This window comes from Primulina huaijiensis, chromosome 11 (genome assembly GCF_012295235.1).
Source record: "Primulina huaijiensis isolate GDHJ02 chromosome 11, ASM1229523v2, whole genome shotgun sequence".
NCBI lineage: Eukaryota > Viridiplantae > Streptophyta > Magnoliopsida > Lamiales > Gesneriaceae > Primulina > Primulina huaijiensis.
The window spans coordinates 4254449-4324995 of NC_133316.1; the positions used below are offsets into that span (position 1 = coordinate 4254449).

The 70547-nt window shown below is 37.2% G+C and overlaps 4 protein-coding genes and 1 non-coding gene across 13 annotated transcripts; 2 read left to right on the top strand and 3 right to left on the bottom strand.

Moving 5' to 3' along the window:
* Positions 1-2033: 2033 nt before the first annotated feature.
* On the top strand, positions 2034-7505 carry LOC140988098 (protein OBERON 4-like). The gene is made up of 3 exons (XM_073457017.1): positions 2034-2245; positions 2333-5580; positions 6617-7505. Exons 2-3 carry the CDS (start codon positions 2706-2708, stop codon positions 7186-7188), a joined length of 3447 nt encoding a protein of 1148 aa, XP_073313118.1. The 5' UTR covers positions 2034-2245; positions 2333-2705; the 3' UTR covers positions 7189-7505.
* Positions 7506-21422: 13917 nt separating this feature from the next.
* Positions 21423-28537, top strand: LOC140987618 (putative zinc transporter At3g08650). 6 transcript variants are annotated; one of them, XM_073456191.1, is made up of 6 exons: positions 21423-21710; positions 22610-23323; positions 23931-24215; positions 25287-25415; positions 27251-27348; positions 27609-28537. In XM_073456191.1, the coding sequence occupies exons 2-6, from the start codon at positions 22859-22861 to the stop codon at positions 28420-28422; spliced, it is 1791 nt and encodes a 596-aa protein (XP_073312292.1). In that variant the 5' UTR covers positions 21423-21710; positions 22610-22858; the 3' UTR covers positions 28423-28537. The 6 variants fall into 6 exon arrangements, with proteins under 6 accessions (XP_073312292.1, XP_073312291.1, XP_073312296.1 ...); XM_073456190.1 differs by having other exon boundaries at positions 21423-21650; XM_073456195.1 differs by having other exon boundaries at positions 21423-21650; positions 22615-23323.
* Positions 28538-30312: 1775 nt separating this feature from the next.
* Positions 30313-52393, bottom strand: LOC140987248 (cytochrome b5 domain-containing protein RLF-like). 4 transcript variants are annotated; one of them, XM_073455684.1, is made up of 6 exons: positions 52252-52390; positions 51820-51913; positions 51109-51469; positions 42693-42827; positions 30641-30691; positions 30313-30539 (listed from the first exon to the last, which is right to left on the bottom strand). In XM_073455684.1, the coding sequence occupies exons 2-6, from the start codon at positions 51850-51852 to the stop codon at positions 30463-30465; spliced, it is 657 nt and encodes a 218-aa protein (XP_073311785.1). In that variant the 5' UTR covers positions 51853-51913; positions 52252-52390; the 3' UTR covers positions 30313-30462. The 4 variants fall into 4 exon arrangements, with proteins under 4 accessions (XP_073311785.1, XP_073311786.1, XP_073311783.1 ...); XM_073455682.1 differs by having other exon boundaries at positions 30431-30539; positions 30620-30691; positions 52252-52393; XM_073455683.1 differs by lacking the exon at positions 52252-52390 and adding an exon at positions 52070-52242 and having other exon boundaries at positions 30431-30539; positions 30620-30691.
* LOC140989092 (small nucleolar RNA R71) lies at positions 34005-34110 on the bottom strand. The gene has a single exon (XR_012177437.1). It is a non-coding gene; the product is annotated as a small nucleolar RNA R71 (small nucleolar RNA).
* A 1670-nt stretch (positions 52394-54063) lies between the features above and the next one.
* Positions 54064-55909, bottom strand: LOC140988233 (peroxidase 72-like). Its single transcript, XM_073457230.1, is given in 3 exon segments — positions 54064-54661; positions 54726-55137; positions 55338-55909. Coding segments are annotated over 3 exon segments (1059 nt in total). The 5' UTR covers positions 55572-55909; the 3' UTR covers positions 54064-54248.
* Between the last annotated feature and the right edge of the window lie 14638 nt (positions 55910-70547).

Sequence of the window (70547 nt, forward strand, 5' to 3'; positions counted from 1 at the left end):
TAGGTTTTTTTTTTTGTTTGATTTTTTTTGTTTCAAAGGTCGTTCTTAATTGCTAAATTCTTGTGATTTTAATGATCTCTTTTTTAATTAAATGTAAATAAGACAACAATTTTGACAATTTTTCAGTTAAAATATAACATAATCATAAATAAAATGGTAACATAGGGCAGCCATGCTTGACTACTTTAACACCAGCTTTGGAAAAGTTTTTTTTTTTTTTTTTGGCTTAAAGATAAAGAAAATCTATTATATAAATTTGAATCAAATCAAATATTTTAACATGAAATCATAACAAAAACATGTTATTTCATCTACTTACTGGACTATAAACTTGTTGGTAAACAATAAGTATATAAGTCGAGTGGTTAACTCGAGCTTCACGTTTGAACTATTGTAATATTTAAAAATCAGGTTGGTTGAAATTCAAATAATATATTTGAGTTGGTATATATAATATTTTTATTATTTGCAAATTGAAAAAATAAATTTTTCCCACACAAAACCCGACTTGGCCTCATGTTATAAGTAATTTAAAGGTACACTGTTATTATCAATTATATATTTTGGTGAAATAACGTAGTTCCATCCTATTATATTTAAGAATGAGTCTCATATGAGNTATATGTTATTAATTAAAATTTAAATTTATATATGAATGATTTTTTGTACATTGATGAAATCTTTTTATAATTACAAAAATATTCTTCAGCCTATTGTTCGCTTCGCTTCAACGTTTCCCCATAGTACGGTTGACTTTTGTGTTCTATTTTAACCTGTGCATGAGGCGCATTACGCACCCCGCACCCCCCTCCCCACACAGACCCACCAGCATCTTTCAGTTGTCCAAGGGCCTTGATCGGTGCGCTCTACGCATATTGCGTATTCGAGTCTCCTTTCTCAACTCCAACCCCACTAATTAAAGCCTTCGTTGACTGCACAGAGGAAGAAGATACCTCCCCATTCTCCCAACGCACATAGTATCCACATGGCGATTTCGTCTCCGGCGAGTGTTTTCTGTGTAAGCATCTGGTGATTCTCTCAAAAGGGTATTTGAATCTGGGTTTGTTTGCATCTCAACCTCGAGTTCTTGTTATCAATCGGAGATTTTGGTGGGATATGGTTAAAGCTAGGGTTAGCAACGCTTGAGTTTTTTTAGTTGAGCTGTTACCTTCGGTTTTGTGTTTGATAATGGTTCTTGAATCTTGGAATATCTGGTGATGAACTTCCGTTTAGAACCAGCTGGATTTTTATTTGTCTTTATTTGGAGACGGTATAGGACTTGAAGATTTTCTGGTGGGTTTAACTAGTTCACTTTGGATTTTTGATTTAACATTTCTTTGGTTTGATTTGTTAAATGTGGATGAATTATAGTGTAATTATGCGACTCTGGAATAGTTTGTGTGTAGTATAGGAAAGGATATGGTTTTTTAGTTGCTTTTGTTTAGTGGTGTTTGCTGGTTGTATAGAGTATGCAGTATGAAGAAGTTGAGGTCAAGTGAAGATGTAAATTCATTTGGAGAGAAGAGTGCCATGAAAGACTGGGGAAAGAGGGACGAGGATTCAGCTTTATACCGCACGTCTTCCTCGCATAGGAATACTTACTACAAATCTTCTGACAGTGGGAGGAAAGTTGTATCTAGGTATGAGCGTCCAGATGATGATAGAGAGAGCTCTAGACTGGTCAGAAAACGATCAGATTACGATTCGGAAAGTTATGATCGAAGGAAGAGTTATGAGCGGCATAGAGATGGGAATGAGAGAGGTATCACGAGCTCTTCACCACGGGCTGGTTATGGAATGGATCGGATGTATCGGTCAGAGAGCTTTTGTGGACCCAGGAGAGAGNATACTCTTAGCATAAAAAATAATACTTTTTCATGGATAACCCAAATTAGAAATCCGTATCACAAATACGACCCGTGATACCGTCTCACACAAGTTTTTGNTCGCTTCGCTTCAACGTTTCCCCATAGTACGGTTGACTTTTGTGTTCTATTTTAACCTGTGCATGAGGCGCATTACGCACCCCGCACCCCCCTCCCCACACAGACCCACCAGCATCTTTCAGTTGTCCAAGGGCCTTGATCGGTGCGCTCTACGCATATTGCGTATTCGAGTCTCCTTTCTCAACTCCAACCCCACTAATTAAAGCCTTCGTTGACTGCACAGAGGAAGAAGATACCTCCCCATTCTCCCAACGCACATAGTATCCACATGGCGATTTCGTCTCCGGCGAGTGTTTTCTGTGTAAGCATCTGGTGATTCTCTCAAAAGGGTATTTGAATCTGGGTTTGTTTGCATCTCAACCTCGAGTTCTTGTTATCAATCGGAGATTTTGGTGGGATATGGTTAAAGCTAGGGTTAGCAACGCTTGAGTTTTTTTAGTTGAGCTGTTACCTTCGGTTTTGTGTTTGATAATGGTTCTTGAATCTTGGAATATCTGGTGATGAACTTCCGTTTAGAACCAGCTGGATTTTTATTTGTCTTTATTTGGAGACGGTATAGGACTTGAAGATTTTCTGGTGGGTTTAACTAGTTCACTTTGGATTTTTGATTTAACATTTCTTTGGTTTGATTTGTTAAATGTGGATGAATTATAGTGTAATTATGCGACTCTGGAATAGTTTGTGTGTAGTATAGGAAAGGATATGGTTTTTTAGTTGCTTTTGTTTAGTGGTGTTTGCTGGTTGTATAGAGTATGCAGTATGAAGAAGTTGAGGTCAAGTGAAGATGTAAATTCATTTGGAGAGAAGAGTGCCATGAAAGACTGGGGAAAGAGGGACGAGGATTCAGCTTTATACCGCACGTCTTCCTCGCATAGGAATACTTACTACAAATCTTCTGACAGTGGGAGGAAAGTTGTATCTAGGTATGAGCGTCCAGATGATGATAGAGAGAGCTCTAGACTGGTCAGAAAACGATCAGATTACGATTCGGAAAGTTATGATCGAAGGAAGAGTTATGAGCGGCATAGAGATGGGAATGAGAGAGGTATCACGAGCTCTTCACCACGGGCTGGTTATGGAATGGATCGGATGTATCGGTCAGAGAGCTTTTGTGGACCCAGGAGAGAGTTTCCAAAGGGATTTAGGTCCGAGAGGGATCGGTCGAGGAGGGAGGGCAGTGTTTCATCATGGAGGAGGTTTGAAGGTGGGAAAGATGGTGATGATGAGATTAGGAATGATGGTGCTGAGATGGGTCGAGGAAGTAGAGTGGAATCTGAGGAGATTGGTAAGGCGAGGTCCCCTCAGGGACCCAGGAATACAAAATCCCCAGTTTGGTCCAAGGACTCCGGCAGTGAGCAGTCGAAGGGTGTAGAAGTTAAGAAATCTGAAGACATGCCAGTGGAAAGTAGTGGTCGGAGCAGTGAAAGAGAAGAAGGGGAACTGGATCCTGATCCACAACCCCTCGTCTCTTTGACCAATAGAGAGATTAAAGATAGAGATGCTGCGACATTGAACTCCTCACTAAAGGATTTAAGTGATTGCGTTGACACTGAAACCTGGCAGGGCAAAGCAAGTGCTTTGTATGAAGAAAAAATAGATGCGAGTTTAGTGGGTGGCTGTGAGAAGCTAGCCGAAAGTGGATTATCTAACACTGTTGAGAATGTTGTGAACAAGACTAAAGAAGTACCAGATTCTCAGGATACCTATAGAGCACCCCGAAAGACTACCAGAAGCGTAGATGAGAATGAAACAATTGGAGAAAATGAGCATGATAGCAACAAAATGGAGAACAGAAGACAGGACCATTTTGAGGAGGATGTGAAGTCATCACCTTTTCTAGAACAAAAGGAAGGGAAGGGTGGTGATCTTGAATTGCAGGCAGTTGATCCTGGTACGAATGGCAAGGTGGGATTTGTCGAAAGAACTGAAAAACCTTTGACTGAGGATACAACCAAAAGTTTGAAGGATAAGGGCAAATGTCTTGCCATATTACCCTCTAACTCTGTTGGCGTTACAGAAACTGATTTGGAGATTGAAAATGAACCGATGGACCTTGCAAAATGTGGAGATACTGGAACTGAAGGGACAAGTACCAGAGGATTTCAATTTTTCTCCACTGTTCCAATTAAGAAGCAAGAGAGAGTTGAGCAATCAAGTCACAATAAGCCGCAAGATGATAAGTTGGCTCTTGAGCTTTCCCTTGGCTTGCCAAATGTTTTATTTCCCATTGGTTCTCATAGTAGAGTTCCGGCTCCTGGTTCTCCTAGTCATGCAAGAAGCTTTCAATCCTTTCATAGCTCCTTTCGGACAAATTCTGATGGATTTACTGCTTCAATGTCCTTCTCCGGCTCTCAGCAGTTCACTCATAATCCGAGCTGTTCCCTGACTCACAATGCATTTGATTTTGAGCAATCTGTTGGCAGTAAGCCTTTGTTTCAAGGGGTGGATTGGAATGCTTTGTCAGTGGATGAGAATAAGAATAAAGATGTTCCAGCATATCGAGGCACGTCATCCAGAGGAAATAGCTTGCACGGCCAGTCTCAAATATCTCAAGGTAATTCAAGTGGACAAGCTGAGCTACAACAGCTGAAAATAGGGAAATGCTCGAAATTACCACTAGGACTTGATAGACAGTTAAGTTCTAACAAGCACTTATCTGGAGCACAAGCTGGTGGATCATTTGAAAATGGACCAGAATATCATAGAGAAAGGAGACAATTATTGCCAGAGAAAGATGGCGGTGGATCACTAAAAATCAATAATTATAACCCTGATGAAAAAGACCATGGATCAATCGTTGGATCTGACTTTACCGAGTCTGTAATCACTATGATAGTTTCTGAACCTATACATACAATGGCCCAGAAGTTCAATGATATGACGGGACAGCACATGGCGCTCTTGATGGAGTTTGTCTCTGACATCTTCTTGAATCAAGCTAAGCAGTGGCAGCTGAGTGCTTTGCAGAAGGCATTGAGGAAAAGGGCAGATTTTACCTTGGATTCGTTAACTAATGCGCATCGTGTTCAGTTGGAGATCTTGGTGGCTTTGAAGACAGGGCTTCGAGAATATCTTCTACCGCAATACGAAATCCCATCTGCCGATTTGGCCGAGATATTTCTACACCGGAGATGTAGAAATATCACTTGCCGAAGCCTTCTGCCCGCCGATGAGTGTGACTGCAAAATATGTGTGAATCAGAATGGTTTCTGCCGGGAGTGCATGTGTCTTGTGTGTTCTAAGTTTGACATGGCATCCAACACGTGCAGTTGGGTTGGTTGTGATGTATGTCTACATTGGTGCCATGCAGATTGTGGATTACGAGAATCGCATATCAGGAACGGACGTAGTGCAACAGGTGCTCATGGCACCATGGAAATGCAATTCCATTGTCTTGCCTGTGAGCATCCTTCCGAAATGTTTGGTTTTGTGAAGGAAGTTTTCATTAACTTTGTGAAAGAATGGACAGCTGAGAACCTCTTGAGGGAACTTGAATATGTGAGAAGAATATTCTGTGCCAGTGAGGATGCAAGAGGGAAAAAGCTGCATGAAATTGCCAACCAGATGTCATCTAAATTACTTGATGGAGCTGCACTTCAGGATGTGCAAAACCAAATTTTGACCTTTTTCTCTGGTAAGATTAGTTTTTGCGTTATTTTGTCTTGCTGTCATCTTGTTTGAGTACATCTGGTGCATGATCAACTTCTTTTACACATATTATGTATGTGTTTGAGCAGCAAATTTTAACTTATACTATAAAAACAGTGTCACGAGCAATCAAGACTAAATCTATATTTTCTTCCTCTTTTCGTTTTTAGTTTGGTTTTTGTGTTGAAATCGTTGTTAATTCAAGTTCTGAGACCCAAATTTTTATGAACACGAGCAATATAATCATTGGTAAATTTGTGGTGCGGTTTCAAGCGGACCAGGATACATGAAGGGCCGAAAATAGCATGCTCTTTCTCTTTAAAATCTTGGCTGTCTTCATTATCCTTTATTTTCAACCCTCTCTTATGTTTTTCTGTGCGAAAACTGCTATGCACAGGGAAAGAAAAATCAAGATTTCATATTTGTAATTGATGCCACTCTTACCCTACTTTTATCTTCTTGTTTATCCTTTTGCTTATAAATTATTTCATTGAATTACTTACTTGAAACTCGAAAGTTTTTTCTTATCAATGGTTGAAATATGAGGAACGTGAAGTCATGGAAACCAAGTTTTTGAATCATAATATTCATATAGTTTGAATTTCTTTTCTTTGATTAGTTATGGAGTTAGTTTTTGAGATTTTACATTATCAGCCTGGAAGATATACTTGATGGTGAGAGCTTCTCATGTTCTATCATATGTATGGCCTCGAAATATCTTTGGCTTTGTTTGGTTATGATACCGACATTTCTGAAGTTTTTTTTCGAAAAATGAGTTTTTAAAAAATATATAATAATTAAACATGTGTTTGTTTATATTTTTAAAAACACGATAAATTTTTAATATTATATTGGCTAATATTAATAGAAAGTGAAAATGGTTTTTAGATAACGAAATGAAATGAATAATAGTGTTTTTTAAAAATTTTAAAGATGAAAGTATTTTCAGAAAACATTGACAACCGAAGCCTTAGTTCTCCTTGGGTTCACATATTTGCTAAAATCACTTCCTTTGATTGCAGAAAACGAAACACTCAACACCACAAGCGTTTCTATCGAAGCCGGAAAGAACTTCTCGACGCGAAACCAAAATATCAGCAATGGCAGTGCTGGGCTGAGCCAAGGAACTGGGTGGACAAAAACCATCCGTCCGACTAAGACTGCACCTCTCGAAAACTCTATCCATTTACTTCCTGATTTTGACAGAAAAAGGAATGACAAATACTCGATAAGCATGGATTTGCTGAAAAACACTCAAAAAGAACCTGTTTTCGACGAATTGGAGAGTATTGTAAAAGTCAAACAAGCGGAGGCAAATATGTTTCAAACACGTGCTGACGATGCTCGAAGGGAAGCTGAAGCACTGAAGCGAATTTCAACCAAAAAAGATGAAATGATCGAAGAAGAGTACAAGAGCAGGATCGCGAAATTGCGTCTGTCAGAAGCTGAGGAAATGCAAAAACAAAAGATGGAGGAGCTCCAAGCTCTGGACCGAGTGTATCAAGAATATTTCAACATGAGAATCAGAATGGAATCAGACATCAAAGACCTTCTGTTGAAAATGGAAGCAACAAGAAGGAACCTTCCAACGTGATCAACATGCTGCTTTTCATCTTCTTTGAATCCCTCGGTATTCTGAAGATTCGCCTGCTATTTATCATTGCATTTTGTATCTCTGTTAGGTGCTCTACTAAGTATATCTTCAATTGCTGTGCTAAGTTGCTAACTAAAATCCGTGCACAGGGTAGCGATTTCGATTTTCTTCGATGAATTTTATCAGTGTGGAAAGAATGCGGATGGAGAAATGATAGGTCAAAGTTTATAACTGTTGTTTGTAATCACCATCTGAAACTAAATTTTATCTCCTTTCTTTCAACAAAAAGGAAAGATAACCATTCTTGTTTTTACTTAGATTTCTGCCTTCCATTTCTTCTCAGTACTTTCAAACAGGAGAATTGGGTTACTGATTCTACGCAATTATGTTGTCTAACGTGTTATGTATGTTACGTAATAAATGAAAATTATATATATGATTTGATTATGTGATTATAAAATTTTAAATTAAATAAATAAAAAGTATTGATATGATTATTTTATGACAAAATAATTACTAGAAAATAAATCGAGTTTACAAAATTAATATTAGTAAATAAACGAAAAAATATGTTCCTTAACAAGTAAATAACCAAAATAAAAGGATACAAATTTGTGTAGCCGAAGTTCGGATTAACAAAACAATTATTCAATCTACATTTTGTATGAGTATTGTTTTCAAATGTCTTGAATACGTCACGACAACATAGTGATATCAATGATTCATCTTTGCGAGTTATTCAGGAAATTCTCCCTAGCTTTATCTCCGTTCTCTGGTCTCGCTTTTTTTTTTTTTTTTAACGGTCCAACAATTATTCTTCTATATATATAGACTTATGGGAAAAGTTAAGGTTTATGTTCGCATGTCATGAAAATGTTTATGTTTAAAGTTGATGCATCATTATGAAAATGTTTATGTTTAAAGTTCATGCATCATAAAAAGGTTTACGAAAATGTTCATGTTTGAAGTTTATGCATCTTCATGAAAACGATATTTTAAGTACAAGTATTTTTCACTGTTGCTTGTGGTTTTATAAGTATTACTTGTTAACAAGAATATGACGTGTTGAGTCTTTAGACTCACTAGGTATGATTGATGCATGTGTTTATTTTATTAATGTTATGGGAGGTCTTGATGGTTGACCTAACTGGACTGAAAGTGGACACGACCCGAGGTCCGGCGCTTCTAGCTTTCCGCATTTATGATTATGATTTATGTTAAAGATTTTTACGACTCTTTATTTATACTTTTGAGTGATTTTTGAAAGATTATAGTATGAGCTGTATTTCTCAAATATATAGTTGATTGTTTTAATTTTAACATGGTTCTAAAATTTTTTTATGCAAATTTGTATGATTCGGCCGATGCTATGTAAGGTTTTTAAAAAAATAAAAAATTTAGTACTATTTAAGCAAAAGAAAAGCAAACGTTTCAGTTTTTATCATTTTCACCCCTCAAACCATCATATCGTTTCCGCACTATTTTGTGATTTGTTGGTTATATATTTGAACAAGATCAGCTACAATCTCTAACAGGATTTTAGCACCATTTGAAAAAGATATCAACAAAGGATAGAGTTTATTCACCCCCTCTAAACTCTATATCGATTCCCAACATATTTCATTATCACATTCCAAGAACCAAATAATATTCATTTTATCCACTGTTTTCATTTATATTATAACATATTCTTTATATTATACATATTTCATAATGGCATCTTATGAATCAAATAATATTCATTTATCCACTGTATTCACTTATAAAATACTAATAACATTGACTTAAGCTCCATTGAAAAACATATTGACTATGATGACAATAAATTTGGTGAAATGAATTCGAACTCACGTAAAAATTAAAAAAAATCATAATCATTCTAGAACAAATACTTTGGACAAAATTATACGGCTAGCTAATCTATGGAATACTTTGAAAAAATGAAAACGAAGTGGAAAATATTTATCCTCATTTTCTTTGAATTTTCTGATCTAAATAAGTTACGTGTGAATTCACATATGAGGAGTCGAGAATCACGGTTTTGTCCCAAATCTTTGTAGCCGTATAAATTGGATAGAACGGCAGGAAATATCCCATTTTTAGATCATTGATGCGCATAAAACGACCACACGCAGTCTGCTTTTGTTAATCACCCACTGCGAGCCGGAAAAACTTAATTTTGCCGAGAAAATTATGACCACTTGTTCAGCTTTCTCTTCACTTCTCAACATTTCCGATTCCAAAATCACGAATCCGGATGTGGGTTTCTCCAAGAACAAGTTTTTATTGGGCAAGAAACCTTTTCCCAGTTTTCGCCCCAAGAAATCTGCCCCAATTGCGGATAATTACCCCTCGTCATCCGGTTCTTGCAATTCAGCCACCATCGCAAATTCGGTAACTCTTGATTTCGGTAGTGTAAATGACGAGGAAGTTAAGAAAGCTGAGTCGAAATTGGGGTCAAAGGTTCGGGTCACGGTGCCACTCACTGTGTACCATGTGCCGAAATTGCCTGAACTTGAGTTAACGGGCATGGTTGGTGTGTTGAAGCAGTATGTTGGTTTCCATAAGGGGAAAAGAATCTCGGCAAACTTTCCGTATAAAGTGGAGTTCGAGACGGACCAGGTTTTGGGTCGAGACGGTAAACCGGTGAAATTCACTGCACACTTGAGGGAAGATGAGTTTGAGATTCTTGTATGATTGTTTTAGAATTTGATAATAGCGTCGTTTGCCTTTTCTTTTGAACATTAACTACTGCGCTTTGTAATAATTTTGTGTACAAGTACTATTTTTTGCAACACATTGTAGATATTGCTTACTCTATTTTTCTGCAAGTTATCCCATCGATTTTCCGGGGATTTGTTCTTTACTCTTGAGGATAGAATAGGGTGTTTGAAGTTAATAGAATGGTTGTGTGTGAAGATTGTGCTGAGAAGAAGGTTGGTTACTGATTCTAAATTGCGTGAAGATTCTATATCAATTGTTGAGCGTTTTTAGTATCACAAGTTGTCCTTAGTCCTTCTTTGGCAGTTAAATGCTGACTTTATTGATGTTAGTATTTGGAGTGTAGTTAAAATATATTTCTGTTTAGATTTAATAAACATATGAAAGAGGTGAGGTTTTGGTATCATGTCTTTGCTCACCTTTGTGACAAATTGTCAGCGATGAGCTCTGCGCTCAACACAAATAAATCTGTCTAACGATTAAAGATCAGTTTGGAAAATGTTGTCTGTGACGAGCTTATGAAAAGCATGGCATTATCCCCAACTATTTTTTGTGTTTCTTATTATGCTCTACATGGATATCTAGATGTTGTAGAGGTAAAACGCTTTTGGAAATGAGACAGGAATACGCAGCTGAAAGCAATGCAAACATCTAAATATGTGATATTAATGCATCTTTTTATGTTCATTATGGTGGATGTAGCTAGCAAAGCTGGTTATAGATTTCACAACTGACAAATTATTTGAATTTAAAAGGGCTGATCAATATTTCGTATTTATTTCAGCCTTAGCAGAAGTGGCTAGGCGGCTTGGGTGGATGGTCTATCCACATTAAGTGGTACCACCAGCCAATCTGGAAGAACGGTTGATTTGTCAATTATGGTCTATCCACCTTAAGTGGTACCACCAGCCAATCTAGAAGAGCAGTTGATTTATCAATTTCTAGTCTTCATCTATATGATGTTTCATCCATTTTAGTTAAGGATGACAATGGACCCGATCCTACATAAAACCCACCCCGTTTGGGAAAGGTCCAAACCCGGTCAATCAGGCTGCGGGTCGGGTCAGGTCTAGACCTGGGGTCTAGACCCGGGTCCGAGCTAGGTCTCAATTTTACCTAGACCACCCCAGATGTATAATAATATAATATAATATAATATAATATAATATATTTATCTATATATAAAAATATAATAATGATATATTATATCCAACCAATGCGAGACGGGTCGCAAGTCTAAACTTTTTTTGGCGGGGTGGGGTGGGTCTCGAGCTTGGCCAAACACGTTCTGTTGTCATTCTTAATTTTAGGTTCTATCAATTTACGAAAAGCCGCTCCACAATGGTAAAGGCACGTCCTATGTGTTGGACTAAGCGACAATAGTCACATTTAAATCTTGAATATGTTTGAAGATCTCAAAAAGATCTTTCAGTTCTGTGGAGAATCTTCAAACTCCGTTTCCATCCAAAATCTAATAGAGTGTTGCCGATTTTGACCGGAGAATCTATTAGAGACATTACAGTGGAGATTCTAATCAAAATATTATACAAACCATACTGTCAGAGAGTGCTTTTTCGTGCTAGGTCACTGACATAGGTATTTTTTTAATCTTCTTCGTTGATTGTAGTGTTCTAAAACTCTCTTTAGGCAGTGTCCAGGCACCAGGCACTAGGCGTGACCCGACCACACTGACAAGGTGCTAATCGGCCAGCCTAGGCTGCCTTAGTATATGGTTGTGAGGCCCGGGTTCGAAGAGGGCGAGGGGTGATCTTCGGTGTCATGAGGTTACACGAACAATGAGCGGCTCCTGACAGGCTTCTAGACGAAAAGAACATGAATGAACCGATCTTACACCCCAAGGAGAGGGATTCCAAAAACTGTTCAGGTATGGGACAGTGCAGTTGAGGAGGGCTTAAAAGATTTGATAGGTACTATTCATATCAAGAAGGTGCATCTTTTTTTCGGTAGCTCATCACATAAGAACTCCAAAGTTAAGCGTGCTTGATTTGAGGCAATTCTGGGATGGATGACCCCTTGGTAAGTTTCCTAGGGTGTGTGTGAGTGAGGACATAAGCACATTGGAAAGACAAGTCTTGGTACAGTGAGGACAGTCCTCGAATCTGGGGCATTACAGTTGGTAACAGAGCCGACATCTCATAGTACGGTGTGGTTCGGGGACGAACCAAGCGGAAGTTGGTGGGCATGTGAGGCCCTGGGCCGAAGAGGCCGGGGGGGTGTGATCGCCGGTGCCATGAGGTTGCACGGACAATGAGCGGCTTCTGGCAGGCTTTTAGACGAAGGGAACATGAATGAATCGATCTTACACCAGAAGGGGAGAGATTCAAAAAACTGTTCAGGTATGAGACTGTGTAGTTGAAGAAAGCTTAAAAGATTTGATAGGTACTACTCATATCAACAAGGTGCATCCTCTTTTCGGTAGCTCGTCACATAAGAACTCCAAAATTAAGCTTGCTTGACTTGGGGCAATTTTGGGATTAGTGACCTCCTGGGAAGTTTCCTAGGGTGTGTATGAGTGAGGACATAAGCATGCTGGAAAGACAAGTCTTGGTACAGTGAGGACAGTCGTCGAATATGGGGCGTTACAATGATAGTTTGGGAGAGTAGTCTAGGTAAAAGAGATTGCACTCCTTATAACCGCTGCAATGGCTGTCTTTAAGAATTTCAAAGATTTCGACGAGAGAATAGCGTTTTACGCATGACGAGATATGAGCAAATCCAGAACAATTGGAAACAAATGGGTTCAACTAGGGTTAGGGAACGTACTAATATATAGTCAATTGTTGGCCATTTAATATGATAATTAAGCCCATTAGCACCTAGGCGGCCTAGGTACTAAGCGTCAGTCTAGTGCCTTGAGAATTTTAGAACCTTGGTTGATCGATGAAGGAGACAAAAAGAAGAGGGGTGGAGGTCCGGCATGGGTGTAAACGTACCGAACCGATTCACGAGCTTTTAGAATCGGCTCGAAAAATATTTGATTCGTATTCGAGCTTATCAAATTCGAGCCGAACTCGAACATGTTCGAATTTTTTCTAGTCAAACTCAGGCCTAAAATTATTTTGTTCGATAGCTCGCGAGTCTTAATAACTTATCAATATAATATAATTATATATTAAATAAATAAGTTTTGAATCGTTCAAGTACTTAATTTTTAGCAGTAATTCGAATAGTTTGCGAACATGGTCGAATCTTTCGAGCCGAACTCGAACTTGAGCTTTAATTTGAACTGAATTGGCCAAAAATTTTAAAATTTTCAACCTTTAAATCGAGCTCAAACTCGAATAGAATTAATATGAGTCAAATTCGAATCTTCAAATTTTCGTCATATTCTGCTGGATTTGATTCGTTTACACCCGTAAGGTGGGGTATGAATTTGAAATAAAATAAATGAAACCTATCTTTATTTTATGATTCAAGCAGTTTCAGTTACTCCTTACGAGGAATAATATGTATGCAACGAGTATGCTTACTAATTAATGTCTACATTTTACTATATTATTGGGAAAAATATTTTAGGTGTAACATTCGCGAGGTCCCAACATATATTTTTGATGTAATCGATCACAATAAAAACTATATTTTCAACAACAAAAAAATTTGTGTAGAAAAATCATATAAAATACTTGCACATATTAATAAAAATAGATATATGTGAGTCGGTACTATTATGCCTAATTGCCTATGCATAAATTTTCAAAATATATAACTGTCATGATAGAAAATGTAAAGACCTCGCATCGTATTATCGTAAATCATATTTTGATTCTCGATAATTCATGAAATTGTCATATTATTAAGTATTTGAAGTATATAATTGAAAATGAAAGTGAGAAAATATGATGTGATAATGAAGGATTGTATTATTAATTTATTTGTGTTTGAAAAGTGTTCTGAACCGCAATATAGAAGTGACACATATTGCGGTTTTCAGCATAATTATCTGAATAATAGTTCAAATGAAATGAAACCAATTTCATTATAAATCTAATACATAGTACTAAAACTTTCTTGTTTTGGGTTTTGTTCAAATCCATTGGGAAATAGGCGCAAAATCATCCTGAAATGTATCTTGTGCATTGAAGTTCTTGCACTCACATATTTTCAGAGAATGAGCATAACTCTTGCGTCTGATACATATTATTGTTTTTAATTTCACTTAGTTCTGTTGATATACATGAAATGGAGAAACTATAAGCTCGTTAGTACCAACCTTTTATGTTCTCTTGTCGATTTGATGTCTAAGATTGATCTTTCTCTCTTCAATCACATTGGTGAATGGTTGACTCGAAGGCTCAAGATAAGGATCTAGAGCTTAAATTTTTGCTTCGGCCGACTCACCTAAAGATGTTCCCAACTTAGCACTTGTTCTTGGATTGAAGTGTTTTATTCCCTTTCTGTCATTTTCTGGACATTTTTTACTTCTGGCATAATAATGAGATATAAATTCCTTCTTTTTTTGTCTTTCTGGCTTATTTCTAATGGTTGTTGGAAGATCATTTTCTTTACAACAAAAAGAGTACATTTATTAATACTCTTTATTCATTTGTAATTCTTTTGTAACGCTGTCATATGACACAATTCTGTCAATATTCCTTTGATAAAAGAGGTCTTACGTGCCAAAGTATCTGGATTGCCATGTACATATTCCTTAATTAACATTTCTCTCCAGGGGCTTGACATTTTGACAAATAAAAATTGCATTTTTATATTTTCTTCAACCCTTGAATTTCATCTATATTTAGTAAATAACATAATATATTCATCCACTAGACAGAGGTCATGTAATTCAAGACTATAAAGAGATTGAATATATTTATTTTTCTTCTTTGTGTCTTGACTCTTAAAATTTCTTACCCCTATAAATTGTGTTTAAATAGGGTTATCATTCTTCCAGCTATCTCACTAAGAGATTACCTAGTTATGACTAACTCTTTGGTTTCTGTCAAAGTCATTTCCCAGACGATTTTGACTGATTCCATCAGACTCATTTCTAAAAGTTTAATTAATCTTTGTTTGTTGAGATCAAGTATTCTTACGGTCATTCTTGTAGTCTATGTCCAGTCATTTGTGAGATCTTATTTGTTTTTGAAGTCCAGTACATCAAGGTTAAGCATAACCTTGTAAGGATGTATTAGTTCTAAAACAGACATCTCATAGAGTGTTTGGTGTAATGAAATTTGATTTTCCTTGGACCTTGTTCCCAATAGGTGTGCTTCTCCACCTACATGGAAATATGTTTGGGGCCCTCTCATATTTGTATTATGAGGTCTCGCACTTTTTCTTGGTGGTTCATCGGAAGATGGCCAAGTTATTGAAGGAGGTTCACTCCTATGGTGTTCATCTTCATATCTACGACATTAAGATTTGCAAAAGACTCCACAAGATCTTGAAGATCTTCTAAACCAATCTTTTCTAAGTTTTCATCGGCTTAATTTCTTTATAAGACAATTTTAATGAAATTAATCATTTTTTCTTCGTCGGTTAAAGGTTTTGACATTACCTTATTTGTCCCTCCTATTTGGTCTAATAAGGGTTCAGTACCAAATGATGATGATAATCTTCCGTCCGAGATCTTTTTACTAAAACTTGATTGTTATTTTATAGTTCGGATTTTTGTTTGAATATCCTTTAATGTTTCAATAATTTATTCTTGTTTCTCAAAGATTTCCTTAATTTTACGCGGTACATATTATAACTGATTTTCATAGTTTTGCACCGTCTTTTGGATCACTCCAAGATCATCGGAGAATTTAGAGAAATCAGAGACTATTTACAGGAAGCTATTACTCTTGAATCACAAGTTTACTTTAGGATTATAATATTTTTATTTTTGCCCCTGATTTCTAAACTTGCTTACATCTTCTTGTAAATATTCCAAAATATTGGAATAAACAATAATTTTTGAGAAAAATCTCATCATTAAGCATTTAATTAAACAATAATAATAAAATATATGTTTGAAATAATTTTACCTTGACTCTGATACTATTTCTGCCCAATTATAAAATCAAGGATATTTTAGATCACTTTGTCAAAAGATTAGGTTTCTTGTAAGATGATCTCACAAATTTTTTTTCGTGATACAGTTCAATCATGTCCATATTTATAGTAAAAAATAATACTTTTTAATAAGTGACCCAAATAGAATTTTAGTCAGAAAATTAACCTGTGAGAACGTTTCACATGAGTTTGTGTTGTCAAAATTGGAGGGTTCAAACTAAATTTTAATGTCATAGACAATAAATCATAAATTAAAACTCGAATTGATGATTTTTCTATAATTTACCCTTTAATCACCTTGTTCAAAACAAAAATTACATTTTGACATTTGATACCTTAGGAATGGACCCATCAAGATCATGCCCAAACTCCCGGCCCATCCCCAACACAAGTAGAGGGCCCATGACAGACCCATGTATTCTCTTATAAATATCAGGTTTGAACGTACGGTTCATTCATTCACTATATTGTTTTCAGCAGCGCCCTTAGCTGCTTCTCCCCATATATCCTCAGTCTCTGACTTGAGCGTCGGAGGGGCTACGCCAGGACACCCTCCTGGCCCCCTTCTAACGGTCTTATTTGTGATTTCAGGCTCAGGGTAACTTTCAAGCTTGCGTTTGGATGAGTGACACTTGCAGGAAGCGGACCATAAATTTTCCGTGATTATCACTTGGCGCCGTCTGTGGGAAGTTTGAGCTGAGACGTAGATATGGTAGTTAGGAGAGGGAGCAGAAGAACTAACACAGCATCGTCACGTCCTCAGATAGGAGCCGAACAATCTTATGTTGAGATGAGACAGGAACAGACACGTCTTGAGACGAGGCAGGAACAACCACGTCTTGAGACGAGACACGAACAACCTCGTCAGGAGACAAGATCCGAACAGCCTCGTCACGAGACCGAGGCCGAGCAACCCCCTCCCAATGAGAACGTGGGGAACTTGACCCTGGAACAATTGGGCCGATTTATTACCCAAATAGTAGACGAGGCCATGAGAAAGAACCAGGAATCTATGTTTGCTGAAGAACAGGCCACTCGACAGGAGCGAGCGGAAAATGCTGAACCTCCCAAGTGGGGAGAATATTGAGATGGGAGAGATGTGGAGGGAATTACGGATGTTGAGACATCAATTGGGAAACAGAGCGCCAGCACCCAAGAGAGGAAGCCCTTTTTCGCTCGCCATTTTAGAAGAAGGGCTTCCTCCAAATTTTCGACAGTCAAATGTAGGAGAGTACGACGGACATACTGACCCCGAGGAACACTTGGGAAGGTTTGATAATGCGGCCATGTTACATCAATATTCAGATGGGGTTAGGTGTAGGGTGTTTCTGGGCACGCTCGTGAGGTCAGTTCAACAATGGTTTAACACCTTGCATCCCAATTCCATACAGTTTTTCGAGGATTTTTCTACGGCTTTTTTGCACCAATTTTCTAGCAGTAAGAAGCACCAGAAAAATTATTTGTGCATGTTTGTGATGAAGTAGCAAGAAACTGAAACTCTGCGAGAATTTATCCGACGTTTCAACGATGCAGCGTTGGATATACCTGATGCTTCCCCTGACATCATGATAAGTGCCTTTACCCAGGGACTGAGAGGAGGGGAGTTCTTTAAATCGTTGGTCAAGAAACCTCCATCAAGTTATGATGATCTGTTATCTAGGGCGGAAAAATATGTAAATCTAGAAGATGCCCAGCGGCATAAGAGGATGGAGCAGCGGCCTGGGGGAAGTAGAGTTGAGGGAGCAGAAAGAGGAGGTAGGAAGAGATGTGCGGGCAAGAGGGAGGAGGATAAAGCTAGGGACAGAGGAAAATTCTCATCCCATGTTCCTCTGGATAGGAGTCGTGACAAGGTGATGGAGGTAAGGGAGCCCGAGGAGAGATGGGAGAAGTCGCAAAGGGTTGAGAGCAGTGCTAGATTGCCTTCGCGGGACAGACGAGAATGATCCTCATCCGGGAGTCGACAGAGGTCTCGCCCGTCCCCTAGACGTGGTCAAGGCCCTCCGTGGATAAATCAGAGGGTCGGGGAGCAGAGAGGGGAAGGTCGAGGTCAAGATGTACCTCAGGAGCTCGTAGAGCCAAGGAGGAGAATGAATGAGGATAACCACCTTACAAGAGGAATGATTCATATGATCTCGGGAAATGCTACTGATGGAGACTCTGGGCGAGCTCGGAAGGCACATGGGAGAAGGTTGGAGAACTCTGAGATATCTAGGGGTGCAGACTTACCACAAGACCCCGTGATTAGCTTTGGGCCGGAAGACCTCCAAGGCGTTGTGTCTCCACATGACAATGCCTTGGCAGTGACAGCCACCATTGCCAATTATGATGTGGCGAGGATATTTATTGATAATGGAAGCTCTGTAAACATCTTGTTCAAGAGCACGTTGGATCAAATGAACGTGGAAGGATTTGAGTTTGAGTCGGTCTCCACCCCGCTGTATGGGTTTGCAGTACACGCCGTCCCGTCTTTGGGTCAGATTGTTTTTCCCCTATCCTTGTGGACTGATCCTCAACGGGTAACAAAGATGATAACCTTTACCGTGGTGGCTATCCCGTCAGCATATAATGGAATCCTAGGACGACCAGCCCTGAAGGATTTTAGAGTTGTAGCTTCTATTTATCATCAGAAACTTAAGTTTTCTGTGGGAAAAAGAGTTGGAGTCTTGTGCGGGGACCAAAAAGTCACGCGTCAGTGTTATGAAGGGGTAGTGAGGGAGGAAGGAAAAAGAACGTGTGTGGAGGTTAACATGATTAAAAAGGAAGAAATGGGTGACTTGGTCCTGGTGAAGGTACAAGAAGAACATGGGAGAAAGTTGGACACAAAGTGGGAGGGTCTTTTCAGAATGATCGAGAAATTTAATTCTGGAGCTTGTTACTTGGAGAATGTTCAAGGCAAGGCTTTAAAGAGGCCCTGGAATGCTTACCACCTTAGGGAATATCATTCTGGATTGTATCGTTGATGTATTTCATCTTTACATTTTCCCATGTAATCAGTTGGAATTCAATAAAATCAAGTTCTTCTTTCCAGTTCATGAATGTTGGTGTATTATGAAAGTGAGAAAATTAAATTTTTTTGCTAAGGCATCGCCTAACAGAGGAGCAGAGTTGGGAAGGAGAAAATTAAAATTTTCCTATTAGGGCATCGCCCCCAAAAGCTCTTCAGAAACCACACAATCACTCGCAAGGGACAGAGGGCAACGCTGTTGGGCGAGCGTGCGAGGCATGCACTTGACGTGGGCGAGGGGCGAGGGGAGAGGCGCTGCACGCTGCTGGCGTGGGTGAGGGGCGAGGAGCTGTGGCGAGGCTGGGGCGAATGTACGGGGTGAGGGCGAGGGCAAGGGCGAGGCCGCACAGGGCGAGGGGCGCACAGGCGGAAGCGAGCGCGCGAGCAGAGTTAGACGTGCAGAGCGAGGCTGGGAGGGGCGAGCGGCGAGCGTGCAAGGCGTGGGGCGAGGGGCAAGCGGCGAGCGGCGAGCGTGCAGGAGTGTAAGGCAAGGGGCGGGCATGCAAGGCGTTGGGCGAGGCATGAGCTCGGCGAGCAGGCGCGCGCTCGGCGAGCTTGCGGGAGGGCGAGGGCTTGCAGGCATTCAAGCGCGCTTGGAGAGCAGGCGTGCACTCGGCGAGGACGTGCGCGACGAGTAGGGAGGTGGGCGCTCGGCGAGCTTGTGGGAGGGCGAGGAGCGCGCAGGCGTTCGAATGCACGTCGAGCAAAGTGACGAGAGAGGAGGAGAGGGGCTAGGGTTGTTGGGCGAGGGCTCAGCGGCGGGGGTGAGGGGTGAGCGGCATGCGGCGAGAGAGAAGGCGAGGGGCTTGAGCGGTGACTTGGGCGAGGCGAGGGCAGCTCGGAGCGGTGGCGTGCGCAAGGGTGTGGCGAGGTTGAGCGGTGGCTTGCGCGGGTGATGACAAGGTGATGATGAAGCGGCGCTAGGGTAAAGCGCAGGTGATCCGTAGGCAGGGTAGAGCTGATGAATGAATTGCAGAGGAAATTCTGTATAGAAGAAATGAGAATGAAGTGAGGAGGGGCCTCTATTTGTAGAGTGAGCCCGGACCAAATCTTTTACCTTCAGAACAAGATTGCGATTTGATATGTTTCAAAACTTGTGCAGACTAGTGAGCAGCAGAGGAAAACTGCATAATTCACGCCTTGTAAACCAAGGACAACACAATAAATCGAACTTCGAACCTACGATTTAGTTCGACTCGGGAGGGGGAGACTGGTGATACCCCACGGTTCATTCATTCACTATATTGTTTTCAGCAGCGCCCTTAGCTGCTCCCCCCATATATCCTCAGTCTCTGACTTGAGCGTCGGAGGGGCTACGCCAGGACACCCTCCTGGCCCTCTTCTAACGGTCTTATTTGTGATTTCAGGCTCATGGTAACTTTTAAGCCTGCATCTGGATTAACGACATTTGCAGGAAGCGGAACATAAATTTTCCGTGAGTATTAACATTAGAAATTATTTTTTTCCTCTCCATTTTCAAAATTATTTAAGTCAAAATAATTACATATATACATTGCAACTGTTAAAATAAAGACTCCAATACTCCTCATAATTTTTAAATATTCTATCTGAAGTCAGAAAGAATAATTTACATGCTAGCCTACACGGCACAAAGAATAAACAATGACACGGACATGGTTTTAGTGAGAAATATCTATTTAACATCCACAGTTTAATAAAGACGACCGGGAATATTAATGAATATTTAAATTTTAGTTGTTGTTTAAAAAAATAATATGTATGTCAATATTATTTTGCATAATAATGTAGTAATTTGTCTACTATAATATTATTCAATACGAATCATTTGTGTGTATGTTTATTATTTTAAAGCCACGAACATGAAATTCTTAATTTATTGAAAAATAAAAATCAATATATACCCCAAAAATATTGAGACATATCTTTAGTTTCAAGATAATACAAAACCATATCTAAGTGGTTAATAATAATTAAAGATTTATAATACAAAAATCATATCTCAATGGTTAATCATATCACATTATTTTACACAAAATGCTATATTTCATATCTTCTAATGTGTTTTATTTTTTAAAAAGATTTTGTTGGAATCTATTTTATTAGTCAATGAACAAAAGATTGCTTCACATGTTAATTTTATGAGACGGAACTCCAACTCGACTCGATTCATTAACATAATATTACTTTTACATATAAATATGAACTGAGTTAACCCGACTCATTGATATAAATTTGTGATACCCTTACTCTTACTCAATTGGTTCATTCAATCTTTGCTCATAATTTATAAAGGTAATATTTTTCTTCTCGTCGGTAAATTGTATAGCAGAAAAATTCTATGATTAAGTGATTGTTATATTTGTCATCGTTTATTGATTTCTAAATCACATTTTTTATTTGATCGAGTGAACGTAAAATTTCCAGCGGATGATGTAAATCTGAAGGATCATTCGACATAAAGATTTAATAATCTTTTTCAAATAAGAAGGAATTTTGAGAATAGAAAATAGAGTGATATAAATTTCAAGAATTAGCACAAAATAAAATGAAAAGCATATTCTTGAGGTGAATCTCCTTAGCCGATCACGCACGCACGTAACATAGTTACCTAGTATACACCCTCTACGGCACGGCTTCCCTGATCAGTTTTCAACCCCCACGAACCTCTATATCAGCTCCGTGATTTCTTGAAAAAGATACGCTAGATGTCTGTTATAAAATTGAAGAACGATTGGTGAGTTCATTTTAATGGGTGCTTCCCCATTTTCTCTGATTTTGTTATTTTCGTGTTTAGGTATGTGTGGAGATGGTTTTTTTTGCGTCGAATTTTGTGGTTTGAGTTTGTTTTTTCGTTGTACTCTCAGGTTTCGTGATGATTGTGCGTCCGGACCGTTAAATTTTTTAGGGGTTTTTTTTGTTTTATTTCTTTATGATTTTTGTCATGGAATTTATAGAATGATTTACAATTCTCAGCAGATCTCACGGAACGGGTGGTTCCTTGTTTACTTGTTTATCCTTTTAATCCATCTACTGTTGTTATGAATTGCACTATGTGAATTTTGCAAAGAATCGTACTCGCGGTTGACTCTGTGTTTATGCAAATCCAAAGGTTGTGGCAGCTGAAGAGTTGACTTATGCACGACTAACTGCCTAACTGAATACTATGTTCGGTTGAGACTGCGATCAGTGATTTGCAAATGGGTTGTTTGGTATTTCTTCTCAAGCTAAGATATTGGAATACTGGTTGTGTTGTCTGATGTGCTCAGTTATCGTATGACCTTAGCATCTTAGTCTGTTTTGAATATTGGCGCTGATGTTACGACACAATAGGAGGAAAATGGCATTATTCTAATACTTTTAAGGCTGATGATAATCTTAGGTTTGTATGATGAAACTTAAAACGTAAACTATGAATTTGGCTCTCTATTAATTTAAGAAGCTAGTAGTTGTAGATTAAACCTTAACATATTCTTCATTTTCTTGAAACTAGCATCTAGTTCTGATAGATGGTTTCTTCCCCTTTGTAAGTGGTTATCCCACTTATCCACTCTCATGCTCAATGATGAGAGTAGAGTAAAAGAATGAAATGTAGAACTCATGTACACAAATTTCTTATGTTTGTTCTTTCTGTGCCTTTTGCGTTTGGAGTTCTTATTTGTTTATGGATCTCTAACTTATATTGTTTGACTTTAGATGAGGAGCTGGGCATCAAGCATAAGTTTAAAGTGTCTGGTGTCTTAAAGATATTCATAATTCATAAGCGGGTGTTCAGTTGAATTGACGACCAAGCTATGTCTACAAGAATCGAAGATGGTTGAATAGCTATATGTGGCCTGGACATGTTCTCTTGGCTGGATATGAGTATACTGAAGTAAAGAGAACATCCGATTCTACCTTTTTCTTTTGGTGGTACAACGCTTGGTGGCATAAATAGGCTGAAAAATGAGTTTAGGAGTTAAGCCTATTCTTTCTCTTTTTCTCTTTATAGCTGTATTAAGTTATAGCGTAATAGCAGAAAACGAGAAGGGAACTTCAGAAACATTAGTAACTGCTCCACGAAGGAATGCAGGGGTTGGTGTGATAGATGGCTCGGGCGCAGAGCACATTTTTAATGTTGATAGCACTGGTAGAGAAAGAGGTGAACGGTGGCAGGGTGGGAATAAAGTTTCAGTGTCAACAGTTGCATTTTTAACGCTGGCAATGGCTGCTGCTACTGGTTTAGGTGCTGTTCCATTTTTCTTCGTGGAACTTGATTCTCAGTGGGCTGGAATATGCAATGGAATGGCTGCAGGAGTAATGTTGGCTGCTAGCTTTGACCTAATACAGGAAGGGCAGGACCATGGAAGTGGCAGTTGGGTTGTTCTTGGCATTTTAGCTGGTGGCATTTTTATATGGCTTTGCAAGAAGGTTCCAGCTCTTAGACCTATAATAATTTTTCCTTTTGAGACGTGGTTTACCAGTAGTTCAATCCAAGGCAACTATACTAGTGCAATTTTTTAGCAGCTGATGTCATTCTTTGGGGTCATCCCCTAAAGCTAGATTGTCTTTTATTTGTGTATTTTGCATGTGAATAAGGTGTGCATACAGATGTCCATTTTGTGCCTCTGTGTTACACTGTTACTGATAATATGTCCATCTGGCGATCTTCAACTGTTCTTGACTTCAAGTAGTTACAATATCCAATTTTTATTCATATAGTTCATCTATTGACAGAAGTGTATAATATTGTTGGAACAGTATACAGTCATCATCTCGTACTTTTGTTTCAACTGTTGGTTGATAAGATTGAAGGATTGAAATCTTTTATTTTTTACATTTGTTATGGGAGTTCATTGCGTTATATGCAATTGTAAACTAAAGGCTTTCTTCATGTAGTTTTTTTGTATTAAGCGTAAATATCAATCGCCACTAGCCTTGAACTACCCCTTCCTTTAAATTGTCATCTGGAATATGATCCCGATAATTCATTTGTCAGTGCACTTTAGTGTTTAATTTACTTTTCTCCTATACCCAGTTTCTTGAGCAATATGGTGAAGTAAGCATGCTGGACATAAAAGGAGCAGAAGCTACTAAAGTCATTCTAGTTGTTGGTATCATGACTCTTCATTCTTTTGGGGAGGGCTCTGGTGTTGGAGTATCCTTCGCTGGCTCCAAGGGTTTATCCCAGGGGATATTGGTGACGTTGGCCATTGCGGTGCACAACATACCTGAGGGGTTGGCTGTCAGTATGGTGCTTGCATCGAGAGGTGTGTCTCCACAGAATGCCATGTTATGGAGTGTGATTACGTCACTACCACAGGTAATTTATTTTGACTAGATGAGACTTATAAAATTGTGAAATGGCAAATAGGTTTTTTTCCGAATACCCAATATGGGGCCGAGGCTAACTGTGCAACATGTCCTCTAAGATGATTTTTTTGCATGGAAGGAATCCAGAGCAGTATAAACAGATCTTTGTGGCTTGTACTATCACCTTAAAATATTCAAATGTTGCAACGAATTGTTAGTAAACATGTCAAAACGGGTTAGCTGGGGGGCCTGGCCCGGCGGGCGTATCCCATTTTGACATCTATAATTATAAGAACCTAGAGTATTATTATGGATATATGCTGTATAATCAGTATTCAGTTGAGTTGATTTTTTGGCATGATCTGTGTATGTGATATATACTATATAATCCGGATTCAGTTGAGTAGATGTTTGAACTTGATGTGCTTGTGGGTGTGTATATATACATTGTGTCTCCATGATTACTCCGTTGAAATTTTACGCCTAGTTGTATAATTAGAAGCATTATGGTACAATCGAGACATGTGAATACAGCATGTCAGTCTGTAAGTGGATGCTATAAATTTGGGAATATGCACAATGTGCCACCTCATGAGTGGATTTCTTTGTCTACTTTTTATTAGATTCATGATACTGGGTTTGAACTTTTTTGGTGTTCCAATGTCCACTTAAGTATTCACTATTCCAAGTGAAACACCTAACCTGTTAGGTAAGGTCATTGAGAATCCTTAGTCATTGAAAATTTTCAGGTGATAATGGACCTTTGTTGATAAAGAATCTAAAATGTACTTTTTGTTAAATTGTCATCTCTGTGTGTGGAATAGTGAATGGCTTTGCTGCTGAAACCAGAGGAAGTAAATTCCATTTTTTGTCATCCATTTTCATTGCCTCTGTAAAACAGTTATTAATTGCCTGATATGAACCAGTGATATTCCTGGCTAGAAAAGCAAATGATATGGATATTTTGGTACAGTGGAATGTTTTTGAGGGACACGTGTGAAGTTTTTACTTCTTGCATTTGTTTTATTTCTTTTGTTGGGTATTAATATGATAAATTGCATCGTGTGATCTCTTGATTCAGCCTCTTGTTGCGGTTCCATCATTTATTTGTGCTGATGCATTCAATAAGTTCCTGCCATTTGCTACCGGATTTGCTGCTGGGTGTATGATTTGGATGGTTATCACTGAGGTTCTTCCAGAGGGATTCAAGGTAAACTTATTCGTTTTCATTTGCAGGGAACTGTGACAGTCTCTTTGTGCCTAAATAATGAAGCTAAATTTTCATACTTGATATGAGGTTAACATTTAGGAACAAAAAATTTTCTCTGTGCCCAATATGTTTTTCGACATTGCGTCCTGTGTAAGTATGTAGTTTGAGAATCCTAAACTTTTTTGTTGTATATTTTTTTCCAATTAGGCTTTGGAGCTCTTGAATTGAGTAAATGTAGATGTGCCTACCTATCAGGGATGAATTAGGCGGGGTAGAATTTTGGGTAGTTCATGTAAAAAAATATTTTGTATCACTTTGATGACCTGATTTCTAATGGGATCTTTTGTATTTCTATCCTATGTACGGGCGGCTAAAGCCTGATACCGGATTTTTTCCCCCTTGTTTAGCTTTGTTGGGAGTCTCATTGCTGGAGAGAGTTTTATCGACTCTTTTGTACGGTTTGGTGGTTTATTATCAAAATGTTGTTTTATATATATGTATATGATATATGTTTTTACGTCCGATATCTAACAAAGTAACAAATATAAGTATTACAGTATCTTCAACTTATCGAATCTAAAAGTGTCTCATATTTTTAATAAATGCTTGAAAGATATAGTTTATAACAACAATTCCATGAAATACAGTTGGATACAACATTAAGATCAAGAAAAAAATGAAGACTTAAATTAAGTAATTCTTGTAGAATATATCTACATAAAAGAAGTAAACGGATTCTCGATTCATATTTATTACAATGTCATTATCCTTCTAAATCAGTCTTAAAGGTTCGTCTGACAAATGGATTCAAAGTATATGTGTTTTGAAAATTTAATCTTGTAGAGTTCAAATTTTGCTAGTGTATTAATCCTTTTCTTTCTGATTAAAATGATCTTCCTGTATATGAAAAGCACAACTTTGTACTTCGTTTTTTTTTTCCTTCTTTTTTGTGGTACACTAGCAAAAATATATTCCTTTTAGTCTTAGCCCCTAAATCCTAATGAATTACTGGTCAACTTATTATGTTTTGCCTAATGTCTTTATTTTTAAAGAATGACCAACTCTAATAAACTAGATACAGTGCATTAGTCCAGGCCAAAGAAAGAGGAAGAAAAGAAATGTCAAACATTCTGGATAGCCCACAGTTTTAAAGTGAACTGTTTACTTTCTGGTTTCACAGTTTATATAATTTTGAAGTTGGTGTAGTGGATACGAGATAACGATTGTGAATATACAAATAGTTTAATAGTTTTTCAATGATGCACCAGAGGGAGATATTTCAACTCTTGTATTTGTAGTCAGTCTTTGTATAACAAAATAATGTCAGTATTTTAGTTAGATCTTGGACTGCACCAGTGGACAAGCGTTATATGGCCAACCGTCAGGCCTAGTGGTAAAATAGCGGTTTTCCAAAGAGCTATTTTGGCAAGACATGCTTGGTGAATGTATAACACCAGGTTTCTCCGAATGAGGAAAATGGATTGAGAATCACAGATTTGACATTCAGTGAGTTGAGGAAATTAAGCTGGTTAACTATTATGGTTCCCTCATTTGGGGGAAAATGAAAAAAGAGGCAGAAAGAAAGAAGAAAGAAAAAGCTGTATTATTCAACCTCCCAACATACTTGTCGTCAAATGATCAAATTCAACCTCTAGGGAAATTAACTTTCGGGTTATCCCTTTTACAAATAGCAGGAGGAGAAAAAAGGAAACTGGGCTTTATCCTTTGGTTGTGAATATTTCTATCTATCAAGTTGATTTTGTTTAGATCACGAGCGATTTGTATTTGGACTGTGATAGTGTGATTGATGATTTTCTTGTCTTTTTGGATTGCAGGAAACTTCCCCATCTCATGTTGCGTCAGCTGCTACACTTTCCATTGCATTTATGGAAGCTCTGAGTGTTGTGTTTGATCATTTCAGCCATAATTACAAGTAATATTTCTCTCCCTGTGTATGTACAAGCTTTTTTTTATTATTATTGGGAGTGGCTGAGAAATACAATTTTTATGGTAGAAGCCTATTAGAATTAGACTAGAGTGACTTTACCTTTCGTTGGCAACCATTAAATTTCAAGCTGTTTTCTGCATTTTCCTCTGTAAACACTTGTAATATGACATAGTTACTGTTCACATCGATCTTCCTCGAAAACAGGTTTATGAATCCTCCTTTGTAACCAAATCTTTACTTTGCAGCCCCGAGGATGCTTCTGGTCTTTTAGTTTCGGTACTTTTTGGTCTGGGACCCTTGCTTGGTGGCATAGCCCTTGTTGCATTTGCTCTTTCTTTCCATCTTCAGCATGCCGTCCTCACTGGTGTGGCCTCCGGCATCGCCTTTGTCCTTGGTGCTTGGCGACCCCTTCAACTACTCCTATCTTCAAAAATGGGCCTTTTTCCACTATTCTTTCTTCTCGCAGCAGGATCTATGTTTGCCCACGTGTTTATATCTAGTGCCATGAAGCTTGGAAGTCGCAAAAAGACATCAGCAAATACGTTAACTGATATCACTGGTTGTTCGATTAGCGCACCCACACTTCAATCAATCGTGTCTTGTTTGGCGATAGCCCTCCATGCTCTTGCTGAGGGGTTGGCATTGGGAGTGGCTGCACCCAAAGCTTATGGACTCGGAAGGCACATGGTTCTTCCTGTGTCCCTCCATGGATTTCCTCGTGGTGCAGCAGTCGCTAGCTGCATTTTTGGGGCAACTGACAGTTGGCATGGATCCCTTTCATCAGCTGCACTTATCGGATTCGTGGGCCCATTATCCGCCATAGTAGCAATACTTGCTGGAATCGACTATAAGGGTCTGGATCATGTTATGGTATTCGCGTGTGGGGCACTTTACCCCTGTTTTTGGAGCATTGTTCAGAGAGCGCTTAAGTTGAATAGACGAAAGAGCATTTTTGGTCTCGTTATTGGTATATTCTTTGCAAGTTTGTGCCTAACATGCACAAAATTAGTATGTTTGCATACGCCTTACTGCAATTCTGCGCCGGAAGCAGTTAGGTGACAATGGCAGAATCTTGGATATGTGTGTATTCTAATGGTTATACATACTGTGGACGAAAAAGCTGCAGTTACTTTTCATTATAATTCTATATGAGAATGGGGATGGTTCTTCTTAATGGCCTTGTGGTCGATGTGTTGTCGTTGAGCTATCAAACTTAAATTCCTACTGTCTTTACAAAATCATTGTCATAGTAAGCACTATCGAATCCAATGAAAAGGAAGATTTATTTTTCCAAGGAAAAACGTAAAAAAGAGATTTTTTGGATAAGAGGTGCTTGAAATACTAAAATTAGAATGAAAGAGAAAATTCAGTCTTATTGAGTTTTGATTTAAGATTTTCTACTATTCAATTGTATGTAATTGGCTAACAAATTGTTTATTCATGTCGTTCCAAATAATTAATCTTGTACTTATAAGGATAGCCGTCAAAATTCTTGTGTTCTCCTAATTTAATTTACCAAAACAACATCAAGTCAAAATTTATCGGTAATCAACTGAACACAATAGTGTTTCGTATTAATTAAATATAACATTTTCGTTCTATGAAAAATAGTTAATCTTGAAAATCTAACAATCGATATAGGTGCAATTGATAAATACAATTTCGTTGATTTATTTAGATTATGTTATGATAGCACAAAAAACCTAATATCTCGCTACTCACATATCAATTATTCATTACGATTACGGATCATGGAATTTATGTATAACAATCACACATCAAAATAAATTGTCAGATTAATCGACATATAACTTTCATATAAATATATAAATAAATTATAAACCAAAAAATACTTGAACAAACAAGCATATTAAACTAAAATGCAGAAACATTACACTTTACAGTGATAAAATTGAAATAATAGAAATATCCCTTGAATCAGAAGTAAAAATGTAGCCTAGAGTTGTGGAGAGAAGATGAAAATCCCACACCTTTATCTAATTTCTTTCACATGAAGTTGATGTGGAGTAAAGAGAAGCCTAAAGAAAAACCCAAAAGTAGAATAAAATCTAATAATATTAGAAACATATTATGTCTATCAATAAGGAAACTAGTGTTTTATGGAATAAAACTCTATCAAATATTTCATTATCTCAATAATATATTCAGCTCTCCAAAAACCTTTAATGATTCAAATACCACAATTAATACACATAAAATATGGTATTATCACCGTAATTTTCGAGCTCCTAAAAGACAATCGCAAAGCAGTGACAAGGCGTGACCACACCTTGTTCCAAGACTCCTTCTGTTTTGATCATTCTTCCAAAGCTCTATCTTGGAAACTTCAGATGTGATAAAAATCACATGTTTAGCTCAAATTTGCTTCAAGACAATAAAATTTTCTCTTACAACAAAATAACAAAAAAATTTATCAATTAAATATGTCCAACAGCAGAAACAATAAAAAATTTGATAATAAAAATATGAATCGTTACGAGCTTTTATAAGTAGTATTCAACCTTGATTTTGGATTTTTTTACGTCATTGTACTCGGCTAAATCTTTAAACGATCTCGTATAAAAAGATGGGCCAAATTTCATACTTCCCAAGGCATGTTTAACTATGATATTGGATTTTATGTTTAGAATCACCAAAATTCTATTAGTGCAGCCATCTATCAATTATAGGATTTGGCCGTTTTTCCATCTTCACCAAATATAGTCATTAGTTAAATCTCGACGAGGTCAGACAAACATTTAAACACCAACAGGTGGAGCACGAAAAGCGACCGAAAAATTGAAGAGAAGCAGATGAAGAACAATGTAATTAAAAAAAATCAGCCTTGGTCACCATTACTAGAAGCAGAAGCCTTTGAATGTTCCACAGTCACAATCAACATTGAAACAACACATCTCCGTTTACCAAAAATCAAATGACTTTGAAAAAGTTTCCTCTGTTTTAGCATTAAAAGCATCCAAATATACTACATTTTTGAATGCCTTGCATCTATCTTCCAGATAACGAAAACCCGGAAATAATTGATCTCTTTGTAATCTCCATAGCTTCTTATGGAATTGTAGAACGAATATTGTTTCTCTACTTGGTCTCGTCTAAAATGCCCACGAGACATTTCTCCAATAAAACTTCTGCGTTAACCCAAGCATGGTGTTTATCTGTACAAAGAATCAGGATCGCAACTTTACGAGCTCCGGATGTTGTATATAATTTACTCAAACTGAAACTGAGAAAAAACTTAGGTAGTGGTAAAGGATACTGAATAACAATGTGCTGTTTCTCCCAACAGCTTTCTTCAGCATGTCCTCACCTAAGAAAATAACGTATAAAAATATCGTGAAAAGCTTTGCAAGCAGAACGCATCTCATATCAATATATGGGAACCAGTTAGACATTACAATAATTGTGGCATCACTAAACAAAAGTCCGTATAGATAAGCCAAGGAACACTACATTCCTTTAAGAAGAAACAAGAATAAAAACTCATTTAAATTCCAAACACTTCAAAATTAAGCAGCCAACAATTTATAAGAAATAATCAACATGAAATAAAAAGCATAAAACAAATTAAAAGGCTCTTCGAGGTTAAAATAATATGCTGTCCTTACCAATCATCCTTTAATCAATTTCGAAATCTTAAGATGGAGAAGAAAAACCCAAAGAAACATGGCTTGGCCATCCCACCTAGCCAAGCTAGACATTTATAGAAAATACAGACTAGATAGAGATGAGCATATCAATTAAAACTTTAAGCACATAAGCATCATGGAGATGTACTAGCAATAAAAACACTAGTTAACTTGAAGGTTTAAAGAAGCACGATCATGTCAAAGTGTAGCAGATCAACAGTTTCCCTTACTAATAAGCGATCGAAATATGGTGCTTGGTTTGCTATATGATTTAGAAGATTTAAGTCCACTATAGCATTTGATACAGATATTTTCACCTAAACATAGTATTTCTTTCATTGGTCAATGGTGAAAGGAAACAATTCCCCCCTTTCGACAATAACTAATTAATCTCTCCATTCTTACTTTTTTAGGAAAGTAAGGCACCTGACCCCGCATTCACATTTGTCGTCTATTAATTTGGTTTAATCATTTTCTTAGGATTAGAAGAAACTGAGAGTAGACTTTCCCAGAAATTTAGCTTTCGTACCCAAATGTAAGGGCGTAAGCCAATAAAATGGCAGGGAAATATAGCAAACGCTGGTACGTTCACGTCAACTCACAATCATACGAGGGTAAAGAAATACAAGAGTATCATAGACAAGAAAGTAATTAGGAACATTTTAAGGATGATAAAAGGTAGTGGAGGCTTGAGACGAACATTCATCGCTTCTACCTAAAACCCTAATCCTAATTCCAAAATCTTACACTAATAGAATAGAAACTCAATATCAGAATACACACATATGAATACATGCATAAGTACATATATATATGTATACATATATCTGACCCAAGGCGATCAATCTTAACTCCAATGCCGATTAGAAGTCCTAGTTTGGATTTGTTGAAACATATAATCAGATTATTCAAGTGCCATTGTAATTGAAGAAAGTGTGATATAGGTGGATTTTACATGTTTTTCAAGTTATGTGATGTCTCATTGTGTTGCACATATCATTTAGATTGCATGCATTTTGTGGTGTTTTGTCATTTGTTATGTTTTTAGTTGCTCATATGTCTCGTGGTTGAAAATGCAGGCAATTCGGGAATAAAAAGAAAAGAAGTGATCAAAGGCCGATAAATTTCCGCCCGGGCGGCTGGAAGATGTGGATTGGAGAAGAAGGCCGAAAGATATCCGCCAGGGCGGAAACTTATGTGCGCCCGTGCGGAAACTAATGTGCATCCGGGCGCATCGATGGGAAAAATAAAAGCATATTTACGAGGGACATCCGCCCGGGCGAAAGCCTATGTGCGCCCTGGCGCTTTTGATTTTTGGAAAGATTCTAGGGTCGATTTGTTACCTTATTTTGGAGCCCATGACTGCTATGGAAGGGTTTTTGGGACGAATTTGAAGGGGGGGGGGGGAGACATTATTCAGCAGCCACCAAGGAGCTTTGGAGAAGGGAGGAGCTTGGAGTGGAAGATTATCGAGATTCCAAGCATCGTTCTTCGCGTTTTTCTTCAAATCTAGTGTTTTTAATTTAGAATTTATTGTTTAAACATTCTTTTGCTTATTTTTACAATGAATTTTAGTAGCTAAACTTTTATATTTGTTGGGATTAAGGGGATCCTACCCCGAATCTTTGGTTTAATGCATTAATATTCGACGTTTGTTTTATGTTTGAGTATGTTATTATGTTCATTGCGTTATTAAGGCGTAGCTAACTTTAATAATAATCTCATATCGCGAGTGAGTTCGAGAGAATAACTTGTGCTAGGAACGGTTAGCATAGTCCGTGGATCTACAATTTACATAGAAATATGAAATTGGATACATGTTGATAATTATAGTCCTAAGGGTCGAAAGCTAGGGGATTTCATAGACCGAAATGCAATTCACCTTTGATAAATAATTAACGAGATTTAATTAATTCACTGAGTGGAATTAGTTTGGTACAGTTCGAGAGGGCGTGTTCAATTGTGTAGGAAATCCTGTCAAAAGCGTAAATAATTGTCGAGGTGAATTGGTTAAATTAGGGAGGGGTAGGTGAACCAGAATTCCCAACAAATTCATTTGTCATTGAATTTTAATTAATCATTTTAATCAATCATTTAATTTTTGAATATTGTAGTTAATTATTAGTTGCGTCATTTCAGTAGTTAACTATCAATCCAATTATCGTTGTTATAAAGTTGAATAGTTGAAAATAATAATTGTATAAATCGGTCTCTGTGGGAACGATACTCGTACTCTTGTACACTATATTATTACTTGACATCGTGCACTTGCGATTATTTTGAGCTTAAATATCATAAATTTTTACCAAGGATTTTACAGTGCAAGTTTTGCTCGATCAAGTTTTTGGCGCCGTTGCCGGGGACTGTTAATTCACAATTTTATTTTTAGTTATTTTCTTTAGCATTGCTTTATTTTTCTTGAGCTAACACTCCATATTCTATTCCAGATATCCTTTCCGATGTATGCCAAAGTCACTTGACGTGGAGCTTGAGCAGTTTGACCTTGAAATTGAAAGAACTTTCCGCAGAAGAAGACAGCAGCAGAGACTTAAGTAACTGATGGAGAAGCACAAATGCGAGCATAAGGAGGAACACCATAATGATATACATGTTGAGGTGCCACGCTGCATACCGATGCTAGAGTATGCCCAGCCTTCTTTGGATGGTGCACGCCCCAGCATTGTGAGGCCTATTGTGAGGGCGAACCAATTCGAAATCAAGCGAGCTATAATTCAGATGATCCAGAATACGGTCCAATTTGGGGGATCTGCGTTAGATGACCCAAACATACACATCGCAGATTTTCTTAAAATTTTGCGATACTTTTAAATTTAATGGAGTTTGATGATGCTGTTAGATTTCGTTTATTTCCTTTCTCCTTACGTGACAAAGCTAAAGCCTGGTTAAATTGTTTACCTGTAGATTCTATCATCACATGGGAGGACATGGCGAAAGCATTTCTCATTAGATACTTTCCTCTATCTAAGACCATGAAGCTGCCGGCAGACATCACCACATTTGCTCAATTCGAGCAGAAGTCTTTATATGAGGCATGGGAGCGCTTCAAAGATTTATTACGGAGATGCCCGCATCACGAATTGCCACTTGGGTTAGTCGTTCAAACATTTTATTATGGCTTGCTTACTCCTAATCGTACTATGATAAATGCTGCTGCTTGTGGAAACCTATTGAAAAAAACTGATGAAGAAAGATATGAGTTGTTGGAGGAGATGGTTGCTAGCAGCTATCATCCTCAATCTGAAAGGAACAACCAGCGGAGAAGTGCAGGAGTTCACCAGGTAACTGACCTTTCTGTTATTACTGCACAACTTGATGTCTTGAACAGGAAATTGGACAGCTTGAATATGGGTGGCACGGCCATGCGTCTTCAAAAGATATTTTGTGATAAGTGTGGAGGTGAACACTCTGCGAAAGACTGTCAAAATGGCAATCCCTTTTATGTGCAAGACGAGGCACCAGTGAATCAAGTGGGAGTCCAAAACAGTCCAAGGAATGATCCGTATTCGAACACACATAATCCTGGATGGAGGCAACATCCCAACTTCTCATGGGGTGGTCAAAACAGTCAGAATCGACCACAGGGAGGACCGCCGTATGGAAAACAACCGATGTACAGATATGATCCTCCTAGAGAAGAAAAGTCCAATTTGGAGCAGATGATGTCTAAGTTTATCTCATCAACCGAAACTAGACTCCAAACCAAGATGCATCGATAAAGGGGCTAGAAAATTAGAATGCCCAACAAATTCATTTGTCATTGAATTTTAATTAATCATTTAATTTTTGAATATTGTAGTTAGTTATTAGTTGCGACATTTCAGTAGTAACTTATCAATCCAATTATCGTTGCTAAAAGTTGAATAGCTGAAAATAATAATAATAATTGTATAAATCGGTCTCTGTGGGAACGATACTCGTACTCTCGTACACTATATTATTACTTGACATCAGCGAGCCATGACCACCATATTCCAGGACATGATGCACAAAGAGATCGAGGACTACGTCGACGATATAGTGGTGAAATCAGGCAAAGGGGAGAATCACATTGCAGTACTGGATCGGGTCTTCAAGAGGTGCCGAGCAATCGAGCAAAACTTGCACTGTAAAATCCTTAGTAAAAATTTATAATATTTAACCTCGAAATAATCGCAAGTGCACGATATCAAGTAATAATATAGTGTACGAGAGTACGAGTATCGTTCCCACAGAGACCGATTTATACACTTATTATTTTCAGCTATTCAACTTTTAGCAACGATAATTGGATTGATAGTTAACTACTGAAATGGCGCAAATAATAACTAACTACAATATTCAAAAATTAAATGATTGATTAAAATGATTAATTAAAATTAATGACAAATGAATTTGTTGGGAATTCTGGTTCATCTACCCCTCCCTAATTTAACCAATTAACCTAATTATTTACGCTTTTGACAGGATTTCCTACACAATTGAATACGCCCTCTCGAACTGTGCCAAACTAATTCCACTTAGTGAAGCAATTAAATTTCTTTAATTATTTATCAAAGGTGAATTGCATTTCGGTCTATGAAATTCCCTAGCTTTCGACCCTTAGGACTATAACTATCAACATGTACCCGATTTCATAAGTCTATGTAAATTGTAGATCAACGGACTATGCTACCCATTCCTAGCACAAGTTATTCTCTCGAACTCACTCGCGATATGAGATTATTATTAAAGTTAGCTACGCTTTAATAACGCAGTGAACATAATAACATACTCAAATATAAAACAAACGTCGAATATCAAAGATTCGGGGTAGGATCCCCTTAATCCCAACAATATAAACGTTTAGCTACTAGAATTCATAGTAAAAATAAGCAAAATAATGTTTAAACAATAAATTCTGAATTAAAAACTAGATTTGAAGAAAAACGCGAAGAACGATGCTTGGAATCTCGATAATCTTCAACTCCAAGCTCCTCCCTTCTCCAAAGCTTCTTGGTGGCTGCTGAATAATGTCTCGATTCAAGAAGTATAGTCAAGCTCAATTCACACCTTCAAACATCCCCGTTCCCCACTCTAGTTTTAATTTTCACCATCTTATCATGCATGCTTCTACGTCCAACATTCGTGCAAAGAGAATTCAACCTTTTAAATAAAACTTCATGTCTCTACCACAGTATGTGCTAAAAAAGTGCGAGTACACGAAAGACTGGGCATGTCTCATCACCTCATAATCATCCTTGGCTAACAAGTACTACTTCGAACACTGTCAGCTGACACACAACCAATGCAAAATGACCAAGACCAAATGCCAACGAATAAAATCAACAAAGCACCAAAAAGAAAGCAACAAAACAACACCCATCCCCCCCAATGCTGAAGTCGAGCAGTGTCCCCAATGCATCAGACGATATAAAAAGAGACAGAGAGTGCGCAGCAAAATGGATGCAATATAACCGAATCATGCAAAAAAAAAAAAAGAAATAAATAAAATTAACGAAAATAAATGCAAGAAATAAAATAAGGGACAGAAGTGACTCCCCTATCAATCATCCTCCTCCTCGTGGGCCTCCGGGGGAATGACGCCAACTCCCGGCTCTGGTGCATCGGCATAGTGAAACTGAAACGGTGGCGGGAAAGCTGACATAGGTGGTGGAATAAGAGCCGGATCGATACCAGTGTTGCTCAGCGATAAACGCAGCATGGCATCGGTAGCGGTTTGATATGTCTGGCTCACAGCCTGCCACTATAACTGATGGTCAGCAAATGCTGAAAATTCGTCCATCCGATCTTGAAGAAGGGGACGTCGAGGTCGCGGGGCTGGTGCTGGGGGCTGCTGTGGCAGTGGATCAAAAGTCAAGGTGTCCCATAAAGGGCCAAACTGAGGAAAAGCCTTCCGCCGTACTGCGGTCTTCTGTACCCAGCTGGCGTCATCTAGAGCTTTTGTTGGTGGCAACCCCTCATCATCATCCTAGAAAACTACCCCGGCGGCCGCACACAGCTCGGTGATAATGTGAGGAAAGAACAATGCCACATTAGGATTGTGAATGCTCAGTTTGATCTGTGAATAGATAATCTTTCCCACATTGATTGGTATAGCAATCATCAGCGCATAAAGCAACACCCACTCTCTTTCTGCACGTCGCTATTGTGCCCGACTGGCATCAATCGTGTGGTCAAAAATGCATACCACATCGCAACCGGGACTAACAAATACTTCTCAGCAAAACAAGTGTAGGATCCAGGTGTCTTCCACGGAGACCCCGGATAGCAAATTCTGGGCATCATCAATTCCAAGTCGGGGTTGGCTGCCCATGCCAAAAAACTGAATCATCCACATCAAGTGTTTCAAGCAACTTATTAATCTCTTCAGAACTATAATTCACCAGTTTCCCTCGCACAAATGCTTTATTATCGTCTCGCTCAGCCGCATTGGCATAAAATTCTCGAACTACCGGTGCCACCGCGGCTTGCGATTGGGCACAAAATTTTTCCCATCCTCGATTTGAAATCTGATTTAGAATTGAAAGTTGGGCCACAAGTTGAAAACCACGCTCTCGAATTGGAGCTCGATGTATTTTGGCATGTTCATAATGTTCTTTAGCGGCTTCATTAACAAACGAACGGGAAATACGAGAGGATGACGAAGAAACATCATGACTTACCCGTGCTTTCTTCGGAGGCATCGTGGATGATTTGTAAAAAAAAACCCCGGAACAGTAACCTATATGGTGTAGTGCCTATAGGTGTTTTAAAAGCAGTTTGGTAAAGCATGTCATTTACCTGTAGAGTTAGAGCATCGGGCATACTGGGCAACAAAAGTACTGAACTTTAATTTTACTGATACAGGTGAACGACGTCTGTTTCAATTGGATCAGTTGGATGAATTTCGGAATCTGGCAGATGATCTCGCAATGTCATACAAGTAGAAAACAAAGAGGGCTCGTGACAGGCGAATCATCGCAAGGGAATTCAAGGAAGGTGAATATGTCATACTCTACAACTCCCGGTTGCGAATGTCTCCTGGAAAAATTGAAGTCGCGATGGTCTGGTCCATTCGTGATTTCTAAACTATACCCATCGGGAGCTGTAGAACTGCAAGATGGAAAGGATGGAACGCTCACGGTCAATGCCCAGCGAACGAAGCACTACATAGGTGGCACAATTGAGCCACAACTTGGCATCACCCCGGTTCCAAGACAGTCCGAACTGAAACTGACCGACAGTCAAGCTCTCGACTATAAATTTAGAACTACCACTCTTCCCTTTATCTTGTACTTAATTCGATTTAATTATTTGAGTTTATTTATTTTACATATTTATTTGCCAAAAAAAAAAAGAAGTGTGGGCAGCGCACGAGGTCCGCCGGCCCGGGCGCGCCTCTTTTACAATTGAAAGCCGCAAGACATCCGCCCGGGCGGATCGCGGAATTTTTAAATTTGTAGACTCCACATTTTCTTCTCCCATTCGAACCCTACCTTCTCCCTCTTCAATTTTCGCCGCCACTCTAATTCTCACTCACGTGACCCCCTTTTTGTGCCGTTTTCAGGTCCAATTTCGTGTCACCATCCTCACCTAGCAACAAGGCGTGATTTTTCCGACGTCCCCCTTATCTTTTCTGACGGCCACTGCAAATTTCCGGCCACCACTGCGAATCTCCGGCCACCACTGAGTTTCCGGCCACGTCGTCTCCTTCCACTCTCTTACCGGTCAACCTCGGTCTTGCAAGAGTTTCCCCAAGCACAAGCTTCCCCGACGCTTCTCTTCCCGGATTCCGGCGAGCCATTCAAATTCTGACAACATAACTCCTATTCCAGGTTCTTTTTTCACAAATCATCCACGATGCCTCCGAAGAAAGCACGGATTTCAAAACAAGGATGGGAAAAATTTTGTGCCCAACCGCAAGCCGCGGTGGCACCGGTAGTTCGAGAATTTTATGCCAATGTGGCTGAGCGAGACGATAATAAAGCATTTGTGCGAGGAAAACTAGTGTATTAGAGTTCTGCAGAGATTAATAAGTTGTTTGAAACACCTGCTGTGGATGATTCAGTTTATTTGGCATGGACAACCAACCCCGACTTGGAATTGATGATGCGCAGAATTTGCTATCCAGGGTCTCCGTGGAAGACACCTGGATCCTACAATTCTTTCGCTGAGAAGTATTTGTTAGTCCCGTTTGCGATGTGGTATGCATTTTTTATTACACGTTGATGCCAGTCGGGCACACTAGCGACGTGCAGAAGGAGGTGGGGTGTTGCTTTATGCGCCGATGACCGCTATACCAATCAATGTGGGAAAAATTATCTATTCACAGATCAAACTGAGCATTCACAATCCTAATGTGGCATTGTTCTTTCCTCACATTATCGCCGAGCAGTGTGCGGCCGCCGGGGTAGTTTTCCAGGATGATGATGAGTGGTTGCCACCGACAAAAGCCATGGATGACTCCAGCTGGGTACAGAAGACCGCGGTATGGCAGAAGGATTTTCCTCGGTTTGGCCCTTTATGAGACACCTTGACTTTTGATCCACTGCCATAGCAGCCCCCATCACCGACCCCGTGACCTCGACATCGCTTTCTTCAGGATCGGATGGACCAGTTTGCAGCATTTGCTGACCATCAGTTACAGTGGCACGCTGTGAGCCAGACATATCAAACCGCTACCGATGCCATGTTGCGTTTATCGCTGAGCCACACTGGTATCGATCCGGCTCTTATTCCACCACCTATGCCAGCTTTCCCGTCACCGTTTCAGTTTCACTACGCCGATGCACCAGAACCGGGAGCTAGCGTCATTCCCCCGGAGGCCCACGAGGAGGAGGATGATTGATAGGGGAGTCACTTCTGTCTCTTATTTTATTTCTTGCATTTCTTTTCGTTAATTTTATTTATTTCTGTTTTTGTTGCATGATTCGGTTATATTGCGTCCATTTTGCTGTGCACTCTTTGTCTCTTTTTCTATCGTCTGATGCATTGGGGACACTGCTCGACTTCAGCACTGGGGGGATGGGTGTTGTTTTGTTGCTTTCCTTTTGGTGCTTTGTTGATTTTATTCGTTGGCATTTGGTCTTGGTCATTTTGCATTGGTTGTGTGTCAGCTGACAGTGTTCGAAGTAGTACTTGTTAGCCAAGGATGATTATGAGGTGATGAGACATGCTCTGTCTATCGTGTACTCGCACTTCTTTAGCACATACTGTGGTAGAGACATGAAGTTTTATTTAAAAGGTTGAATTCTCTTTGCACGAATATTGGACCTAGAAGCATGCATGATAAGATGGTGAAATTTAAAACTAGAGTGGGGAATGGAGATGTTTGAAGGTGTGAATTAAGCTTGACTACATTTTCTTGAATCGAGGTATCTATCAGCAGCGTAATATTACAAAAAAAAAGAAGAAAGATGGAGATGTAAGGTGTGTGTGAGCCGAATAAAGGAATGAAATCCTATTCCTGGCTAACGATGGAGATGTAAGGTTTGGGGAGCCGAATAAAGGAATGAAATCCTATTCTAGGATAAAAATGTAGAACACATGGATTTGAATCTGAAATGAATGGTTCTGGTATATTCCTTTTATTACTGTATTCTAATTCAGTCGAAAAAAATATTGGCTGCTGGTGGTTACTGAGTGCAGAGGAATATAGGAGAGTAAGATTTACACTAACAGGCTGATTTAAATCTTTTACAATGGTTGAGAATGGATCCCTCTGTCATATATGATGCTAGGACTAACGACACACACACACGTTCATGTTTCATTTGAAACAGTGTCTAGACCAAGGAAGGTGCGAAGAGTTGTGCTTTTGCATTGATCGATAAGGGAATGTGTTGAGTTTCGCTGAGGCAAATTGGGACCATGAACACACTGTTGAGCTGATATGTGTTATGTTCCGTTTGTCGTGTCACCTCTTTTGCTCGAGGATGAGCAAAAGATTAGCATTGGGGGGTTGATATAGGTGGATTTTACATGTTTTTCATATTATGTGATGTCTCATTGTGTTACACATATCGTTTAGATTGCATGTATTTTGTGGTGTTGTCATTTGTTATGTTTTTAGTTTCTCATATGTCTCGTGGTTGAAAATGCAGGCAATTCGGGAATAAAAAGAAAAGAAGTGATCAAAGGCCGAAAGATATCCACCCAGGCGGAAACTTATGCACCCGGGCGGAAACTTGTGTGCGCCTAAGTTTCCGCCCGGGCGCCTGCAAGATGTGGATTGGAGAAGAAGTCCGAAAGATATCTGCCCGGGCGGATGGGAAAAATAAAAGTAGATTTACGAGAGCCCGATGTGCGCCCGGGCGCATTTGATTTTTGAAAGATTCTAAGGTCGATTTGTTTCCTTATTTTGGAGCCCATGACTGCTATGGAAGGGTTTTTGGGAGGAATTTGAAGGGGGGAGATATTATTCAGCAGCCACCAAGGAGCTTTGGAAAAGGGAGAAGCTTGGAGATGAAGATTATCGAGATTCCAAGCATCGTTCTTCACGTTTTTCTTCAAATCTAGTATTTTTAATTTAGAATTTATTATTTAAACATTCTTTTGCTTATTTTTACTATGAATTCTAGTAGCTAAACTTTTATATTTGTTGGGATTAAGGGGATCCTACCCCGAATCTTTGGTTTTTCGACGTTTGTTTTATATTAGAGTGTGTTATTATGTTCATTGCGTTATTAAAGCGTAGCTAACTTTAATAATAATCTCATATCGCGAGTGAGTTCGAGAGAATAACTTGTGCTAGGAACGGGTAGCATAGTCCGTGGATCTACAATTTACATAGAAATATGAAATTGGGTACATGTTGATAGTTATAGTCCTAAGGGTCGAAAGCTAGGTTATTTCATAGATCGAAATGCAATTCACCTTTGATAAATAATTAAATAGATTTAATTACTTCACTGAGTGGAATTAGTTTGGCACAGTTCGAGGGGGCGTGTTCAATTGTGTAGGAAATCCTGTCAAAAGCGTAAATAATTGTCAAGAGGTCAATTGGTTAAATTAGGGAGGGGTAGGTGAACCAGAATTCCCAACAAATTCATTTGTCATTGAATTTTAATTAATCATTTTAATCAATCATTTAATTTTTGAATATTGTAGTTAGTTATTAGCTGCGCCATATCAGTAGTTAACTATCAATCCAATTATCGTTGCTAAAAGTTGAATAGTTGAAATTAATAATTGTATAAATCGGTCTCTGTGGGAACGATACTCGTACTCTCGTACACTATATTATTACTTGACATCGTGCAATTGTGATTATTCCGAGCTTAAATATTATAAATTTTTACTAAGGATTTTACAGTGCAAGTTTTGCTCGATCAAAGTGATATCATGATTTTAGCATAAAAAAGTCAAATTTTCAGTATGTGATGGCAACAAGATCATGATTTTAAAAATTTTGCAAAGACAAAATCTCAATGATACAGGATGCTAAACTAAATGACAGTCCAAATTATTGTAGTGGCGTCCATAGTAAAAAATGCTTAGGAAACCAAATGGAGTACTCATATGGTTACAGATTACAAAGGAATAATATCTCATAGGTTTTTTAGCCCTCCCATGCAACAAGGCAAACCCAGATGTCAGAAATGTGACAATATTCACTGTTTTATCTGTAAAAAGCCTTAATATGAATCACACAAACGCCATTTTAGAAGGACAAAAAATCGATTGAACACAATTAATAGCTACCTCCAGGATGAAACTTCATGTATGGTCCAATATTATAGACATGGCCTTTAAGAGCAGTCCACATGGAGCCCTCGGATTTGTGTTGTTTAACTTCATCGATAGTTATAAGTCTTCTATTTGATTGCCCATTCGATCCTGATAAAAGGTAATTTAAAACCAAAAGAAGTCAGCTACACATACTTGCTCTAGAATTTTTTCAACTTCAACTTTCATGGAGACAACATAAAAGGGATCACCCTATTAAAAATAGACATTGGAAGTAATTCTAGATATTTTAATATGTTCGATCAGCACTCTTCAGAAAAAAAATCCCAAAAAAGACACAACTGCATGTTGTGAGCAGAAGTACAGGCGGTGGAAATATAAAACATTGCTAATATAACGCGAAGAGACCAGTAATATTGTGATTGGGAATCAAATTATAAATCTATTACTACACATGGCAAAAATATTATCCAAATCTAAGGCAGACACCTAAGAAAACTGTCCAAAAAACACGGAGAGGAATTGGCATAAAGCATGCTAAAAGTTTCAATGCGGAGAAGAAAATGCCAATCATCTCATACCCTGAATAATCAGTTCCCATACATCTCAGTGTCAAGATATGGATTTGTTGGAAAGAATATTGATACAGATTTTATGGGATTAGATTGATTGTAATCCATAACTTGCAGGGATTTTATTCTAGTTGTAATTTATTCTGGATTAGGATGGTTTTCTTACCTTTAAAGGTGATATTCTTGTATATAAACAAGAGTATGTTCATTGATTTAGTGATTGAACCGATCCGATTTCTTAATTATGACGGACGGCACTAGAAAAAAATTCCAAAACCGATGTGCACTCCACTGAGCATTCAGCCATCGTTTTAATTGGTGATTTGCAAAATATTCACGTTGCATATCAACTGAATGAAAAAAATTATTTGAAGTGGTCGCAGCTCATTCGAACAACATTGAAGGGATGTGGAAAGTTGAGCCATGTACTTGGCACAGGGCCAGATTCAAAAGACCCGAAGTTCGCAGCATGGGACGAAACAGATTCCCTAGTGATGTCGTGGTGTTGAACTCGATGATTCCATAAATAAGTGATACATGCATGTTCCTTGGTACACCCAAAGAAATCTGGGATACAATCAAGCAAACATATTCAAAGGTTCATGATGCAGCCCAGATCTATGAAATCTAAACCAAAATCTCAGCCACTAAACAAGGGACCCGTACCATAACTGAATATTCTTATCTGTTACAAGGCTTATGGCAAGAGTTGGACCACTATCAATGTACCGAGATGAAATGCAGTTCAGATGCTACTGTTCTCAAGAGATTCATTGAAATGGAGCGGATTTACGATCCTTGCATGGCTTAATATTGAATTTTGTAAGCATACAGATCTTGGGGAAGGAAGATTTACCATCCTTACACGAAGCCATCTCAATCATCCGTACTGAAGAAGGAAGGAGAAGTGTTATGCTTGAAAATCATGCCTCAAATGGATCGGCCTTGGTTAAATCAGCCCATCACCAGCCCCTTGGAGGAGACAATAGCCTGCAGTATTATCGAAACCTCCACTCAAGCAGTCAAAGGATTCTCTTTGGTGCAGTTACGGCAGGCAGTCAGGCCATACCAAAAAGACTTGCCGGAAATTGAATGGGATTCAGCAAGAATGAGAAAGACAAGGGCAAGCCCATATGGCTAATGGTCATTCAGGGAGCGAAGAACATACACCACATCCCACATTCAACAAGGAAGACATTGAGAAATTAAATTTTTTTGGGAACTCTTGAAGGACTATCTGGAGCAGGTACACGTTCACTAGCATTTTCAGGTATATCCTCTACCTCTTGTCATTATAATGCTTCAAATCTCAACACATGGGTAATGGATTCAGGGGCCACCAACCATATGATTTTTTGCTCTAAAAAATTCATCATTTACAAACCTTGCTCTAGCCAAAAGAAAATCACAGTAGCCAATGGTTACAAAATCACAGTTGCTGGCCAAGGAGATATTTACGTAAATTATAATCTCACCCTTAGAAATGTTCTTCATGTTCCCAGATTTCTTGCCAACTTGGTCTCTATTAAAAGACTCACCAAAGATTTTAACTGTGATGTGATTTTCTACACATCTCATTGTATATTTCAGGAACTTGGCACAAAGAGGAAGATTGGGCATGCTAGTGAACGAGAAGGTCTTTACCATCTGGGAGAAAGTTATGCGCATGCTGCCAGTGTTGCTAGTTCCTACTGATTATCGTTTTTTCCTGCCGTTCCAAATAAAGATAAAGTTTGGCTTTATCTCCGTCGCTTAGGTCACCCGTCAATTAATGTTCTGAAATTTATGTTTCCATCGTTGGTTAATGAGTCTTTGGTTAAGAATTTTCATTGTACTGAATGTGAGCTTGCTAAACACGCATTCTTCTTTCCAATCAGTAATACAAAGTCTTTTGCCCCATTTTCTCTTATTCATAGCGACCCCTAATGTTTCTGGGGCACGATGGTTTGTGTCGTTTATTGATGGCTGTACTCAAGTGATTTGGATATACCTCATGAAAAATAAGTGTGATGTCAGCACCATTTTTCAAAATTTCTCACATGGTCAAAACTCAATTTGAGGTTGGAATAAAAACATTTCGATCCGATAATGCTAGGGACTACTTTAATCAATTTTTTTCTCCTTTCTTCAACACGAGATTATTCATGAATATCTTTTGTTCATACCCCCCAACAAAATGAGTGGCTGAATGGAAAAATTGCCACCTTCTTGATGTCACGAGGGCATCCTAATTTCACAAAAATGTACCCAAGCAATTCTAGGGAGAAACTGTTCTCACATCAGCTTATCTCAAAAACCAACTTCCAACAAAAGTTCTTGAATTTAAAAGCCCTTTAGAAACCCTCACTATATTTTTTCCCAACTTTACTGCCTCGAACAATTTGATTCCTTGAATCTTCGGCAGTGTTGCATTTGTTCACATTCATCCACACAAGGCGCAAACTCGATCCCCGAGCTTTTAGGTGTGTCTTCATTGGATATTCCTCCTCTCAGAAAGGGTACAGATGTTTTCATTCTCCCACAAAACGATAATTGTCTCAGCAGATGTCACCTTTGATGAGTCAACATCCTACTTTCCAAGTACCTATCTTCCGGGGGAGAATTTGGCAGAAGATAGATAACACGAAACGTTTCTTTTGAATTTCCTAGTCATAGTCTATCTAATCCCATCACCATGTCATCAACATTTGTTGATAATCCAAACCCTAAACAGAACGATAAAGGAACGAGGAACTCAAGACATTACACAACCACTACAAGTTTATTCCAGAAGGCCAAGACTTGACACTTCAGCCAAAAATCTTCGATCTTCTCCTATTCGAGCTGTAGTTCAATCACCTGAAATGCACCACAAATTAGTTCAACATCAACCAACTAGTGATCCTATGGAGGAAGATACCGTAACATCACCAATCCCCGAGGAACCAACCCATACCTCATCAGTGCCAAATGATTCTGATTTACTAATATCACTTAGGTAGGAAATTAGAGCTTGTACCAAACATCCATTGCATAGTTTCCTATCCTACCAGAATTTAGCACAAAGTTCACTCCATTCCCATTCCCAAAAATTTAACTGAAGCACTAGGAAACGAGAAGTGGGAGAATGCCATGAAAGTGGAAATGGAAGCGTTGGAACGAACTAAAACATGGGATTTGGTTGAGAAGCCTAAAGGGAAGAAAACGGTTGGATGTAAATGGGTCTTCATTGTTAAATACAGGTCAAATGGTTCAGCGGAAAGATACAAGGCACGATTGGTTGAGAAAAGATATACTCAGACCTATGGCAATGACTACGCGGAAACTTTTGCTCCAGTGGCAAAAATGAATACAGTTCGGGTTTTGTTGTCACTGGCAACCAACTTTGGATGGAACTTGCAGCAGTATGACGTAAAAAATGCCTTCTTACATGGTAATCTTGAAGAGGAAATTTATATCGAAATTCCCCTAGGTTTTAAATCTACAGATGGGATGACTTGCAAGTTAAACAAGGCACTATATAGACTTAAACAATCTCCAAGGGCCGGATTTGGAAAGTTTACAAACATGATGATTGCATCGAGTTATAAACAAGGTCAAGGGAATCATACATTGTTTGTGCGGCATTCGAAGATAGGGGAGTGATTACGTTACTTGTATACGTGGATGATATCATAGTAACTGGGAATGATTCCGAAGAAATGCAAAGATTGAGACTGTGCTTAGAAAAGGAATTCGACATAAAGGATCTTGGTAGACTAGGAATTGAAGTGGCTCATTCGAAGAAAGGAATCTTTATGTCACAAAAGAAATATGTTATGGATTTATTGACAAAACCGGGATGTTGGGATGTAAGCCAGCCGAGACACCCATCGAGCTAACCACGGGTTATGTGATGCACCAAAAGAAGCAGTAGTGGGTAAGAATTCCTACCAAAGACTTGTAGGAAGGTTGATTTATTTAACTCACACAAGACCCGACATTTCTTATGTCGTAAATGTATCCAGTCAGTTCATGCATAATCCAAAGGAAATGCATCTCAAAGCTATTAACAGAATTCTAAGGCATTTAAAGGGGAAAAGGACTTTAGTTCAAGAACAGGGAAAACATGACAGTGGAAGCCTACACAGATGCGGACTATGCGGGTCTATAGTTGATCGAAAATCAACCTCGGGCTACTGCACATTTCTGGGTGGAAATATTGTACCATGGAGGAGTAAAAAACAGGATGTGGTAGCAAGGTCAAGTGTGGAGTTTAAATTTAGATAAATGGTGCTGGGATATGTGAGCTGTTATGATTAAAAATAATCTTGGATGATTTACGAATCGAGTTGATAAGTCCTATGAGATTATATTGTGATAAGAAGTCAGCGATTAGCATTGCACATAACCCCGTTCAACATGATCGAACCAAACACATTCAAATGGACATATATTTTATAATGAAGAAGTTGGATAAATGACTGATTTGCACACCGTTCATCTCATCTAAAGATCAATTGGTAGATATATTTACAAAAGGGCAACCGAGTAACATATTCCAAAAAATGGTTAGCAAGCTTGGAATGGACGAAATCCATTCACCTGCTTGAGGGGAAGTGTCAAGATATGGATTTGTTGGAAAGAATATTGATACACATTATGTAGGATTAGATTGATTGTAATCCCCGACTTGGTGGGATTTTATTGTAGCTGTAATTTATTATTGATTAGGATAGTTTCCTTTATCTTTAAGGGTGATATTCTTGTACATAAACAAGTGCATGTTCATTGATTTAGTGAGTCTCATATATATTTTATTATGTTAATTCACACTCAACCCTCAATCTGATTTCATTATTTTCAAGTTGAATTATTGTAATGACTCGAATCCTTATTTGAATGAAGTACTAATTAAAACATGATTAAATAGTTGTTAATTAAGCATTATTAAGGAATTCATTAATTGAGGATCAACATGTTGGGATCCACCGAATTTAAAATTGACCACTCAATTTTCTTCATATTACATTATCCCGAGAAATCAAACTAGACGAATGAGATTATAACACGTGATAGATAAGATTGAGTTTGGATCTTCTGAACTAATCCGCATACAGCCCATAAATGGAAGATGATTTCATTTGTTTCCTACACCGCTTTCCCCCCAGTTACTTTCTCTCGAGTTCTAACCATATACCTTAGGGGTGTGTTTGGTTGATGTGATTAAATAAGGATAGATGAATAATTACATATTTATCTAATGTTTGGTTAAAATTTTAAGATATATTAATAATCATTTTGACCCGGTTTAAAACCTAATTTTATGATTAATTATTTGATTATTAATCTAACAAATTAAGTGGGATAAGTTATCAACACACTACAAATTATATTTTTATCCTCTTATCTCTAATGAAAATAAATATTTATTAAATTCTAATTTATTGTGTTTAATGATTACCGTAATATTTTCAAATATATTTCTAATAAATATATTTAAATTAATTTCAATAAATGTAAATTATAATTATAAATATTTAATTATCTATCCAATTATTTTAAGAATATATATTTAATTAGCATTTGGGGCATTTTGGTCATTACAATAAAATTTACAAAATTAATACATCATTTTAAAATCATACCAAACACCATGTTATTTATCCCACCATACTATTAATCCATATATCTCATTTTTTAATCACTCGAATTATTAATCATTTACTTATCCTATCACACGTACCAAACGGAGCATAGGTTTTCTAGCCAGTTATAAGATAGTGTCCGGAAGCTTCGGAGCTAGAGTCGACTCGAGGAGAGGTCGGCAAACCGGGAGACTCAGATCGAGACGTCATCAGCGAGCTGATGATGGACACAGGTATAATCATAAAGCCTTAAATAGCAATTTAAGGATTATTAAGAAGAACTTTGAACCATGTTTTGTAATTTTGGATCTAGCATGATAGTAATTTCAACATGTTGGTATTGTGTAGGTTCAGACGAGTAAACTTTTTGTCAGATTGTTTTAGCGAGGTATGTGAGATACCGACTGAGATATCCAAACGTATTATACACACTTATATGTTGCATGATACATGTTTTACTGTTTTGACATATTATGCTACTTATCACGTTGAGCCTGATATCTTTTGAGATATACCTCGTTTGTTGGTGCCGCTCAGCCCTGTTCTGTATTGTGGACGGTTGGGTATCGAGAGCTACAATGTCCAACGGACCAGCGGGCTTTGATGACCCAGGACATGGTAGGTCCACGTCTTGATGATGAGTGTGAGAGCCTAAACATGCCTAGGACAGATCAGAGAATCGTCAAGCGAGTTACGTGAATACCAAGCATAGACCCCTACAGTTTTAGCCAGTAGAAAAAATTTACCTTAAAGTTTCAGCATTCTGCAGGGTGATGAGATTTGGACTTAAAAGAAAATTAGACCCAAGATTCATCGGACCTTTCGAGATCTTGGAATGTATTGGAAATTTGGCGTATCGATTGAATTTACCGTCGTATCTGTCCAGTATTCATAATGTCTTTCGTGTATTATTGCTACGAAGGTGTGTAGCAGATGAATATCACCTTCTTGATCCAATAGAAGTTCAACTTGAAGAAGACTTGGCTTATGTCGAGAAGCCACTTTTGATCCTGGGTAGGAAAGAGAAGAAGCTCAGAATCAAGACCATTCCACTTTAGTGCAATGGCAACACCGAGGTACCGCATAGGTAACTTGGGAGTTAGAGAGTCGTATGTGCTCAGAGTATCCGTATTAATGAGATACGTGGTGTACTGACTAAGATATCCAAGCGTAGTATACACACTTATATACTGCATATTTATCTGTTGCATGTTACATATTTTACTGCTTTGACATATTATGCATGACATATAACATTTGGCCTGATATCTTTTGATATATACCTTGTTTGTGGGGCCGCTCAGCTTTTTTTTGTATTGTGCATGGTTAGGTATCTAGACACATGTCCGACGGGACCCGCGGGTCTGATGATCTTGGACATTATAGGTCCACGTCTTGATGATGAGTGTGGGAGCCAAAACATGCATATGGTAGATCAGATACACACTCAGGCGTCTCTAGACTGAGCATGAGATTCTTGACTCAATCCTTGATATCCGAGCATATTGAATTTCACATGCATCATGAGTTTGTATACTTGTACATTCTCGTATTTGACGATTGTCACTCACGTCCTTGTTTTCATTTTGGACACCTAATTCCACGGGGCAGGTCTTAGATTGGACGATTCAGGTGGCCAGAGCAGTTGGGTTTTCGGATGTGATCTAGTAGATTATTTTGTTTCTCGTATTCTCGTGTATGATTATGATTTCGATTTGATTGTATTAACGATTAAAACTGAGATTATTTTTATATTTTCGTTTGGGTTGTACGTTGTTTAATTGTTTGAGAAATTATTTGGTTTACGTTGTTTAATTGTTATTTTAATTTTGAATGCTTATTAGTCTGTTTAGTAGTGACTCAGGTAAGAGCGCTACTACAATTATCAATGCACTTTAGGGCAAATTACGTTAGTTATGAGTGATTTAAAGAAAACTACACGAGGAAAAATGGCCAACAGTGCTTCTCAGAGGAAAGATGAGAAACATCAAAAAGAAAGATTTAATGGAACTCTTAAGTATTCAAACGAGTAACTGACCAGCACTAACTTTAGCTGACAACATCTTAACATCAGGCACCCAGACTCTTAAAATCACTATTGAAATATTCTCGTTTTCAAAAATAATGGCAAAACAACCAAGTTCCAAAAATAAATTTTTAAGTTTGTGCGCAGCTAAATTTCATCGGAAATCAGGATCATAGAATTCGTGCAACACCAAACACCCAATCAAAAATCCACAAAATGGTCATAACCTGCCAGGTCAGGATGCGTTCTTGTGAGCTTAAGCCAGTCCAGTGGGCTATACCCTATCTCATAAGGAACCTTTCTTCGGGGCATGGGCTTCTTCACAAGAGTTTTCTGTTCCAGCGGCTCCTTACTTGAACTTCCAGCAACCTCTTTTAAATCCAACTTGGGCCGCTCATTCATTACTTTCTGAGTTGATGCATCAATGACATTAAAAGTCAACGTACCTACAGTTTTCTGAGAAGGAACACCAACTTTCCATATACTACCACTATCTCGACTACCATTAGCATTTTTATCGTTTATACGAATTCCACCAATACCCACGGCAACATGCTGATCTTCAACACCACCTACAGGCTTCTCAACCTCGTCACGTGAACCATATTTAAATTTTTAACAGAAAGAACAACTGCAAGTTAAAGAAGAAAAACAAGATGAAGGTGTATAAGCTCTGAAACTTGGCAAAGGCCAAGAGGGAATGAGCAAGGCAGTTGTTCCCCTCAAATGAAAAGAGATACTCGTGGGAAAAAAATAAAATAATCCCGTCTACTGGAAACATATTAGAAATCACCCTAATGTGTAAGCCAAATAAAACACTTCTTGACAAAAGTTTGCGCATCCCAACTGCCCGTATCAAGAAGTACCAGATTTTTTTCAAAGATCGATACTTTATCAACGAGAAGATACAATATATCATGAAAACACGAAAAACTTACTCGACAAAAGGTAAAATCATCCCCATCAGCCATTGTAGCCTGAACGACGAGTCCAAGAAGTGGCAGCCATTCTTTCCCTTAGAGGATTCAATCCCTTCATCAAACAGAAGAATCAAGTAAATAATGGACCAAGGCTTCGAATATTTCAACTATAAAAAATCGAATTCAACAACCCATCATAGGATCAAATGAATATTTACTGGCAGACGACCTCTAACAAGAGCATTCAGCTTAAAATTCCGAAAATTACCTGTGAATTCTCTTCTGGGTTCCTAACTATACAAAACGGTATTTGTCAAAAATTAATTTTTTAAAAAATCTTCTCTGTAATCTCACCGATTCACATAAACAAAGAAACTTAAACAAGAATATAGAACACGCACACCACACCAATTATATATGTAGGCAGGTGGAGGAGGCGTGGCTGCCTACTTTTTTGAGTTTCCTGGTCTCAGCAGCTTCAGGTGAAGATCAAGCAACAGCTAATTTGATCCTTTTTCTTGTTATTATTATACAACACAAAATCTGGAATCAATTGCTTGAAGTCCTTCCTTTTAATTTGTATGGTTGATTTAATATAACATTAAAAATAAGATATTCTACCGAGAGTTTAACCAATATTTTTGGGTAAGTTAAAAAAGTAGGAGTGAGATAGAAAGTATTTAAAAAATAAGGACTCTGACTTTTTTTTTTAAGAAACAAGGAGTTGATTTTTGATTATTATACTAACAGCAATTAAACTTAATTAATTCTCCTTTTTTTTTCTTCTCGATCGACACACATCTTCTCTCAATTAAAATTTACAAGTCTTTTTTCTCAAATCGAGATATTGAATAGACCCAACAATCAATGGTCGACCATTGTTTGGTCGACCAATTGTTGGTTAAAGACCAAAGCAATGGTCGACCAACAATTGTTGGTCGACCGCAATTTGGTCTTTGACCAGACCAACATGTTGGTCGACCAACATGTTGGTCATGTTGGTCTTTTGACCAAATCAATGATCGACCATTGGTCGACCAAAAGTTTGGTCGATTCACGCTTGTGTCGACTAAAACGAGGTCAAAATTTTCTTTTTCAATTAGTCGATCGATCAACGAAAATAAACAATAAATCGAAATAAATGTTAATATTATCAGATTATTAGTCATTACGTCGATTTGTATTGAGAATTATAATCGGAAAGGAAATGAAAATGGGGTCGACGGAGAGGATTTAGGTTGAGTCGACTGATGAGAATAAATTACGTGTTTAAAATAAATGTATATATAAAATCAAATTTAATGATGTATTTACACTTAAAACACAAGGACATTTAAGTAAATTGAGTCATGGATCCTTTTTTTTAAATACTTCAAAATGAACTCCCTTTTACCCAAATTTCCCTATTTGTTTGATTGTAATTATATGCATTTATTTAAATAAAGGGTTAATCGGGCTAAACTAATGCTTTGATATTTTAAAGGGTAAAAACAGTGTTTAAATATTATTTTTTTAAAAAAATTGTTATGTGACAAGCTATCAAAAAAAATAATAATAATAAAAAATTTGAAATCCATGGATTCAATACAAAAAAATATCTTGATATGAACAAGATGAGATTAAAATCAGAATTTGTTATTCCATAAACATATTTATATATTGTTCTATTTANACGGATCCACGTAGACAATATACAGTTAATTTGCGGGACGTCACCTCGTCACGAACACTCGTTAAGTAGGCGTCGGGAGGGTTCCCGACGTAGACACTCCGACGATCAAGTCAGTAAGCAGTTCCAAGAAAACTCAGAGAACTAAAGAACTTTTATAAAAATGAAAGCATACCTTGAATTGTCCGAAACTTCCTCTATTTATAGATTCTTAAGGGCGTCTAATGGGCTTGGTCTTTTACAAGTATAATCAATATTTTGGACTTCAATAGTGCTAAACCCAATTGATTTTATTAACCCAACAAATAATTAGTCTTATACCCATCAAATACGATCTAGATTTTTATTTGTGAAACCGATCAATTATATCTATATTTATAATTAAAAATACTACTTTTGACATAAAAATTAATATTTTTTCATGAGTGATTATCTGTATTACAAAATTGACCTATAAAACCGTCTCACGTGTGTTTTTGTGTTCTTGTAAAATAGTACTGACCACGCTCACCAGATAGTAATTATGAACCTCACCTATCTCAAGTGAAAAATAGACTCGGAACACAAAGCTATGACAAAAAACAATATTCTCATTACCATAAACACAAAGTGATTTAATTTTATGTATAATCCCACCACACATCGTAAATTAAACAGAATCGTTTATATCATCTAGTTAAACAACCAAATGAGGAAGATCGAGGATACATAAGAAATCAGAAATAGATGTATATATGCATATTTATTGATTCTTGAAAACATAGTGAATATCGGCATTTTAGCTATTAATCTTTCTGCAATTCTTCCTGATTTCTGCTCTGGCACCTGTCAGTGGAAAAATGTTTCCCATCTTCACCATGGACTTGGCGAATTGTTCCAAGAAAAGCTCGTTATCCGCAGCATATTTTTTCACCAACTGTAATGACACTTGATTCTTGGTAACCAGTACTTGATCAGAATTCAAGAGCCCCTTGAAACTCAATAAATTCTTGAAGTAGCTGTTGTCAAATTTGGTTGGGGTGACAAAATCTAAAGAAAATAGATTCTGATCCCCACCTGAACGCGGGCACGTGGCACGTAACTGGGATGCATAGGATTCATCTAAAGTGAAGTCAGGTTGTGAGTTCCCACTTTGGTTATAGAGCCTTTGCCTGAAGCTGACACATCTTGATTTTCCAATGGTATGGCTTCCTAAAACAGAAAAGAGTTGTCAAATACATTGAAACAAGGAACAAAAAAGTCAAATAAAATTTACCAGATAATGCCACAAGATCAACAATATCAAGGCCTTTTAGCTTAAACTTAGTGAGGATGGTTTGAAACGTATTGTTAGGAGCTGGAATGTTGCTATTTGAGCCACTCAGACTGGCACCAAGAGAATCCCTTCTTCCCAATGGGACCTCCCACNTATATTCGATTATAAATCTGTATAATCATATTTTGGAACATTTGGTTTTTCATGCTTTTGTACTCACAAGAACTGTGGAATCTCTCGCGGCAAGAGCCATGATATCAGCACAAGAAACTGTGTAGGGACATTCTTGCTCAAGTGCCGATTTAATCTCATCAATTACTTCAAATCCGCGGGCCGAATTCCTGTTAGGATTCGACCCCTTCTCACTGATTATGCTTCCGCTGCTGTCCAGAAGTACCGATGCATCGCACCCCTACATAGAATTAATCGATAAAAAAAATACCGCATTTAATAAATCACATGGTTTGCTCCTACTTGGACAACTGCCAAGTCAAATGAAATATATTTTAGCATCAGACTACGTAGTTGCGTATAAAAAACATTAGTATATATACCGTGAAAAATTCTAATAAAAAGCCATGCATGGCTGTGATGTTAAGTAGAGTGACAAACCTTAACGAAGCAGTCATGAAAATGAAGTCTAAGAAGCGAAGCAGCCATACGAGCTTCTCGAGCGACAGCTCTTGAAACGATAGAATAAACGATTTGTTGGGCTCGTGGGCATGATCGATCGTAAAACTGTGGATAAAGATAGCTTCCGTAGGTTTTAATAGAGAAGCCAAAAGGTGCAAGAACCAGTAGAGTGAGAGATAACATTAACATGTTGATCATAATAGACTTGGCCATTCGATGTCAATTTGCTGCAGTGATGTAAGAATATGTATGGAGAGAAGAAACACGTTCTTGGTTTTGATGAAACTTTTCGGTACAAATGGTGAGTATTTATAGAATGTGGTTCAAACACATATTGAGAGGGAGGAAGAATGAGGTGGAGTTGGTGGGATTTTAGGAAGAAAATATTGTAGAAAATTCATGGCTTCAGGTGCTTGACGGGGGGCGATCTCGCGTATAGGTGGGATGAAACATGATTGTTTATTTTCGTGAAATTTAAAATTATGTTGAGAACAGACGATCAATCGTCCCCGTCTGGGGGTCTGCCGGGAAAGTAAGCTGTTTTCGGTTGAAACTAAATGGACAACTTGATAGAAGTTGGATTAGAAGCACCTGCATACCTGCTCTCTTCTATATACTTTGTATTGTTAGTATTGACTCATCTAGTTTGTATAAGCATATGTTATGTGTATTGATGACCATATGGGAAAAATAATAATCAAATATCAATTTTAACGTAGATTAACTATATTTTTCGCAATCTGATTGTTTATAAAATATTTAAATTATACATCGATATCTAGTTACCGGAAGTGATCACTACATAGTTTGCAGTCCAACATTATTGGTTCGTTCATTAAATATTTAGTCTTATAATTGTTGTTGCAAGAAGTGAATTGAACATAAAGTATGCCTTTGATAGTTAATTCTTAAATTACAATTCACATTTTTTTAATGTTGAAATCATGTCCCTGATTGCTCTATGTGACCATTTCTCCAATTTGATTAATCAAAAAAAGTTTCATTAAGAGTGTTATTAAAGTAATTGATCAATATAATGCCCTTTTACGCAATCTAAATAAATTTTTTTAAAAAAATTCGCACAACAAATTTATAAAAAAAATCATCTACGAATTAATTAATTAATTAATTTCCAATATATATATGGTGAAGTAGTTGTATATTGGAATTGACCGCCGAAAGGATGGCAAGATTAGGTCAATATTTTGAAGATGATAAATCATGTGAAGAGTAGGAGAACTACTCCGATTTTGGCCAAATGTTATTCCTTTTTTTTTTTACTTGGCCTCTTAGCTTATATTTTAACACATATTTCATGGTTTATGCTCTTTTAAATTTGATAATTTTTTCCATGGTTTTAAATCCATTCCCTCTCTCAAATAGAAGGGTTGATTTCGATTTTTATTGACAAAAAAACTAGATAAATCCATTAAAACTACTTTTTTTTATTGGAGTTTTGATGTGAATCGTGCAATTAATCGCTTTGATATGATCTCTCTATCGTATTGATATATTAATTATGTTTGTAATTCAGTACTTCGTCACACCTTGTGTCACGCTCTGGCCCATACTTGCATAGATGCGACTGTACAATGAACCCTATTACAACTACTTCTTATACATTCCAGCTTTACGAAACTAGTTAAACCATGTTGATATAGAGTCTAGGGGTGTCAAAATGCAACACGACCCGTCAACCCAACCCGACACGACCCAACACGAAAAAAATCAGGTTCGGGTTGGGGTTTTTCAGGTTCGGGTCGGGTTCGGGTTAGGTGGGTTCGGGTTAGTGCCAGGTTAGAAGTGTTTCGGGTTGGGTCGCGGGTTGACCCGAAATATTTTTTTGGAAAATATTATCTATATTTTTATATATTGTATATTTGAACAAAATTTATTGTATATTTATATGATAAATTTTCATCATTTAAAATATATTTTGTATATTTTTTTATTTTTTTAACAATTGTTTATTTGATTTAGTAAATATACTTTTAATTTTTTACAATTAAACTTTCATATTTAAATCGAAAATTTTGTTATTATGTGTTTAAATTAAAATATTATTATTATTTTTTATTTTTTCGAATTTTTTTCATTAATTTTTTTTTAAAAAATAAATAAAATTCAGGTTAGGCGGGTTAGACGGGTTGAGTCGGGTTAGACGGGTTCGTATTCGGGTTGAGGGTTTTCGATCGGGTTGCTTCGGGTTCGGGTTGAAAAAAAAATTTCGCGAGTTGACCCGAAACCCAACCCATCCGACTCGATTGACACCCCTATATGAGTCATTTATACCTCATTATAACTCATTCTAGTATTCAATTTTTCTCACATAGGACAAATGTATGACACTTTGATTAAAGTATTTTCCTCTCATATAATCTCGAATTCCACCTAGAAACAACATAATTATAATTGAGCGTATCATTGAGATAAAACATTTTGTAATAGTACTATAAGTTCAATCAAATAAATTTGTGGAAGCTTTAAAAATTGACAATTAGGACACATTCAATATGCTTCATTTATGTATTAAGGCTCAATGTTGACCAAAAGTCTGATTTCGTCGTTCGAACCGTAGTTTTGATCTTGTTTCTTGCACTAGGTTTGGAAGTTTCTGCTGCAAGAAGTGGTGTCAAAGGGCCACCAAATGGGTCGAAAACGATAGAGAGACTAAGAGACCGACGGGTTTGGCCTTGTCGGAGTCTCCCGGAGGAACACAACAGAAACAACCACGAAAACTTGAGAATCGAGAGAGTGCTGGATTAATGGAGCCACCAAAGTGGAAACTAACTTAAAACCTTCATGTATATGAGACTGTAATGTGTGGGAAATTATTTATATTAATCGATAATAAAGTTATTAGTAATTGGCTGTGAGAACAAAAAATAGAAGATATAATTTGTTGCCCTTGAGAATGAGAAATTGAATGATTTGAAAAAAAGATACGAGTAAAGATTTCAAATTCGTCCATTTTATAGGAATTTGAAATCCATGACATTGGTTAATAAACAAGTTAAAATGTGAAAGAAACGATTTCAAATTTATGGATTTCAAGTGCGTCCAAATAAGTGAGATAAATTTAAATCTTAGATATCATCATCTTCAAAAAACATGTTTGTTTGATTGATATAAGAACGATCTAAAGAATGAATTTGAAATAACAACTATTATTCAAAATCATATCAATGACTATTATGTGATGGATCAATTTTTTTTTATATGAGTTCAAATGTGATTAATTATGCATTGTGAGTTGCCTATTAAGTTAAGCCCAAAATTAAAGTGATCAGTTAAAATTTTGGTTATTGGACTTTAATGTATCTAATAGGTTATGAGTCTTTAATGTGTAGAGACATAAGTCTAATTTCTGTTTTTATGATAAATTAGAAATATCACAAGATAATGATAGACATTATCTATATATGAGTCATGGTCCCTAGATCGCACGACATCAAGTTCACTATTCTCTTACCCATTAAGAAAAGAATTAAAAAGAGAAAATTAAAAGATTCTCACAAAGAAAAGAGTGCGTAGATCTGGAAGATCGAGACATGTTCTAAAAAATTCAGAATTATGGCTTCAAATACGTTTTCGTTCAAATTTCTAGTCAAATTCTTCATGATTTAGCATGATTGATTATGCGGTTTATGTAAATTCCTTAACAAGTAGTATCAGAGTCACTCATACTTGAATCATTGATATTTGTTTAAAGATTTTGGATATTATTTAATTCTAGATTTGGAAAAGAAAATTTTGTTTAATTTCTTTTATGTGGCTTCAGATCTGGAAAATATTTTGATTGAAAAAGAATCTTTTAAAATTTTAGTTTTTGTAAAGAGATTTTGGTTGAAAATTTTAAGGATTCGGTATAAGATCTCGATTTTCCGTCCAATTTTTGTTTTAAAAAAAACATTTTAGAAGAAAATCGAAAATTTTGGTAAATTTTTTTACAAAAATCGACATTTGGCGCTCCCAAACAGATGTAGATGCATAGAGGCTCCTTTTCAGGGTGCCCCCTGTGCCCATGACTGTCCAGGCAGTTGCACGCGCGTAGGGACGAGATTCTACAGAATTTTCCCTTTTTTTTTTACAATTCAGGTTTATTCAGTTTAAGGTTAAATATTCAACTGTTCAAATAATGATAAGTTTGTGTGTATTTTAAAATATCGATGAAATAAAAAATAAAATGTCGTCAAAGTGACATCTTTTATGGATATTAAATTAATTTGAAATACAAAAAGATTTTAGTATATATGATTTATATTAATATTAATTGGTCCAAAAGAAAGTTAATATATAATATAATTATATATGCACTTGTTGTGGTAAATATGACATAGTTGTTCAATTTTTCATGTGAATAATAAATCGGCTCAAAGGAAGGTTGTTATTTGATATGATTGCTACTATCAGTGTTTGACTCCCAATCCAGGATATCATTTATAAGTTAATCTTTTGTCCAAAGATAAAACATTAATTGATTTCTAGGTATCATGTTTATGGGTTACATTATTTGAATTTATTGATTATTTTATTTGGATATTTGGTTGAGCATGTATATTTGGATTTTGTTCTCTGTTCAGATTCGACTTATGCAAATATTCATTCCAACATAAATTCTATTCCTATGTTAAATAGCTCTAATTTTAAATCGTGGCAAGAAAATTTATTGATAGTTCTCAGAATCGTGGATTTGGATCTTGTGATAATGGTTGACTCTCCTCCCGCCATTACGTATAACAGACCTCAAATGAAAAGAGAGAGTTTGAAAGGTGGGAGAGGTTGAATCACAAATGTATGATGATTTGAAGAGGGTCGTCATTCCAGAAACATTCAGATCCACAATGTCTAATGACATTGCTATGGCTAAGACTATCCTTCAGGACCTTGAAAAGAGGTTTACGAAAAATAAAAAGTCAAAAATTGGTACATTTTTGGCAAGTCTCGTTTCAATAAGGTACATGGATAAGGGCAACATGAGGGAATACATTATAAAAATGTCTCATATTGCTTCAAGATTGAAAGCACTAAAGCTTGACCTCTCTGAGACTTGCTGGTGCATTTGGTTTTGATATCTCTTCCTCCACAGTTCAATCAGTTTAAGGTGAGCTATAACTGTCAGAAAGAAACTTGGTCTCTGAATGAGCTCATCTCGCATTGTGTTTAGGAAGATGAGAGGTTGATCCAAGACAAGGCAGAAAGTACTCGTTATACCTTTACCTCGAAGTATAAAGGAAAGAAAAAGAAATATAAGGAAGCTGTGGATACATAGCCTCCGAAGAAACAACAGAAGAATACTATTAATTCTCAAAGTTCTGGTTGTTTTTCCGTGATAGTGATGGGCATATGAAGAAGCAATACACTAATTATGACGTTTGGCATGTTAAAAAAGGTGTGCTTCTAAATATGGTTTGTTCTGAAGTTAATTTAACTTCACCACCTAGACACATGTGGTGGATAAATTCTGGTTTAACAACTCTCATCAGTGTGTCTATGCAGGGCTGCTTGGATTGCCGAAAACCAAGTGATGCTGAAAGATTCATCTACGTTGGTGACGACAAAAAAGTTGATGTTGGGGTAATAGGAAAATTTAGATTATAGTTAAATACTGAAATATATTTGGATTTTTATGAAACATTTGTTATATCGTCTTTTAGACAAAATTTGATTTCCATTTCTGAATTGGACAAATTTGGTTATTCTTGTTCATTTGGAGATAAAATATTCAATTTGTTTCTTGATTCAAAATTGGTTGGTTTTGGTTCTTTATCAGGATACAATAATATTTATTATGTGGATGTTATTGCTTCATTTAATGAATCCCTGCAAACAAGTAGAGACACTAAAAGAAAATTAAGTAGTGGGAATTCAGCTATGTTATGTCACAAAATATTAGGTCATATCTCTGAAAAGAGAATAAGTAGACTTGTGTCAGACGAAATTCTCAAACTTTTAGATTACACGGATTTTAATAATTGTATTAATTGTATAGAGGGAAAAAAAAACCAACCAAAGGAGATTTGAAGCCAACAGGTATTCAGGTGTTTTAGAACTTATACATACTAATATTTGTGGATCATTTCTTTCAGCTTCTTAGAATGGCCAACAGTATTTTATAATGTTCACGGATGATTTTTCAAGATATGGCTTCATTTATCTCATTCATGAAAAGGCACAATCATTTGATGCGTTCAAAAATTATAAAGTTGAAGTTGAAAATCAACTTGTCTTAAAGATTAAAAGCGTTATATCTGACTGTTGTGGTGAATAATATGGTAGATATGACGGTTCAGTTGAACAACGTCCAGGGCCTTTTGTTAGATTCCTAGAGAAATGCAGTATCGTCTCACAGTACACTATGCCATGTTCGCTCACTATGAATGGTGTTGCTGAAAGACGAAACAGAACACTTAAGGACATGGTGAGTAGTATGTTTAGTCATTCCACCTTACCAGAATCAATCTGGAGAGAAGCACTAAACACCGCAACATATATTCTTAACAGGGTTCCAACTAAGACAGGGACCAAAACCCCTTATAAACTTTGGACATGCAAAAAGCCTAGTGTTAAGCATCTGCATGTTTGAGGATGTCCAGGTGAGACAATGACTTATAAGCCTAATGAAAAGAAACTGGGCTCAAGGATGATCAGCTGTTATTTTATTGGATAATCTGAACGATCCAGGGGGTACAAGTTTTATGATCCCACAAGTAAGTCGATTTTTGAGTCAAGAAATGCCTGATTCTTTGATGATGTTTAGTTTGCGGAGGAAGATAAAGTAAGGGATATTATTTTTGAAGAATAATATGTAAAAATTCCCACAGGTGTCTTGGACTTTGATCAGGATCACATTCCTCACTTTGACCAGACACAATACAACAAGGCAATATTATATATCCTCTCATTCCAGATGAAAAAAGTTAAAGCGTCTTCAGAACCTATGCCATTAAGGAGATCCACTAAAGAGCATGATGTAATTGTTCAAACACAAAAAGCAAACACGCTAAAAATTGATTCACACCCTCGATTCGATGAAACAAAGAATGTTAGCTTGTCCTGATATTTTTAAACAAGTAAATGTTTGTGATATTCATCTCTAAGCTACGAAAACTTAGCAACAAATATTCATGAGGATAACAATTGTTCTCAAACGAACCTTAAGAACTCGTCTTTGACAATTCGAACGAAGAACAATCGACAAATGCCACAGATTAAATCTTTAATAAATTTGATTTTTGGTTTCACAAAGCAAAGCTTTGAAAATCTCGAGGGAAATGTTCAAAGAAATATATTCAATCTTAACTAATTGTTTTTTTTTTCTAATGTTTACAACATGTTTATATAAAAAATACACTAAAATTCGTAATCTAGGGTTTCAATATTTAAATCTACACTGTGGCACGCGCTGGTCTCACAAATTATGCGTTGGAGAGGCGCTGGGGCGTCTATTTTCCTGCATTGGGCACACCCTGGGTGCTGGGGCTGGTGAAAAGCTCCGTTGGGGCATACCTGTCTCAGCCGTAGGCACTGGGGCGGCGGAAATATGCACCGAGGTGCGCCTGTCTCGGCTTGGATGCCTTCTTTTTGGTCCTTCAACGCTTGAATGACATTATAGTGACTCCAAACTTGATTGGAAGGCTCTTAGTAGCTTTCCATGAACTTTTGAAGAGCTTCCTTGAACTTCTTGCTCCGTCTCCTCGTAATTGGTCCTGCCCGTAACTCAAACGTATCCCACACTGCCTTCTAAGGAGCACCCATGATCGCATCATACCCTTCATCAGGGTCCTCAAACTCAGGCATCTTATCATCATCACCCTCGTATTCTTCCTCACTTTGAGACTCATACTTCCCATATGTATTCATTACCATCGCCCTCTTGTTTGGACATTGGCTAGCAATATGGCCAATTTCTTGACACCTAAAGCATTTAATATTTCTAGAACAATTAGTAGGAGTTTCAGATTTATCTTGTACTTCTTTTTTTGGCGTCTCTTGCTTAATTTCAGCCTTGGGCTTGGCCGCCACCTTGCCTTCTTCACATTTAACAATGTTAGAACGCCAAGACGTTGATGCGGCTAACTCCTCTTCTCTTGAGTTGTTGCTCCACCTTTATTGTCATTTGCACCATCTAATCTAGATCCAAGTAATATCTAAGCTTCACTTGGTCTTGAATCTCCTGTTAGAGTAGGTGCACGTCGAGCCAAGTGTTGGCCGAGTGTTGACAATGAAACTCTATGTATAAACAGTCTTTATTTTAATAATATTTGAAATTATTGTTTTGGCACTTTTTTATCTGTTTACCCATGCATGTTGCATAGATAAAGTCCTTGAATATACAAATAGTAGAAAGAATATGAGATGCTCATATGATGAGTATCATGAAACTCATATTTGGAATAGTGTATATTCTAAACAGTTCCTAGTCGATTCAGCCGCCGCTAAGAAGGATATAGGCCGCTCGAGTTCGAGACTAGTATCTGCGATGTGACTACCATGTTTCATTGGTAGGGGACATTGTGATGTCCGAGCATGCAGATAGGTGCTCCTGGTTGAGTGCACTGAACAACCCTCCATAAAGGACTTTCCAAGTGGTTCTCACTTATCGAGTGGAAACGTCCTAGTTTATGGTTGTACACCATTAGTCCTTACGACCCGGGACAACATTGAGACTTTATGTGCTAGCATTGCACTTTGACTTGTTTACCGACTCTCAAGGGGTCATCAGGTGGCAAGGTTGGGTGTTTTGGCAAAACATATAGGAGTCGATGCATTGTAGTCGGGGATTCACTGCTTACCTTCGGGTATGGATATCCTATGTGATCTCATGTGTATGTAGTTTGAAATATCTGATCAGAGTATGGTGGTAATTATGAAAAGGGTTTCATAGATTACACCATCGATGCAACTACAACATGACACATAGTATTGATTCATTGACAACTCTCGATATACCAATGGTTGTCGAATCGGTCGGGATATATGAGATGAAGGGACCGTACTGTACGCTAATCATAATTGAATGGTTCTTGCAGGTACTATCATTTGATACCTAGGGAATCATGTAAGCGATGCTGCTATGTGTTTAACATGATTGGTTGGGTACTATCAGACTTGAGTTTTTGACGTTCTTATTATCAAGGAGTTGATAATTAAGAATAGAGCAATTGAGGTATGCTCGTATAAGGACATGTTTAGTCCGAATTACATGGAGATGTGAACCCACGGCTAGTTGTATCAATGAACCATTGAGGGCCACACAAGTACTAGCTTTCTAGATCCCGTTGAGAAGTAATTAAATAGTTCAATGTGTTGAACGGCTGATAAAAGAGTTTATAAGCGTAAAGAAAAATAGAAGTACGACTTCTATGAGAGAATGCAACTTTTAATTTATGAATGTGTTCCTAAAATTAAAAGTTGGACAAATAAATAATGTATTTAAAAATTGTGATTTTCATAAACATTATTATGACTAAATTAAATTAATTCAAGTGTTGAATTAAATAAATAACATTGGGTCTTGTAGAGTTCAATTAGAAATAATTATTAAACTAGTGGGCTTGAGTAAATTCAAGTAATGTTTAATTAGTCTCAAATATGTTTGAGATAATTAAATTAAGTCCATGGATTTTTAATTGTTAAAAAATCAAATAACATTGCATGCATGGGAGGTGAAAGGTTGGGAGACAACTTTTTCAATCTCCAAGGCTTGGGATGCTAAAAGTGTTTTAGCTTTTCCCAGAACCAAGACAAGTCATCCTTCTCCCATTCAAGACATGCTATGGCCGAAATTCTCACACTCATTCTCTCAAAATATTTCTCTCATCTTGTTCTTCAATAGTAAGAGAAACAATTATCTTCTCAAAGAAAAATGCCCTACATTTTCTAGTGCAAGTGTAAGGTGGATCTTCCTAGTTAGTGGTGGGCCTAATTTTGAAGGAAAGAAGGAAGCTTGTAGATTGTCTACCTTCAAGAGCTAAGTTGTTTACAACTTAGTTGGAGCCCAACATCAATCTCAAGAGATTGATATGTATATTTCTATAAACACCATATGTATGACATTTTGGTGTTTTTGTATTTGCTACACATTCTAATGAGGTGTTCGAATTTTTCCTTGTTGAAAAAAAATTTTAAAAAACTTCCGTTGCGCATTTGAACACCTTATTCGATCCCCTTTCAAGTGGTATCAGAGTTAAGGGTACTAGTTTGTGTAGCATATACATAATATTATATTGAGATCAATTTCTAACAGCATTAGATGAAATTTTTTGCAACAAAATCAAGGCATGTTGGAGGCACATTTCGGCCAGCTTGTTGCTGCCAGGCTGCCCGAACAGCCCCCCTTCGAAATTTAAAAAAAAAAAAAATTTGTGAGTTGGCTGGAATCCGGCGACGGAGCTCCGGCGACGGAGCTCCGGCGACGGCAATGACGACTAGGGTTTTCAAAAGGTGTTTTGAAATATCAAAGTGTCATGGGCCTTGAGTTGTTGGGCCATTGGATGACTAACATATTTGTGAATTTTAAATGGGCCAAAATGTTTTTGGTGAAAAATGATTCTTTGGGCCCTTAAGTTTAAAATTACAAAAGTTGCAAATATTTTCTCATGAAATAAATAATTGAAGTTGGACTTTAATTATTTATAGTAAATTGTGATTTACAAGAAATTCGGTTATAAATAAATTAATTAGAAAGTAGACAAAGGTGTTTGTATACTTTGTTAATTTAGTTTATAATCGTGGCAGTTAGTGATTGTATCAAGATATATAATATTGGATCAATTAATTATTGTGATAATTAATTGATGGTGTATGATATGTGATATTATGCATGAAAGTTGATCAAAATCCCAAGCCCAATTTGCTAGGTGTATGCTAGGATATTTTGTGTTGAATGATTGTAATAATTATCAAATTTAAAGTGGGCTTAGTTTATGGTCCGTTCCCACCCCCATGAGATGTATCTCTATTTGCCATGGATATTTATTTGTAAATATTAGTATAGTGGAAGATCAAGATTGGAAGATGGTGGCCTTGATGATTATGAAGATCGAAGACATGTAAATATTGGAAGCTAATGTAATAGTTGCATTTGCATCCCATGCATTTCCCTAGGATTGGACCTAGGCCCGTGTTTAGCTCACACGGGCCATTAGTTTTGGGGCGATTGATCATCCTTGTTTTGTTTACTGTTTATAATATATGCATGATATGTTATAAATAATGAGTATGTGCGTTATTATTATGATAATAACAAAGTTGCATGAATCCGGCAAACATACGATCAAACATGGCGGGCTTTTAAATAAAATTAATGATGAGACCTTTCAAAATTAAAAACCCTCATTTTGAATAAGATTCAAAATTAATATCAAGCCCGAAAAGGGGAATTATAAATTTGTTTATAATTTCCATGTCTTCCATCGACAATGGGTGCATGATGAACGCTACCCGTGCTCGAGGCTCGGCTCATATTATTGGGGGGGCATTGGGTGCCGGAAAGCTGTGACATCCATTGACATGGTGATGTGAACTACGTGGAACTCCCATGATTTCGGCTCATATTATTGAGGGAACTCATGGCGACCGTCCATTAAGGTTCAACATCGATGGGTAAGGCTAGACACGTAAAGATGAACGACGTCATATTATTGGGTCCTAATCCAACGTGGGACAAACGTTTACGTAGAGGGTTGCATGGTGATGCAATTGAAAACTACTTTTTAGGAATTTTGATTGGCTGATATTATTCGGGATCATAATTCGCTAATTGGACCTTACGTACCTACTGAGGAAAGGAGTTTCCCGTTTTCACTAGAGGGTAGTGAAAATGTCAAAACAGTGGAAGCGCAAATTTATAAAGTAAAAGTCCATACTTTATATCTTACTAAATATTTTAAAATAGTAATTAACATTTATCTGTTTTACTTTTCATTACAAATTTTTGACAATGTCTTCGATTCGCAATCCGCTATCTGCAATACTCGAAAAGCACGTATTAACCGGACCTAATTACCCCACAAATACTAACTTTCTAGATCCCGTTGAGAAGTAATTAAATAGTTCAATGTGTTGAACGGCTTATAAAAGAGTTTATAAGCGTAAAGAAAAATAGAAGTACGACTTTTATGAGAGAATGCAACTTTTAATTTATGAATGTGTTCCTTAAATTAAAAGTTGGCCAAATAAATAATGTATTTGAAAATTGTGATTTTCATAAACATTATTATAGACTAAATTAAATTAATTCAAGTGTTGAATTAATTAAACACTAGTGGACCTAGTAGAGTCCAAATAATTAAATTAATTCAAGTGTTGAATTAATTACATAACATTGGGTCTTGTAGAGTCCAATTAGAAATAATTATTAAACTAGTGGGCTTGAGTAAATTCAAGTAATGTTTAATTAGTCTCAAATATGTTTGAGATAAGTAAATTAAGTCCATGGATTTTTAATTGTTAAAAAATCAAATAACATTGCATGCACGGGAGGTGAAAGGTTGGGAGACAACTTTTTCAATCTCCAAGGCTTGGGATGCTAAAAGTGTTTTAGTTTTTCCCACAACCAAGACAAGTCATCCTTCTCCCATTCAAGACATGCTATGGCCGAAATTCTCACACTCATTCTCTCAAAATATTTCTCTCATCTTGTTCTTCAATAGTTGGAGAAACAATTATCTTTTCAAAGAAAAATGCCCTACATTTTCTAGTGCAAGTGTAAGGTGGATCTTCCTAGTTAGTGGTGCACCTAATTTTTGAAGGAAAGAAGGAAGCTTGTAGATTGTCTACCTTCAAGAGCTAAGTTGTTTACAACTTAGTTGGAGCCAAACATCAATCTCAAGAGATTGATAGGTATATTTCTATAAACACCCTATGTATGACATTTTGGTGTTTTTGTATTTGCTACACATTCTAATGAGGTGTTCAAATTTTTCCTTGTTGAAAAACAATTTTAAAAAACTTTCGTTGCGCATTTGAACACCTTATTCGATCTCTTTTCACTTGTTATCATGGAGTTGATAAGTAAGAATGGAGCAATTGAGGTATGCTCAAATAAGGACATGTTTAGTCCGAGTCACATGGAGATGTGAACCCACGGCTAGTTGTCTCTATGAACCATTGAGGGCCACACAAGTACTAGCTTTCTAGATCCCGTTGAGAAGTAAAATAGTTCAATGTGTTGAACGACTTATAAAGGAGTTTATAAGCGTAAGGAAAAATAGAAGTATGACTTCTATGAGAGAAATGTAATTTTTAATTTATGAATGTGTTTCTAAATTAAAAGTTGGCCAAATAAATAATGTATTTGAAAATTGTGATTTTCATAAACATTATTATGGACTAAATTAAATTAATTCAAGTGTTGAATTAATTAAACACTAGTGAGCCTAGTAGAGTCCAAATAATTATATTAATTCAAGTGTTGAATTAATTAAATTACATTGGGCCTTGTAGAGCCCAATAAGAAATAATTATTAAACTAGTGGGTTTGAGTAAAATCAAGTAAAGTTTAATTGGGCTCAAATATGTTTGAGACATTTAAATAAAAATCCATGAGCCTTGTAATTGTTACAAGCCCAAGTAGAATGCATGCAAGGGAGGTGAAGGGTTGGGGCAACTTTTTGAGTAAAAGGCATGCATGTCTTTGTAACTTTTTGAGACAACTTTTTGCACAACCAAGAAATTTTTCTTCTCTCCTCCATTCTCTCTTGGCCGAAATATTGACAAAAATATTCTCTCCATTTTGTTATTCAATTGTTGGAGAAAAACACTCACTTCTCCTTGAAAAATCCTCATATTTTTCTAGTGCAAAATATGAGGGGATCTTCTTAGTTGGTGGTGGGCCTAATTTGAAGCAAGGAAGCTTGTAGATTGGGTCATCCATTGAAGAGCTAAGGTATTTACACTTTAGTTGGAGCCAAACATCAATCTTTGAGATTGATAGGTAATTTTCTTTAAACACCCTATGTATGATATTTTGGTGTTTTGTATTTGCTACACATCTTAGTAGAGGGTGTTCGAATTTTTGCCCTTGAAAATATGTTTTTCAAAAATTTTAAAACTTCCGTTGCGCATTTGAACACATAAAATCGATCCCCTTTCAAGTGGTATCAGAGCTATGGATACTATTTTGGTTTAGCAAATACATGATGTTATGTTGAGGTCGATTTCTAACCTCATGAGAAGAATTTTTGCAACAAAATCTTGGCCGGTTTATGGCCAATTTTGGGCAAGCTGCCCATTTCGGGCAGCAAGGGCAGCCCCCATGATTTAAAATAAAAAAATTTGTAAGTTGGCCGGAATCAGATGACGGAGCTCCGGCGACGGCGATGACGACTAGGGTTTCCAAAAGTGTTTTGGATTATCAAAGTGTCATGGGCCTTGATGTTGTTGGGCCATTAGATGGCTAACATATTTGTGAATTTTAAATGAGCCAAAATGTATTTTGGTGAAAATGTGTTTTTGGGCCCTTGAGTTTAAAATTACAAAAGTTGCAAATATTTTCTCGTGAAATAAATAATTGAAGTTGGACTTTAATTATTTATGGTAAATTGTGATTTACAAGAAATTGGGTTATAAATAAATTAATTAGAAAGTAGACAAATGTGTTTGTATACTTTGTTAATTTAGTTTATAATCATGGCTGTTAGTGATTGGATCAAGATATATAATATTGGATCAATTAATTATTGTGATAATTAATTGATGGTGTATGATATGTGATATTATGCATGAAGGATGATCAAAAGCCCAAGCCAAATTTGTTAGGTGTATGCTAGGATATTTTGTGTTGAATGATTGTAATAATTATCAAATTTAAATTGTGCTTGGTTTATGGCTCGTTCCCACCCCCATGAGATGTATCCTTATTTGCCATGAATATTTATTTGTAAATATTAGTATAGTGGAAGATCGAGATTGGAAGATGGTGGCCTTGATGATTATGAAGATCGAAGACATGTAAATATTGGAAGCTAATGTAATAGTTGCATTTGCATCCCATGCATTTCCCTAGGATTGGACCTAGGCCCGTGTTTAGCTCACACGGGCCATTAGTATTGGGGCGATTGATCATTCTTGTTTGTTTACTGTTTATAATATATGCATGATATGTTATAAATAATGAGTATGTGCGTTATTATTATGATAATAACAAAGTTGCATGAATCCGGCAAACATACGATCAAACATGGC

Bases quoted from the DNA above. Each gene is read 5' to 3' on its own strand.
- LOC140987618 (XM_073456191.1), top strand. From the start codon at position 22,859: ATGAGTTTAGGAGTTAAGCCTATTCTTTCTCTTTTTCTCTTTATAGCT. The intron at 25,416-27,250 runs GTAAACTTATTC...TTTGGATTGCAG, and splicing joins TTCTTCCAGAGGGATTCAAG to GAAACTTCCCCATCTCATGT. The intron at 27,349-27,608 runs GTAATATTTCTC...TTTACTTTGCAG, and splicing joins CATTTCAGCCATAATTACAA to CCCCGAGGATGCTTCTGGTC.
- LOC140987248 (XM_073455682.1), bottom strand. From the start codon at position 51,852: ATGGCTGATGGGGATGATTTTACCTTTTGTCGA. The intron at 51,470-51,819 runs GTAAGTTTTTCG...TCACGTGACGAG, and splicing joins ATGATTTTACCTTTTGTCGA to GTTGAGAAGCCTGTAGGTGG. The intron at 30,540-30,619 runs GTTTTTTCTCAG...TTCTTTGTACAG, and splicing joins TATCCTTTACCACTACCTAA to ATAAACACCATGCTTGGGTT.
- LOC140988098 (XM_073457017.1), top strand. From the start codon at position 2,706: ATGAAGAAGTTGAGGTCAAGTGAAGATGTAAATTCATTTGGAGAGAAG. The intron at 5,581-6,616 runs GTAAGATTAGTT...CTTTGATTGCAG, and splicing joins AATTTTGACCTTTTTCTCTG to AAAACGAAACACTCAACACC.